The 65603-nt window shown below is 36.9% G+C and overlaps 5 protein-coding genes across 8 annotated transcripts in view; 3 read left to right on the top strand and 2 right to left on the bottom strand.

Annotated features, from left to right (window-relative positions):
- The first annotated feature begins 12016 nt into the window (after nucleotides 1–12016).
- On the top strand, nucleotides 12017–14652 carry LOC109109335 (B9 domain-containing protein 1). Its single transcript, XM_042721470.1, has 7 exons — nucleotides 12017–12235; nucleotides 12338–12406; nucleotides 12530–12638; nucleotides 13597–13693; nucleotides 13794–13856; nucleotides 14151–14218; nucleotides 14371–14652. The coding sequence occupies exons 1-7, from the start codon at nucleotides 12173–12175 to the stop codon at nucleotides 14505–14507; spliced, it is 606 nt and encodes a 201-aa protein (XP_042577404.1). The 5' UTR covers nucleotides 12017–12172; the 3' UTR covers nucleotides 14508–14652.
- Nucleotides 14653–15884: 1232 nt separating this feature from the next.
- Nucleotides 15885–41438, bottom strand: LOC109108720 (epsin-2-like). 2 transcript variants are annotated; one of them, XM_042721468.1, is made up of 9 exons: nucleotides 41066–41438; nucleotides 34782–35546; nucleotides 28000–28112; nucleotides 22903–23004; nucleotides 21349–21469; nucleotides 19513–19680; nucleotides 19299–19388; nucleotides 19010–19207; nucleotides 15885–18685 (listed from the first exon to the last, which is right to left on the bottom strand). In XM_042721468.1, exons 2-9 carry the CDS (start codon nucleotides 35368–35370, stop codon nucleotides 18333–18335), a joined length of 1734 nt encoding a protein of 577 aa, XP_042577402.1. In that variant the 5' UTR covers nucleotides 35371–35546; nucleotides 41066–41438; the 3' UTR covers nucleotides 15885–18332. The 2 variants fall into 2 exon arrangements, with proteins under 2 accessions (XP_042577402.1, XP_042577398.1); XM_042721464.1 differs by having other exon boundaries at nucleotides 21349–21478; nucleotides 41066–41437.
- A 3645-nt stretch (nucleotides 41439–45083) lies between these two features.
- Nucleotides 45084–54440, top strand: LOC109100321 (GRB2-related adapter protein-like). Its single transcript, XM_042721458.1, has 5 exons — nucleotides 45084–45366; nucleotides 45453–45550; nucleotides 46589–46708; nucleotides 53198–53366; nucleotides 53679–54440. Exons 1-5 carry the CDS (start codon nucleotides 45289–45291, stop codon nucleotides 53856–53858), a joined length of 645 nt encoding a protein of 214 aa, XP_042577392.1. The 5' UTR covers nucleotides 45084–45288; the 3' UTR covers nucleotides 53859–54440.
- Nucleotides 54441–55175: 735 nt separating this feature from the next.
- Nucleotides 55176–62917, top strand: LOC109109383. Its single transcript, XM_042721451.1, has 5 exons — nucleotides 55176–56086; nucleotides 56829–56996; nucleotides 57963–58087; nucleotides 58219–61009; nucleotides 61118–62917. Exons 1-5 carry the CDS (start codon nucleotides 55628–55630, stop codon nucleotides 61589–61591), a joined length of 4017 nt encoding a protein of 1338 aa, XP_042577385.1. The 5' UTR covers nucleotides 55176–55627; the 3' UTR covers nucleotides 61592–62917.
- A 1945-nt stretch (nucleotides 62918–64862) lies between these two features.
- LOC109109384 (phosphoribosyl pyrophosphate synthase-associated protein 2-like) overlaps nucleotides 64863–65603 on the bottom strand; it is a 6517-nt gene continuing 5776 nt past the window's right edge. For all 3 annotated transcript variants that reach the window (XM_042721441.1, XM_042721436.1, XM_042721447.1), the window contains one exon: nucleotides 64863–65603. This exon is cut by the window's right edge and continues 279 nt beyond it. The gene's annotated coding sequence lies outside the window, so the exon portion shown is untranslated.

Here is a 65603-nt window from a genome sequence, read left to right as displayed (position 1 = left end):
CAAAAGGTTCTTTGTGGTGAAATAAGGTTCTTCAGATTATTAAAAAGGTAAGAAAGAGATGGTTCTTTAAAGAACTTTTGACTGAATGGTTCTTTGTGGAACCAAAAATGGCTCTTCCATGGCATCGCTGTGAAGAACCTTTTGAAGCACCTTTAGGTTTACATAAACCATTTACCTTTTTTGGGACTAATATTTATGTATGTTTGTAATATACTATGTAATAAAACATACAGATTTAAATTATTTGCATTGCTTTAGATATAATTACAATACTACAGCAACAAGCAAGTTTTTTTTATTTGCACTACTAGCTGGTATCCTACTTGCCATTCCACCCTCACATTCAAAGATCTGTTTACGTGCACTAATTTTTCAAATTAATGCAATACAGTGTTAGATTCTGGAAGTTCTGTTCATTTTAAAATTTAATTTTGCAATTCAGCTCATAAATTCGATCACATGACATGCAATACATGTATTATGACCAAAGACATAAAACATATGCAAAGATAGGCATCATAGCATTTTTGAACCTGTTTGAGAAAATATTTGGATTCAAGTACTTACATGCTAAATCTTTCTGTTAATCTGATTATTTCATGTATACACCACACCTTCGAAATTTCAGTTTGATCCATTGAGGTGTTTACTTGAAGGCTTTTCAGTCAAATTGAGCCATCAATCCAATTGCTAACAGATTATTATTATTTATTTATTTATTTTTGGTTCATGTAAACATGCAGAGAAAACATGAATGATTTAGGCCTTATTTAATTGCAAATGTTGTTTTTGTAGATTCAGTTATTTTCTTATCCATATATTCTATTTCAAGAATGCACAACCAACTCCATGATTTGTGTACATGATGTGTATATACAGATGCTCATATACAGTTATATTGTATATTTTTCTTCTTCTAGCTCTCCTCTGTACATTTATGTATGTTTCTATGAATTCTATGAATCTATGAATTTACTGTCTGGGGGGAGCACAATGTGAGAACTGCACTGTACAGTGAACAAGTGACCCTGAAAAACGAAGAACTTGACTTGACAAATTATCCAGAGTTACAAGGACAGTCACCCTGGAGCAACCTGGGTGTCTTGCTCAATGGCACATGATGACAATATCAAGGATTGTCCCTTACAGGTTTTGAGCCCAGAGCTTTTAACCATTAAACTACACCATGCCCATGAAGTAATATGCAACTCTATGAATGCAATCCATCTAAACTACTCTTCGAAATTATATTTGGAGGTTAAAAGAAAGCTGTACACTGGATCACACTGCTGCATTTCACTTGGCAGAGATAAACTGTCCATATTTCCATCCCTGAACATGCTGGATTGAGTAACGAAACCGGTTTGCCAAAAGGAGGTGAATGTTACAAATGCCTCGGCTGATTTAAAACAGCAATTAGAGTGGTGCAGATTTGCAGTACACTACACAAACAAGAGGAGCGTAACCCCTGTAGACCTGAAGCTCAACGCAAACCATATTTACATACGATGTGCTGGTGTACTGCAGTTGCTTAGAAAATGAAGGTAGAGTGCAGAGGATATATTTCCAAATTAGGCCATGGAGGGGGAGGAAAGGAGTATGACAGCGCAGCACTGATTATCTGAACATGCAGAATTCATAGCGCTGATGTTCCACTGAGAATCTCAGCAAAGCAAAGTGAAAAAAATATATATATCTGGACCCTTTTCTATATTAGTTTAGCTTTGGGTCACAGTAAAAAGAGAAGTATTGTTTCTTATCAGCTGCAATAAAATTTTAATTTGAAATGGATGATGTCCTTTTTTTCTGCGCTCTCTGTCTTTCCATTGCCATCCTTCTATACTGCAGAGGCAGTCTGTGCAGACACTTATAGGCATTTCTTGTGGAATGCTTTGAAGTGGGCTCTGATGGATTCAGTGGGGAAAAAGCCATTGCCGAATTGAACCAACAATTTTTTAATTCCTGCTGAAATTTGTGTAGCAAATGCCATTCAGTTCTTCTCTTTAAAGAAAAGCTCTTGGTAAAGATTTTTTTTCCAGGTTGTAGTTGAACAAGCATGGGAGAGGGAGGTTGGGGGTAGTCTTATAAGTTAGTTGCTATGCAACAAGAAGGTTCAGTATGAAAGCATTAACATCCTCTCTGCAATGGAACTGGGTTCTATGAAAACACTGGTGCTCTAGATCAGCGGTCACAAAGGCGTTTTGAATCTCTTTACTCTTAAGATTAGCGATTATTTATTTGTATCTTGAACAGATCCAAATAAAGAGCGAATACTGGAAGCATTGCCTAAATCCCACCTGAAATACGCATCAGAGAAAGTGTCGAAGATGGCAGGCAAGTATGGTTTGTCACAGTTATTCACTCTTCCCGCGAGAGGACCTTATGAACTAACAAAGACATCCACATCAGACATGTTTCTCTTCTCACAGTCTCCCAAACCACAACACAGATGTGAATCAATGGTTTGGGTGAACTTTTCCTTCGCTCACTATTATGATGCAAAAAGACAAGAAAAAGCCTTAAGGGGAAATTCACTGAACTGTTGGGAAAAGTAGAAAATATCTAAAAGGTGGCGTTATAAACTTTATCAGCTTAGCTCATGCATATTAATTGGGTAGTTAGGTAATGAATATTAATTATGTTTCTTCACTGAACAAAAATCTGGTGACAAAGGTTTCTACGTGGTAATAAATTCATAATTTTACAGAGTCAGCTAAAATGTTTTCTTTGCACTTTGACAAAATGACACTGTCAAATATATAAAATGTCCCATATTGTCCCAAAAAGTGTTGGAGGGGAATTCAGAAATGTCTCAAAGTGGAGTAATGGTTAGGCACCTTATTCATTAACCACCACCCACAATTCAGTTCAACCCAGTGCTAATGTATTGAAATAGTGCTGCTCCATCAATATTTAAATTAAGTCACTGTCTTTCTTTACAGCACGAATACGCCTCCTTTATATGGAAATGTGGCTCATTACAGATTTGCAACATCACGCTCAGAACCAACCCACAAGGTCAGAAATTGCACCATGAAAATTGCAATAAGCCAAGTTTTTGGGAAAGCATTTCTGTCTTCACCTGATGCAATAATAATAATAATAATAATAATAATAATAATAATAATAATAATAATAATAATAATTTACTGACCCATAACATTCTTGTTCATCTTGTTCACAAAGGAATATATTTTTAATGAAACCTGACATATTTCTGTCCCTTCATTAAAAGTACACAGAAAGGTTAAGTGTACTTCGAATACCTGGATGATGTACTTATTCAATGGGAAAAAACAAATATGTGTCAAAACACAACAATATTCACCACAAAATAGCCACAAAACACAACAACAATACCTTCAAAAAAAAAAAAATAAATAAATAAATAAATCAAAAAAATTAAATATAATCACAGTTCAAAAATGTTATGGCAATTTGTAATGTTTTGGAAAATTGGTGACTTATTTGTGTGATTAGTACATCTCATTAATGTGTTTTTGTACAAACTGATTATGCCCCACTGAAAGCTGTTTAGGGGACCACAATACTTTTTCTCTAAAAATTCACATCGCACAAATTCATACAATATTGCCACCTTGTAAACTAGTAATGGTTTTCTGTGAGATAGGGTTGGAGAATCAGTGGTGTCCTAATCACTGGATCCTAGTACTGACTTTCATTGTACGTGCAAAAAAAAACAACAACAACAAAAAAAATCATATACAAAGGGTAGATATCTTCAAAATATATTCAAGTTAAACAGAAAAAAAAGTCATATATGTTTGGAACAACAGGATTGTGAGTAAATGATGACAGACTTTTCATTTTTGGTGTACTTTCCCTTTAAGACATTACCAAGGTCACCAAGTTCTACTGGAACAGCTGAAGAAAAAAAAAACAGCATTTCATTTCAAGTGAGTATTAAGACTACAAGGGACAGCGATTGATTTCCTTTGTCAACTGCAATACCTTTTCACATAGCCCAGACACTGCAGCTTGGCAGCCTCCAACTCTCTTCATCACACGTCACGAATATACAACCGTGAATGAAATCTTTGAAATAACAGTCACATGGGTCACACGGCAGACTTCAATCACAACTCTCTGGCATCAAAACTCCCAGCCCTTCCTCAAGACTCACCTGCCTCCATGTTCTTTTCTGTAACGATCTGGACGTGTCAAAGCACTGACCCTGTTACCGGCTGTCTGAAATGGACCTGTTATATAACCATTCCACTGCAAGTTCAGGTTTTCAAATGGATTTCAATTGCTTTCATTTAAAGACCAATAAGATTGTCCCCTCAGAAGCGATTGTTGTATTTTGAACTGCATGTGACTTTAGACTGTGTTCTGTAAAACTGAGATGTGATACAGCCTCGTTCCTTTGAAAACAATTATTGGGTTTTCATAGAAATATTTACTATTCCAGTAAAAGCCCCACACACACCCCCCGTTGTTCACTTTTCATCTTTATTCAATGCAGTTTTTCATGCTGCTTCTATTACGATTATAGCAACACACCCTTTTTCATGGATCTTCAATAGAACTGTTTAACTGTAGTGAGAGTGCTTCAACAATAAAAGAAAAACACATTAAAGACACTGTTGTAAACCTCACCACAAAATGAATAAACCGCAGCTGAGTCCAGGTACTACGGATGAGATAGACACTGAGTGAGAGATGGATTTGCTTGCAGTGGCTTTTCAGTAACAGCGTGAGGTGTGGAAAAGAGGAGAGGGGTAGATGCTGACAGGGTTTGTTTTCACAAGGGACCATGCTGAAAGCATTATTGCTGTGAGAGCACACAAACATATACACTCATGCACAAAAACAATGCACGCTGCCACTATACTACAGCAAATGATCCGTTTCTTTACAAAACCAGCTCTTGCAATTCAGATTAAGGTTGCTGTGATTCATTTTTCTCTTTCAGATACTCTTCATAGGTCTTATCTAACAAAGGCAAAATGCTGCAGGACAGAGGGGTCTGTTTGGAGTCTAACAAACTGTTTAAAGCCAGCACTTCACTGTAGAATACTTAATAGCGGCTAGCACAGTGTACACAGTGTTCAAAAGTGGGGGGAAAAAGCTGAGACCTGTCTGAGAGCAGAGAAAAATCTAGCAAAAACAACTGCAACCTCAAAACAGACTTTCCTTCTGAGTCCAGGCTTCAAAGTAGACTGGCCATGTTCGGTGTAGGCTCTGCATTTCCTGAAATATAGATTTTAACGCCTATGGGATTCTGCCTACCATTTCTTATATTATACACTTCTTAAAAAGGTGCCATGGTTGTTTTAGCAAATTTAGGGCTAAATATCTGCTGCAGTAATGTTTATTTGTAACCAATTTTTCAATATTAACAAATGCTTATTGGAACACTTACACAACAGCGTTTTATCAATTTAAATATATAAAATAACTTTATATAACTAAAATATAAACACACATAAATGTATATGTATATATACAGTGCCCTCCATAAGTACTGGAACAGTAAAGACAAAATTGCTTTCTCTGCTGTGGAAATATGATTAAAAGCTGAATATGCGACAAAACTACATAATGTCACATTTTATTATTAGGTCTTTCGACACATACATGTTTTACCAATTAAAAATGACAGCACTTTTAGAGTTCATCCCACTATTTGATGTGAGCATAAGTATTGGAACAGTTGAATTTAAGGCAGATGTAAAAGATTAAAAGCTAATATTTAGTTGCAGATCCCTTGCATGCAATCAGAGCAGTGAGTCTGCAACCCATAGACATCACAAGACTCTTGGTCTTATGCTTTGAAACGCTTTTCTCCAGCCTTTAATGCAGCCAATACCAACTGTTGCTTGTTTTGGGGAGTTTCTGTCTATTGTATCCTCTTCAGCTGGTGAAATTAATGTTCAATCGGATTTAAATCTGGAGATTGATCTGGGCAATCTAAGACTTTACATTGCTTTGCCCTGATAAAGTCCTTGACTGAACTGGCAGGGTGTTTTGGGTCATTGTCCTGATCAGATGTGAAGTGCTTTCTAATGAGTTTGGTGGTATTTTCTTGAATATTGGTAGCTAAGATGATTTTGTACCCTTCCAAATTCATTCTGCTACTGCCATTATACATTAAGTCATCATTAAAATCAAGAGGTGCTGTTCTAGAGACAGCCATGCATGCCCACGCCATGACACCACCTCCACCAAGCTTTACAGGTGAGGTTGTATGCTTAGGATAATTTGCAGTTCCCTTTTTTCTCCACACTTTTGCTTTCCAATCACTTAGATAAAGGTTAATCTTTGTCTCATCAGTCCATCAACTAGGTTCCAAAACTATACTGGCTCACATTTGTGAAGAATCTTGCCTTTCTATTTTTTGGTGCTGATCAGAGGTTTGCATCTTGCTGTGTAGCTTCTGTAATTCTGTGTCAAATTCTCCTTCGGACTGTAGATTGTCAGAGCATCACCACAGCTTTATGGAGGTTGCTGGTGATTTTACAGACATGTATTTTAGGGTTCATTTTCACAGATTTCATGATTTGCCTGTCATCAACTACTGTTGTTTCTCTCAGCCAATCAGGTCGTCGTTGGTTGCTGATGTCGCCGGTAGTTTCCAAACTCTTGATTTCTCCATGCCCTTTGTTTTTCCTTTAGTTCTAACTGACTTCCTCTTTTCTTTTAGCATCCAAATTGCTTGCTTTTCTTTCAGAGTCGGCTTCCTCGTCTTCATCCTGTTTTGTGTGTATCATCATCGAATGCAAGACTTAGAATGCAGAAGCAATGGATATAACTGATAAGACACATTCCCTGCTTTTATTATCTGAAGAATTAATGCAACAGGACACAGCTGAACACTTAGAAAGACCTGTGAAGCAACTGTTCCAATACTTCTGCTCACATCAGATAGGGAGATGAAACTCTAAAAGTGCTGATCTTCTTAGCTGGTAAAACATCTTTGTGTTGAATCACCCAATAAGTTCTGTCTGTAGTTTTGTCTCATATTCATCTTTTAATCATATTTACAGATTTCTTGACTCCACAGCAAACAGAACAATTTTGTCTTTACTGTTCCAATACTTATGGAGGGCACTGTGTGTGTGTGTGTGTGTGTGTGTATATATATATATATATATATATATTTATACATGCATACACACACACACACACACACACACACACACACACACACACACACACACACACACACACACACACACACACACACACATTAAAGTTATTAATATTAATAATACTTTGTTTTTTATATCTATAATGCATAATATAGTTATGTTTGTAATGATAATATATACAAATATACTGTATACATAAATATATTGTGCAAAAGATAAATAATAAATTCTATATTATGCATAATAATGTAATTTTTCAACATATTTTTTATGAAAGCTTTAAAAAATTAAGAAAAAATAAGAAAATTAAGATTAATTTAGTGTGATAAACATTAGTATAATAGTCACACATTAGTGCAAAGCTCCCCGACTATGATGCCATTAACATCTGAGGTTAATCTCAGGTCACTGATCACTAATCATTACTGACTGGCCACAAATTATTCACGTAATCTGAGGTCACCTGTGCTCCTGGGCAGCGGTGCAGTGTAGGCTGAACATAAATGTCATCAGGAACAAAATCAGTAAATTTACAGATCAGGCTTTAATTTAAATGGACAAAAGATTAATGAGGTCGTGACCCGCTAGACAGGAATGTGCCGTTAAATTTGATCTGCAGAGTCAGAGGCCTCTTCCTCAGCATTTGAACTTCCTTCACATTTAAATCACTCAACATCTTTCTTCATTTTATTAAATGGCAGACAGGTTATTTTCATAGTCACTCCACATTTCACATTGCAGGCGGTTTCGACAAAGCAAACAAAATTTATCTGCATCTCTTGCAATAATTGGAAATGTCATTTTTAATGACACAAAATTGTGTCTGAGAGTCTGCTGTCTTGGATCTTCTCCTGTATGGGTGAGAGTTAGAAGTCTGAGAGCGTGTAAATTAAACCAAATTGTACAAATCAAGTAATACTAGGCATCATATGTCCATAAACTGTCTGATTAAATAATTCAGTCCAAGTCAGTCCAACTGTGGTCCACAAAAAATTCTAAATGGTTTGTAAATCGATTGGTTCATTTAAACAAAATGGATCAAAATTGTGATTGTGATTAATTTGTGATAATTTATTTGTTGTCCCATGTAAATACTATAACTGACAGCATATACAAGTGTTTAGTCAAATGTGGCAATTTTTTATTGTTCAAGTGGTCCCAACTTGAAAAAAAAGTTTCTAAACCACTGACTGAAGAAAACATACAGTCTCTAATGCTCACCAGGGCTACATTTATTTGCTGAAAAATACAGTAAAAATTAAAATCACTGTTTTAAAATGTAATTTATCACAGCGATTATTTCATTACTCCAGTCTCCAGTGTCACATGATCCTTCAGAAATCATTCTAATATGCTGCTTTGCTGCTCAAGAAACTTTATTATTATTATTAATGCTAAAAACAGCTTAATATTTTTGAACAGTTAATATTTTATGGAAACCATTGTACTTTTTTTCAAGATTCTTAGATTAATTGAAGGAAAGAATAGCATTTATTTTTAAGTTTTGTAATATTACAAATGTCTTTACTGTCACTTTTGATCAATTTAATGCATCCAATATTGATCTATTAAGCGTTAGTGTAAGTTCACACCCCTCCTATGCTATTATTTCCTGACTAACATCAGATCAATCCGGGAAAATCAGTAAACATCAGTTACGGTAATGCCAGAGAAAAAAACATTTATGTGCTCCCAAATGAAAATTCACTCTTTTATTATTTATCAAATGGAAATATCCTAAAAGCATGGGTGGGAAAGATTTATCTGTCATGCAAAATTAGGGAGTGGTCAGAATGTAAAGGCTTTGATCCCTGCCACAAGAGTGGGCTGCTGTAATCTGACACGTGCAGATCCACGGTGGCCCTCTCATCTGTCTGACACAGACCATTATGCTGTCACAGAGCTGCACTCCAGCTAATAGAGGGGCAATATTAATGATTAGGCCTCATAATAAATGGCACTCTGCTTTTGACCATGATTGGAGTTTGGAGGGAAGGACATAAATCAATACAAATTTTTACATGACGTATATTCAGGTTGTGTCTCAGCTCAGCTTTCCAAAGACAGTCGGAGAAACAGACTGAAATGACCTGGGATTTTCAGATGCAGGTCAGGGACTGACTATTATACAGGTTGGCAACATCAGTATATATAAAAATCTAAAAGTCATTCTATTAAACAATATTATATATTTATGAGCTTTTAAGCCGTTATACGCAGAGTCGTAATGGAACTAAGTGGATGTATCTTCCACTCCATTATGGTCATAACCTCATGTCTTCTCTTTACATACTGAGTGAATAAACATGAACTTGAATAAAACAAAGTTTAAATCTACTCACAATCTAGTTTCAATCAGACTACATTGTAGACAAAACAGATTTGAGGGTCAACGATGTGCAGGCGTGTCTACAATAAAGAAAAGGATTGATTTAAAGAAAAAAAACAGTTTAAACTAAAAATTAACTAAAACTAAAACCATAAAAAGAAACATTCTAGTTAATTTATATAACATAAATGTTAACATTAAATAAAATATTTTATTTTTAAGCTAGTTGCCAAGTCAAAAATTTACATAGACATTAAAATTATAACTAATAAAATGTCAAAAATACAACAAAAATACTAACATTTAAATAAAGAAAAATTTTAACTAAAATTGAAATGAAAACAGAAAATATAAAAACAATCCAATATTAACAAACACTATAACAGTATCTCAATGATACTAAAACAACACTGCATGCATCCTATTTTCAAGAAAGTTTTACTCTTTATTTTTCAAGGTAAAAAGTTAAAAATGTTTTACCGATATAATTGATTATTTAAAAATATTATTACATTTCTGGGAGTCACACAACATAACATTAACACTTGTCGTTAAATTCACATTTTTAAATAGATTTATCAACATGAGGGTCTGCAGGGGTCCTTTCTATGTTATTATTGCATATCAAAGTAAATTTTTAATATAGATTTTTAAAACATGATCATTATGTAAGAGGTAAATTCAAGCAACTGTATGTGTGAACTGCATTTTTTAAATTTTTTTAACAGAATTTAAAAATGGCCCCGTCACTGACCCATAAACTGTGTCTGGATAAATCCACGCTATTATAAGCTCCTTATCATCTTCAAGACTAAACAATGAAGAACACTTGTCTTTAAAAAAACACAAGATCATCTTTCAGACCACCAACCAGACCCTCCAAACTACAGCCCAGGGCACATGACCTTTCCATGACATTTGCTATGGTGTGGACAGTTGCTGCATGATTTGGTGACACAAGCAAATGTCAACCAAACAAAAAATGTCAATTAAGATGGACACAGCTATTCACATACTGTTGAGATCTAAAGTACAGAAATAGATTAAATGGATTTCACATCTAAGCATTTATGCTATGCAATTAATGGAGGACAAGAACAATATGCTCAACCTACCCACATATGTCGGGTATGAAGACAAAAAAAAAAAAAAAAACATGCCCCACGGAAATAACTGTCTTTATTTCAGGCCTATAAAGGGAGACACAGGTCCCATAGAGGACTTGTAAGTAGTACAGACGTCTATTGCTATAAATAGTGGCTGTAAGTCAAAGACCTGGTCTCAGAGAGGGAAAATTGGCAACAGATGAGGACAGCTCAAACTGGGACATCGCTGGGCCAAAAAGTGACAGGCAGGTCTTCATCTAGGTTTAAAAAGCTTGAATAAGACTTTACTGAAGTGTAAGACTAAAACCATGGATGATCCCTGAAACCAATTCATGGATTTATATATTGATTGCCTGTGTACCATGTCGGCTCTGTTTTATAGATATTTCACACTTATGTATTTTTCTTCTTTCGGTTTCAAGGTCTTGGTTTCTGTGTTGAGGGCTCAGCCTCTGTCAAGCTGAGAAAAAAATGCACAAGAAAAAAAGTATCCAGAACAAAATAAGCACAGAGTGAATTTTCAGTTAACAGAGTGAATAAGAGAGCTATTTAGTACAGAGTGGTTAAGTGCTTGAGATGGCTGTCCACAGGTGAAACAACAGTGATTTGCCATCATAGGATGGTTAGTTTGTTGTTATTTTAGCTGCTGTTGGAATTTATGCTGACACCTATATATTGTTGTGGATTTGAATTCTGTTTGTTTATTAAATGCAGCTTCTTCAAACACAAAGATGTATCTCAATGCTGCTTCGTCACACCATTTATCTAAAACAATAGTTTCACTATTCTCATTCATATATATATATATATATATATATATATATATATATATATATATGTGTGTGACCAATAATGTGTATTTTAAATTTATTAAAAACAGGTTACTACTTCAAAACATTTCAAAGCAGGTTTCTTTTTTTAAATATATATATATATATTTTTTTTTTTTTTTTTTTTAATTGTACCCTGAAAACACAGATGAACAACATAATATTTCTAAAGAGAGAGAGAGAAAACCGCAGATAAGCAGACACAGGCAGATCTGGTAACCAAAAGTAGATGAAGGCTACATACATGGAAATATGTAGGCTACTTACAGAAAGGCTATTTAAATTACTTAACATTTCTGTCTTTATATGCCTATGTATTATTCGTGTGGAAAATAATAATAAATATTGAGTCGTGTGCCCATAGTTTTGATTTGTATTGTATCTACGAATGTGCTTAATGTTTATTGATGTTCCAGGCAATATAAAGCCATTTTATTATGCAAATAAATGCCAGTGAAGCTTTTTGAATCCTGTGTCTTGAGAGAATGCGAAAACCAAAGACCCATGATTTCCACACAGGAAAGCCATAAGCCTTCATCGATAAATCCTGGAAACCAAAAAAGTTCCTATTTCATGTCCACGACAACCATCTAGTGGAGAAAGTTAGCATTTTAAAAACGCATTTTATTTCCGCAATTTTGAACCGTGTCGCCTGCCGTACTGAAAGCGTCCATAGCAGCCAGAGGATGTTGACAACGGGAATCCATTAATTCACATCTGAACTGCGATTTCAGAGCAGCGAGGGTGGTTTGGTGTGATTTAAATGTTTTCCAGGTTGTTAATGGCGTGGAAATGACCTCAAACAATCCAGCTGTTTTTCTTCTCATGGTTAATGGGCAAATCGAAGCAGCCGATGTAAGTTAACATTGATTTTTTAGAGGATGTGTTTGATGCAGTAAACTGTGTGCTATTAATATGTGTTAACTGGATTGATAAAATGTCGTATTTTATCTTAAGTTCCCAGAATATGATGATCTTTACTGCAAGTATTGCTTTGTTTATGGACACGACTGGGCGCCCACATCAGTGAGTCACAACCCGCTTTACACTGTAATGGAAATATTTACAGTATGGAAATCTGGACTACTTTATATATGTATTCTCATATGTTCCAGTAATAAGTTTGTGTCTTTTTCCCACAATCTGAAGGGCTTGGAAGAGGGAATTTCTCAAATAACATCAAAAGGTAGAGGATCTCAGAGTCTGGTGTGGAATTTCCCATTGGACATCACATTCAAAAGCACGAACCCATTTGGCTGTAAGTGACCCAGGTTTGGTTGAGTCAGAATCAATTGTATGGAGCAGGGTTTCTGTGGCTCTTAAAGGTAATAAACTTAAACTTAAAGGTCTTAATTCACCCTTCCACAAATTAAGGCCTTTAAAGGGACTTAAATCAGAGCAGAAAATCTTCAGTTCATGAAGTTAAGGAATTAAATAATGCCATAACTGCAATATATATATTTATTTTTCCTCAGTATTTTTGTCTTGTTTTCCAATATTAATATCTAAACGTTCTTATATCAACATTTAGTTGAGATGCAAAATGAAGATATGAAGTCTTATTTTGTGAGAAACTGAACAAAATGAAGTGTGTTTATGATTTAATAAGAATAAATATCAGTCAGTGGAACATGAAATCTTGTTCTCCCTTTTAAGTTGTTTCTGAGTCCACTGGCCAATAATTGTTCTTGTTTTAAATATTGAACTCACTTCACTTTGATCAGCTTCACAGAAAACAAGACTTATTATTTTATGACATTTTGATTTAATCTTTAGACACTGTGGCTATGCACTGGAAAATGAGACAAAAATACTTAAGGAATAACATCAAAAACATTTTTGCAGTGTGATCAATAGGTTCAGTTATTTCCGTATTCTAGTGGTTAAGCGCAGAGCTATTCAAGCCCTTTTTGTCAAATGAATTAAAAAGTAATGAAGATCTGCTGGAAGTTGTAATGCAACTTATTGTGTGCTTCCTAAACATTTACATTTAGAGAACATACTGTTGTATTGTGTTCCCTTCAGTTTATTCCTTTAATTTATTTAGTTTGTCTTAAAAAAGTTAGTTAAAAAAGGTCTTAAATTTATGATGAAGGAATATTGTTCTGAAGATCTGCATGAAATCTGCCATGTCATATATTGTAATGCAGCTTAATAATTGTGACCACAATTTATATTTTTAAGTATCCATCCATTTCTATTGATTTTTTCTTCAGGGCCCCAGATTGTGGTTAGTGTGTATGGCCCCGACACTTTTGGAAATGATGTTGTGAGAGGTTATGGAGCCGTACACATCCCGTTTACACCTGGAAAGTGAGTCGCTTTAAGGTTGTTGTCATTACGTGACGGAAGCAGCCAGCATGCTCAAAATCTGTCTGAAATGCACAATTACATATGAATGCTCTCTGTCCAGACACACCAAGACCATTCCCATGTTTGTTCCCGAGTCTACGTCAAGACTTCAGAAGTTCACAAGGTTATATCTGATTTCTCCCAAATATTCCACATTTACCTCGGCTGGTGTTTTCATTCAAATTTGCATGTAGACATAAGAATTTTGAATTATCCAATTAATTATGCAGTAGCTTAGGGTTGTAATCTGAATTTAATTTTGCTGCTGCCGTTCCTTTTTGCCCTCAAGACTTAACTTGAACTAAGTTTTAGGTAATGTGCAACTTCTATGAACATTTCAAATGTGAAGGTACGTTGTTACTTGAAAACATTTGTTTTCATTTGACTCTGTATCTAACATGTTATATCTTGTACGCAGCTGGCTGATGGGAAGGCGTCCTGAGTTCACAGATCCCAAGGTTGTTGCCCAAGGAGAGGGAAGAGAAGGTAAGCTTTTATTTAACCCTTGCCTCCAAATGAAATATGATATTTCAGTGGATGTTTTCCATCTCAAGCCAAGGTGCGGGTCCACAGAAACTGTTCTACTGCAATAAAGTGTATTTACAAGCCATAACTGATGCAATTTTGTCTGTTTGCAGTTACGAGGGTGCGCTCGCAAGGTTTTGTTACACTACAGTTCAACATTGTGACTAAAGACATGAAGAAACTGGGTTATGAAACTACATCAGAGCATTCAGCTGCTACAGGACTCACAAGAACATCACAGCAGCTTTAATAACCACTTTCAGGATATTTTTGTAATCTTAGTTTTCAAGTTGCTTTATTCAGTTTCATAGTTGCTTTATAACTTTACATGTGGTCTTGCTTTATCAGCTTTGCATGTTTTTAAATAAATTGATCTTGTGCATGTTAGATGTCAACCATTTCTGACCGAAATAATTTGGCTCGTATTTGATTTGCATAATCTAAAATCCAATTTTAATCAGCAGATTCCATTTTTGGATTTTTTTAATCCTAAATACCAAATATGATTAACCTTTGACCAGGGTTATTACAGTTAACTAAAACTACAAAAAACACTGTCAGTTGAAATATACATAACTGAAGTGAAATATAACAGTAAGCATATTTTATTTCAGCCAATTGCTAAAGCAACATTTCTCACTTTAATGTGATATACTAAAATAAAACTAGATAAAAATGTTTGTCAAGACAAACTTTAGGTTGGCTTGAGAAAGCCTAGCCTGAAATTTTAAAGCAGCTGAAAAAGCCTGAAGTCTGAACATTTAGATAGATTAGATATAGGTTTATAACATGTTTCTAGCATGTTTCTAACAGATGTCACTCGAATAGTTTTGAATGGGGAAAAATGCAACGCTCAATATGGCCGCTCAATCGCAGGAAGCCCCGCCTTCTGAATGGAGTAGTCAATTGCTAATCAGTCAACGCGTCACTGCACCTGCCATTAGAAGCGTCCCACAGACACAGATTTCTTTGGTGATTTCAAATATGAAATTTAATCGCAAGTCTAGTGAACAGTTTTGTAGAATTTGATGTTTCCTCATTCAAAGAGACAGGAGTTGCACTTGGATGACCAAAAGACGTTTCAAAGATGGCCGCCGAGTGACATGACATCTTAAAGGGACTTTGATAGAACGCAGCAGCAGCTTTCTGTCGGACATTTGTCGTGTCGAGCTGCATCCAGTGTAGACAGCATCTCTGATTATAATGAGATCTATAGTGTTTTATCTCACCGCAAGGTGCAAGTCAGATCAGTCTGAAAAGATTAAGCACACCAAGTCAGATGGGCTGAGTTTGGTGGATTTAGCTTGAAAGCTCTAGGAGGAGCAGCATTCAGAAATTTTAGTCTCATAAGAATAATAAAAAGAAACTTAAATAGCAGATCAGTAGGCTGGCTTTCTCTAGCTAACCTAATTAAAAACTTTACTAAATATAACTAATGAAAATCATAAAACCACAACAAAATTACTGACATTTTACAAATAAAACAAAAATGGGAAAAAATAAATAAATCAAAATATTAATAAAAACTATAATAGAATCTCAAAAATGCTAAAATAACACTGGCTGTGGTGCCACAATAAGATGTGATGTCTGTGGTTCCTGACAGCACGAACAGACAGATCCGAAGTCATTGATACAATTTATTTGTTTTACCACTGCAGCTACAGGTCCTTTATCACTTGCTGCGGTTTAGATAGCAATAAAACATCTCACTCCTCCTGTGACTTTCCTACAAAACCATTACACCGAAATAAGGTACACAACAATGTTACAATAGAACAGATGATAAATTATATTATACAGTTATAATGCCAACAAGTTGAGCACATATCCATAAAAGCAGCCTGCTCCCAGTAATATGAGACAGATAAGTAAATACACAGACACAATAACATGGAAAAATAAAATGTTATGCATGTTCACAAGGTTAGTCCTCCACAATAAATGCATAATGAGTACATAAAAGAAAAACGGGTGATACACGGTAACAGCAAAATAAGATGACCGAGACGAAATGAGCTAGATATCGTATGGATTCAAAAGTAAAACTAGTCTGCGTAATCGAGTACTGTACAGTGATGTTCACTAGCAGGGAGTCTTGTTTATTAGGATCAGTGCCAGCTTCAACCATCACGGCCATCAAAAGCGCATAACATACATCTTAAAGCTGTCTTTATAGCCACCCCCAATATGCCTGAGTATGCCTGCAGATTATTGACCTCAACACACCCAGGCTCTGCTACAAGACTGCACGTGGGCAGTACTACAATATTTCCAGCAGAGGTCACTAGATCACAAATGAGAGAAATTGTAGAGTCAAAACTCTAGCCATAAATCAACAAAAAAAGCATGATTAATGATGATGATAATACTAATAATAGCTGGGGAAGAACTGAAGAGAGATAGATGTGTAGTCAGTTAGAAAATAACTAGCTCTGCATTTAAAAAGGACAAGCAATGTCACTTTGGTAACTACTATTGGTGGCAGATGTTGCCATCTTGTGCTTAACTGGTTGAATTAAAAGTGTAGACACAGCAAGCCACACGAAACACTAAGGCGTTCTCGCTTTAAATGGACATAGTCTAGTTTAAGTCTCATTTAATGATACAACTGTGGCCAAAATAAAATTGAATACAGAACAATGCAAATCAACCACAGGTTTCTAACTGTAGAAAGATGCATATGAACCCTAACATACACTTATACCACAAATTCAACAAAAAAAAAAATATCAATCATACAATCTATTACAGGACCTCTCCCACATTATAACCTGTCTTAGCATGTCCACTCGTTCTTGTAACACTATAAGCAAGTTAGCTTTGAATACAGAACTGAGGATTTTCTTAACAGCAAGCTCTGATATACGCTTGGCTTTTCTCCCCGATGTATTTGAACAGATTGCATTAGGAAGCAGTGATTAGTGATATAGCTGTCAGTTATAACAGTAAGATGCATTAGGACCTGATGAAGATATACGAACACAAATTTCCTCCCGTTTCCCTTTGCTCCTTCCATACGCGCACACACATAAATTAAAAATAAAAGCGTTACTGAAATGATCACATTTCAGACTGTTGGATACTCACAGAGAAGCTAAGCGGATGAATTAGTATGGATTAGCTGTTGATTATGGAGCTGTGCTGTTCAAACAGTGAGCCGTACTGAATTGAAAGAACCCATTTACCCAATAAACAACATCTCGGGATTGTAAAGCAGTAAAAAAAAAACAAAAAAAAACAGGCTTCAGTATAAAAAAGTTGAGCTGTATTATGATATGCAAACCAACTACCCGTCATGCATTAAAAAAGAAACGGAAGAACTAGTCTTCACTTCAGTATGAAGTTCATCTTTCAATGCATCAGGTTTAAAACCATTCACACATGCAGGTCACAGACTCCCTCCTTGTCCTCGGCTTTGCTCGTATCTTAGTGAACGGTTTCCCATCGCTTCTCGCACTAAGGACTAACGGTGGGTCAACAGTCAAAAGAAGATATATCAGAGCATGTGCAAAATCCCTGCTTAGAACATCAAAATCATTTCCATGTAAACTGATAGAGTCCCCTCTAAACCGTCTACTCAAGCGTACTGTAAATACACATGGTGTATATGCACTGTGTAGATCTTACAGGCTGCTTCGATTAAAAGGGTTAGCTTTATCTAGCACACGGCTTTCAAAGACTAGAAATTAGAAAAATTAAGACAAACCAGTACTCCTAGTTTCAAGCCTCTGATAAGAAAAGCAAGCCATCGAAAAAAGAAGTTAAAAACAGGACCCCTTGAAACGAGAGGTTGCTCCCGGGAAGAAAAAAATCCTAGATGCTGTATCGTTGATGTTTTTTTTTTTCAGAGAAAATTTAGAAAAGAATACCAAATCGTTGTATGGTACCAATCTCTGACAGGAGAGGAAGGGAAACGCCTGCCAGTGTAAAACCTGTAAACACCACTGCTACTCCCAAAAGTCTTAAAATAGCACACAGGTTTGAGGGAACACAACAGACAACGTTGTCTATGGCATAGGAAAGGGGATGGGAGAGAGATGTGTGTGGGTTTCGGGGAGGCAAACGTTGTTCCTCACAATAAGAAGGGGTTGGTTGTGCCGCCAGCTTGCGTCGCTGCGCCTGTGGGCGGTAGCCCCCCGCTCATGAGCGGCTGGGGCATGGACATGGTGCCTGGGATTCCCATGCTTGGCATCTGGCCCACGGGCCCAAGAGGAGCCATGCCGGCTATGGGTACCATGGAGATGGGGCCAGCTGGGGGCATTGAGGACAGAGGCAAGGGCTCGTTGCTTCTCTGGGCCACGCTGAAGCCCTGTCCGCTCAGGCCCATCATGGGACTGACTCTCATCTGGTTGAGGGTGGGTGGCTGTGGCTGGTTCACCTGGAAGGGGTTAACCTGAGCTGCAGGAGCTGAAGCTGCTCCAGAGACTGAAATGAGACCAATGGGAGGTACAGGTGAGCGCATTGCTTAATGAGAAAAATCTGGGCATCTACAAGGTTTTTAAAATCAAATTTAAGGCTTTTTACATGTTTTGACTTTGAAATGTGCTGCGCTCACATTTAATTAAATCATAACTTTAAGTTTAATAATTACATTAGACCGTTTTGAGATAACTGCTTTCTGTCCCCAAATGTAAGACTTTTTAAAATGATAATTAAGACTTTCTGACCTTGAATTTTATAAAACTGAATTTAAAGACCCCTGTAAATGTGCAAGAGATCTCCTAGACGTATGTAATTGGTGAGGAGTACCTCCAGCTAGGAAAGGGTTGGAGACTGGAGCCTGCTGGGGAAGCTTGCCGACCAGAGAGTCTAGGTTGACAAGAGCGGCGTTGGGACCCAGGAAAGACTCTGGAGTTTTTCTGGTTGGGCCGCTCGGTATGTCAAACAGATCAGAGCCTACAGACAAGCTGGTCTGCGATGGCAAGGCAGAGCTTCCTCTACCATCACCTGGTAAAAACATCACATCCTCATGTCATTCCCAACAACAGACGACACTTCTTTTAACTAGTAAACTGTTGTGATAGCAGCCAGCATTTACCTGTCAGTGCTGAGGAGCGAAGACTGTCAAACTCAGAGAGGTCCTCCCTGGAAGTACCATTTGGGGTGGAGAAAAGATCAAAGCTGCCGACTGAGGGAAATAAGACAGACAGTTGGGAATACAAATGAAGCTTTTCATTTTTAATATACAAGAATGCAAAATAGAGATGTCTTATTTCTCAATGTAACGTGAAACACATTTTTAACATGCTCACCTGTGGCAGGGGCTTTGGGGCGGGTGGCAGGCACTGAGCTCCAGGGATCAGCAGCTGCAGGAGCCGGGGGAGACCCCCAGGGGTCACTGCTTTTCAGAGGAGCAACTGAGGAAGAGGCACTGGGAAGACCCCAGGGATCCACAGGAGCAGTTGGCTTAGGGGCTGCACCTGGAAGATACACACAGATGTGTTAAGTAACACCGTAAGTAGCACTACAAAGAAAAACCACTGCCACTCCCTTACTCTGACTCTTGTTTATCAATAACTGAAGAAAGGCCTTTTTCCAGAGCTAATGTTTTTAAAATAAAATCAAACCCTAATGAGTTGCAATATAACAGAAGTAGCAGTGGATCTTTTCTTCCATATTGTGATATGCGAGTGAAATGGATTTAAAAAAAAAAAGAAAAAAAAAAGAAGAACTAATGCCGGAACTTGGTTCTATCCATTAGTTGTTGATTGAATGGAGGAAGATCTAAATGAATGCCTGCAGGTGATAAGAAATAGCCAGGATTTCTGCGGCCTACATGACTGGAGAAGTCCAGTATGTTTCACCAGTAAGAAGTTTGCCATTTCACCAGAAGATTATGACATTTTGAATAAAAATGGAGAAAAAAAAATAGCACAGATGAATCATTCACAAGATGCATTTACGAAGTTAGTTGCACATGTAAGCACAATACAATAATGATCATATTGATATAAATGAGAAGACCACAGAATTACCACTGCATGTCAAAAAATATTTTGCATTTTGCATAACTTTCTTTGAACAGGAACTTGTTGGATTAAACCTGAACAAACTAAAATATGACAGGAGATAAGGCACCAATTCCAAATTTAAGATTAATCACATATACTTCAAAAAGATGACATTAATTCATTATTTTAAATCTAATGGCTATACTAAAATTATATTAAAAACAGCAGGAACAACAAAAGAAATTCTGTTTTACAAATGAGTGTGACAGGCAATGCAAGTAAAATGGGAGTAGAGGTTATGGAATAAAGAGTGAAAATTGATGGTTTTTAGCGGTGTTTCCACTTTAAGAGGACATGCACACTTGCCTCAGTGCTTCTCACCATGCGCTTCATGACTTTAGTCTGGCTTAAACTTAAAAGAACTACGCTGCTGGAAGAGGAACCCTTTACAGGCTCAGCGCTCTCTCAACCAGTGCAGATCTGAATACTGAGTCTCTTTGTTTTGTTCACACTGGAATGCACTACTACCAGCCTAGCTACATTACTGAGCTGCCACGAAGAGCTACAGGCCCAAACTACATTAAGAAATAGAGTCTGAGGGGGGGGCCTTTTGGTAAACAGGTGGTCCTCACATTCTGACCACTAACATTTCTTTTCTTTTTTTGGTAAAATTAGATTCAAGTATGCCTTAAATTCCTACAAAAAGCTAGTATCTATTATGCAAATGGTTGTGGTGGGATAAGTGCACTTTTGTTAGTATAAAGCCTAATGTGATCAGCCTAGCAGGAAGCTGATTCAAACTGCTGTCAATGTGCTATTATTAACTAGTCAAATGTGATCGTGTGTGAAGGGTGTTTACTAGTTTTTGAGCATGCATGCCTTTAAGATAATAAAACTAAAAATAGTGTCTGTTTTTAGATACATTTTCCTCATCCATTTGACAATTTATTATATCACACAATATTTATGCATTTTCTCCAAAATGGTTTAAAAATGTAAAGATTTAAATGGTCACAAGACCAGGAAGGATAGTCAAACAAGTCTATTGACACACTCTTTAGGAAACTTTATAATCATCATGATATTTACAATCTAATTTATATTGTCCAGCACTAGTTTGTGAGTCTTTGTGTTTACCGTAGGGCTGCCAGGGGTCTGAGGCAGGGCCTGCTGCTGCTGCAGCTCCTGCTCCCCAAGGGTCCGATGCTTGATCGGCAGGGCCCTTGGGAACCGCGTCCATCAGATCCATCAGAGATGACTGTGGAGGCTGCACACACAACATATGAGATTAGTGCCCACAGACAGATTTCACTATCCAAAGCAATCACATCTGCTTTAGTGAATAAGAACTCGGCAGCTGATCTGAACATAAATACTCACATTATGAGGAAACAGGTCCGCAAGCAAAGAAACGGAAAAAAGAAGTTCATTGAAGAGATTAATGAAATTGTTTTCTGGTGACATTATTTAGCTTATAGTCGTATTAACACAAAAGTCTGGCATTATAGTTTAGTTTTACACAGTAATCAGTATTTAGGTAACTGAACATTTTCAGGTAATATACATTGAGGTTGACATCTTGTGGAATTGCCAATTCTTTGATAATTATTATGCAGCAGATTTTATGAGCTCATTAATTGAGAGACATTAAATATTTGAAACACAACCATTTAAAAAGAACTAATGAAGGCAAAAAAGCTGACAATATCACAGCTCCTAAATATATATTACAGTTTAAAAAATATGGGGTCAGTAATACTCTTTTTAAAGAAATCAATACTTTTATTCAACAAAGAAACACTGAATTTATCAAATGTGAAAGTGAAGACACTGATAATGTTACGAAAGATTTTTAATTCAAATAAATGCCGTTTGAAACTTCATATTCAAGTGTATCACAGTTGCCACAAAAACATTAAGCAGCACAACTGTTTTCAACATTGATATTAATAATAAAGAATATCTTAAGCATCAAATCATATAAGAATGATTTTTGAAGGATCATGTGACACTGAAGACTGGAGCAATGGGTGCTGAAAATGCATTGCAGGAATAAATTACACTTTACAATATATTTAAATGAAAACTTTATAAATTGTAATATTTCACAATATTATTGTTCTTACTGTATTATTGATCAAATAAATGCTGAGCAAGAGAGATAAAAATCTTACTGACCCCAAACGTTTGAGCAGGTGTGCATTCATATATTTTAACCTAAAATAAAGCCAAACTTTTGACTGTGTTAAAAAAAATAAATCTGCTCAACTTTTCCAAAAAAAAAAAAAAAAAGAAGAATTCTGCTCTACTCTTATGTTAGCTAGCATCATCAAATGAGCCACTTGGCTTTCAAAGACTTTGAATATGATGCATAAGTACAGTTTTTATACAGTACTTTAATGAGGTTTTAAAACTTGACATCCCCTGATCAATATATGCTTTTGTATTTGGAGTAGAACAGAATGAACATTCAAGTAAAATGTCTTTGTTCTACAGAAGAAAGAATGTCATACATGTTTGGAACGACAAGGTTGAGCAATTGATGAAAATTTTAATTTCCGGGTGAACTGTCCCTTTAATAAATAACAATGCAGGAGGTCAGGGATGTGTAAACCTTCTGCAGAGTTTTGTGTGACTACAGATTCAGTTCAGGCCTATTGATGAGCTGAAGCGATCAGAGGCTTCACCTACCTCTTTCTTCTTCTTGGCCACTTTCCCTGTGTTGGAGTCTTTGCGGCTTTCTTCCAGAGCCATCTGGAGCCGCAGGTCATCCCCACGACGCATCCTCTCCTCCTGAACAACCACACAGAGACACACAAAAGAATTCATGTCATATCACACACACATTATGGAGTGCATGCCATCTGTTGAATCACAGTGTGAACCTGCCACCCTGTGTCCTATGATGATAAAGCCCTATTGTTGTGATTCAAGATGATTCAGCATCAAAATTCAGTTACTGAGGCATGCAAAATCGGCAGATTACACATTGAAGCCAAGACTCAGAATTGTGTTAGCATTACTTAGCAAACCAAAAGACACACCCAACACTTTGTTTCCTCAACAGGTCAGTTTCAAAGGGCAGAGGAGACAGGAAGGAAACATGTAAAAGGAATGTAGCAAGGAATGTAAAACATGTCAGTGGGAAGCAACCGAGAATAGGCTGTAATCTGTCCCTATGTTAATTTTGTGGCAGTATATAACCTTGTATTTGGTGAGCCATATTCATGACAATTAAAGCTTCAAAGCTGAAGGGTAGTGAGAACAGATCTTCTGTAGGGTTTGACCTACAGTACAAATCAACACATTTGAACAATTATTTCAATAAAATATTTCAATAACACTCCAAGTGAAAATCTGGAAAGTGGAAAATATCAGCAATCAAACATGGTTAAATGAGGCTGTAGTGCAAGCAAAGCTCCTTTAAAGAAAAACATTTCACATAGCCAAAAAAGATTTCTAACGTTTCTGCATACAGGACATTTTAGTGCAAAGCTTAAACATGAATGATTTATGCAGGAGGAAAAGAGAAAAGAGAAAGGACATCGTTTACCAAGCAGAAAAAGCCAAGATGAGTGATGCTTTTTAACCCACAAAACATAAACCAAAACACCTAAACCTAACACACCAAACCTTCTAAAACAAACATTCCCATACAATTAAATCAACCCTATTTTAAATCAACACCAGTTAAAATCAAGAAACCTCACAGAATGAATCACTTTCTCCATTATTGACACATGACAGCGATACACTGAGAGGCAGGTTTAAGATGGCCAATAGTGTCACACAGAAATGTAAGAAGTACTGTACCTCTCTTTCAGACAAGCCCCTCTTTTAAAGCACGATCATGCCTGATTTTTTCATTTATAAATTCATCCCAGATGTCCAAGAGCACACACAATTCCTTCCCATTGTTCTCTGAGCAACGAGACCCCAAGCATAATCAAAGCCTTCAGGAACATTATACTTCCTACTGTATCAGCTGCCCCACTTCATCACTTTTATAAGATGTGTAAGATGTGGTTTTAAATCCCAGCGAGACAGTTGTGTGGTTGTATGGCTTCCACACTCATTTGTAAGCTTCCTAAACAATATCCTCTTGCTGGTCTGGCTCCACTTTGCAAGAAAAGGACAACTAGGTATATTAAACTGCATTTCATTAGCTCTGTACTTGTACTCTGCCTAATGACAATAAAGTTGAATCTAATCTAATTTGTGTAACCTGTAATTGGGAAGAAAATGAGCCAGCATAAGGTCATACTTTAATTTCTTGATGCTGTGTCAATTTGAAATATAAGTATAGTAAAAGTGGCTTTCATTTCATTTGCAATTAGAAATTAAACATTTTCCCAGAAATAGAGTAATTGTATCACTATCATCTATGAGTGTGCGATATCAAGATTTTTGATCATGGATGACTAAAATGTCCCCACGATCTGTTTTTGAAGAAATATCGTAGCATCGTGCTACAGTGCACATTCTATTAGTTGCAGTTCTAGCGCTTCCATCTCAAGAGTCAATATAATGTACGACGCCACATACATTCACATCAAATGTTAACTCAGCGGTAGAGTTACACTCATGGGACCCTGCACTTCACAATCACAAAAGTACATTATTTACATATGCTTCAAAGCCTTGCCAGTTAAACATTTCATTCAAACATTTTGTTCTGACATTTGCTTTTTCTGAGCTCGTACATCTGAAGTGCGCACAAAACTCAGTCAAACAGCACCCGTTTACTGGACTGAGTTATTTCATGTCTGATTGTGCTAACACTGTCAAAAACACACAAGGTTTACATATAAACAGAGTTGGTTATGCCCAGAGTGAAAGCAAACAGCTCTTAAAGCAACAGTACTAAACATGATACCGCTTGTCATTAAAGGGATAGTTCATAGTTTATTCACTTGGCCCAAACCTGTATTAATTTCTTTCTTCTGCTCAACACAAAAGATGATATTTTGAAGAATGTGGGTAACCAAACAGTTGCTGGTCCCCGACTTTTATAGTAGGGGGGAAAAAAAAATACCATTGAAGTCCCTGGGGACTAGAAACCTGTTTGGTTCAAAATAAATTTTATGTTAAAAGAAGGAATAAATTAGAATCAGGTTTAAAACATCTTGAGAGTGGGTAAATGATCATTTTCATTTTTGGGAGAACTATCCCTTTAATGTTAATAAACATGGATGCACATGTGCAGGGTGTGCATGTGCCACCAAAATAAAAAATGTGCAGACTAAACAGGTTCAGTTTTTAATGCACAATCACCATTTTAGACCGTTTTAATCTGGATTTTCCGTCAAAAAAATTGTCATATTTTTTGCCATATCACCCACCCCTTCCATTACCTAATTATACACCCCTTCCATTACCTAATTATATATAGAGGCAATACAGTTAGGTAAAACTGTATCTGATAAGACTATATACAAATGTGTTCATTCCTGAATCAGCTCTTCAAAGCTGTAACTTTAAATAAACCAACAAACACTAACTAATTTTATTTCAATTTAAATTTCCACTTCTGTGTCAAATATTTTTCCACATTCGATGCAGTAAATGACTATTTGAGTATTCACATTGGCTAGATATTTACTAATGGGGAACCATTAGAGCTAGACATTCTCTGAAATTGCTTGCTGAATGTCTGGGTGGTGGACCAATATGGTTTTAACTATGGAGTGATGTTCATGCATATTAGGGCAAATTAAAAACAACGAGAGAAAATAATTGAAATAAGTCCACAGTCAATCTGACACAGCAAGTGGGACCGTATGGCTGTAATTTGGCTAATATAATATCACAAGCCCAGTTTTTCCAACAAAGTGCAGAGAAGTTTTATTTTAAAGTCTTCTCCAAATATTAAGACTCACACCATGTTCATAGGCCAAAATCTGGAAACGGATTACATCACCCAAAAGTCAATGGGTTACTTGAATTGGTTTTTGGTTAAATGCCTGAAATAACTTCTGTGGTTAACACAAGCTCTAGATATTTTCATGTTTTATTTTACATATATTATTTTATATACGCAAGTACTACCTCTTGTGATTCTTTTAAATCTTTCATATGTCTTGAAAAAGGCTGTTGCAAACTAGTGTCTAAATAGGACTACATTGTCAGGGACATTAAACATCATTAGGCCGGTCACGATAACAAATTTTGCTGGACGATAAATTGTCCAAGAAATTATTGTGATAAACAATAATATAGTCGTTCTAAGACCAGTTTCAACTAATATAATGATAATGGCAAAATAATGCAGGTACACCTTTTCAAAGATCAATAAACTTTTATTTCTAAAGAATATTTAACACTGAAAACGGAAAACATTTTCAATATCCACAATTAATGAACAAAACAACCAAAAAACAATAAAAGCAATGGACTGTCAGTCTCTGTTAAAAAAAAAATGCACTTGATAAGCTTTGTTCAAATAAAGCAAAACTGAATTGCCGTCTATGTCCACCAAGGACGAGAGAGAGAGAGAGATTTTATGGCAGATTCCGAGCAAGAAATACCAACATGTTGACTTTGTGTGGCTTAAAAATTAATTAATTTTGTATGTTTGTATGTTATGTGTATATGCCAGTTATGGATGCTCATATTGACCGTTTAACCATTAATCGAAAGTAAACATTTTGACCAATTAAGGGGCCGTTCACATATCGTGTCTTTTGGGCGCTCAAGTTTGTTATTTCAAATGTACTGTAGACGCGCTGTATGCGCGCTCATAATGGAAGCGACGCACTTCGTTTTTCCCATTGCTGAAATTTCCTTGTTTTAACGGAGATCGCAGCTGATGGATGCTTAGCAACGACAGACGCCTCAGGAGCGCAATTGCCCGAGTGCTTTGGAAAGGAGGAGAAAGCGACGCGCCTAGCGTTTTCCACGCGTTTTTAGGTGCGACATGTGAACGGCCCCTAATCCTATCAGTTAAACTGTTTTTTTATTTATTTTTTATTTTTTTTGCTGCATGGTAATAATATATATGTTAACTCACTGGGCACGTTGACGCGCAACCACACGCATACAGACATATTTAGCTGAGCAAGCCAAATGAAGCAAGCGAAAAGTAGGCTACTATGTGGGACCATTTCGACAGAAAGGGCAACGAAGTTACTTGCAAAATATGTTACGCAGTATTAAAATAAAGCAGCTGTGCAAGTTCAATGCAATATCATTTGCGACGCAAACATCCACAAGCAAATGAAAGTCACTTCCCAAAGCTGGCAACTCTAACGAGACGTTATCTCTTTATTCCCGGGACATCTGTGCCATCGGAGAGGGTGTTTTCTGCCGCAGGCTGTACACAGGCTGCGCTCCAGACTAACCCACCATCATGACATGTTACATTTATTAAATAAAAATGGAAAAAAAAAAGAAATGATCGCGGCCGGAAAAATTATCGAGCTCATTTTTTTTATCGTGCGATTAATTGATTTATCGACTATCGCAACAGGCCTAAACATCATGTCATCAAACAGGTAAACTAGTCTGCTTTTACAGCCTCATTGTGTTTAAAATCATGCTCTTGCAAAATACACTAGCTGAAACCTTCAGGAAAAAGTGTTTTTTTTTTTAAATAAAGCCTGAAATAGCACTATAAAAAGCTCTCTTTAATGTACATCTGTGCTTCTAGGAAGCCCCGCCCATCATGAAAACCCACTGATGCAAAATCCTTCTCATAACTGTACATTAAGCATCACCAATCGTATAATTAGCTGTAGATGTGTCACATCAGGCAGCAGTTTTAGGGTGGTACTGAGTGGCATGACGTACCTGCTCAGCAGCCTCTCGGCTCATGGCAAGAGCCAGCTGCAACTGTAGCTCCTCTTCTCCACTCGTCTGAGGTCTGGCTTGCTCCAACTCTGAAGATGCATTGGGAGATGTGGCTAAAACCAAACAAAACACACATACAATGACATTAATATTCAAGCACTGCACTGCTACCACACCCAGCTGGGTTATCTTAAAGTGCCCCTATTATGCCATTTTTACGGTTCCTAATATTGTTTTGGGAGTCTCCTACAATAGGATTACATGCATGCAAGGTCAAAAAACACTTTAGTTTCTCAAAATATGCATTTAATATAACCTCATTTTCCAGTGATTCTTAAATGATTCGTTCGAAGCCATTCAAAGAATCAGTCTCCCTAAACCCCTCCTTTCCGTGAGCCTGCTCTGCTCTGATTGGTCAGATGGCCTAGTCTGTTGTGATTGGTCTACGTCGTACATTGGTGTCGGAAACGATATGCCTATTTCAATAGTTCTGTATTTTGAACGCTCTATAGAAAATATAAAAATCTATTATTATCTATTATCATACTTAAAGGTTGTCATTCAGAGGAGAAGCTGGTCCAAATAAATAGGATACTGATCCAGCTTTCAACAGCAAGCGTTTTGTGAATACCGCGTTGAACTCCCCAAGATTAGAGCACGTCATTCGTCAGTTGAATGACGTGTTTGTGGGCGAGGTCAAGTTGTTCACGGCCGACCAACATAGAACATAGGCACGCATTATGCAAATGTGGGATTCGTATTACTAACAACTCATTTCAGCTGTTCAGAATCGGTTCTTTATTTTGGGAGACAATAACTTTATTTATCATGCACTTCCAGCTTTACAACTTTGCAGATTGTTTACATTCTATGATGGGGTCACTTTAAGGCAGGGCTTGGGTGAGCCAACAAGCACACATTACAATTAGTGTTGAGCGGGTTTTATCAGTTACTCATATGCTACAACACAAGAACAACTTAAAATGTTCTCGCTGATTTTATGTTTGTCACTCAATGAATAAGAGGTTATTTAAAGAGGCAATGGTGAATATCAAATAAACATAAATGAGTGTTGCACATGCCAGGCAATAATGAAGAAGCCAAGCTGGGTAAACCTCAACAGCCTACTGATTATAAGCTTGTTGCTAAACCAGTGAACAAAAGTACTTTCGATACTGACTGGATTTGGAAAACACAAGTATCTCTAGCCATTTCAGAGTACATGGATCAGTCGCAGGCCAATGTGAGCCAAACACCTAACAAAGCACAGGTCACAAGGCCAGAATTAACACTACGCTCAAAGCAACCACAACTGCTCAAACTATATGCAAATGACACGTCTGACAAAAAGAGCTGCACGTTTGTGTTAAGGCTCTGATGTTTTAAGTTGCTGTTGCTGTTTGTAAGCAGCAACAATCAATAGTCTGCTTGTCTGTTATCCATGAGATCTCTGACAGCCATTAGGCTTAGTCTTGATGTATCGCTTCAGTAACGGTCAGAAACAATGGGCCTGGAGAATCTCAGTGCCTTTGAAACACAAGCTTCCCGGTTTCTACACCCCAAGGGACTAGAAATTACAACCAAGGGGCTTGAGTCTGTGGGAAAAGCAGTAGGCGAACAGGGGAAATGAGGTAGTGTGGGCGTGGAGCTTTGGTGAGATCACAGATGACATCACAAGTGCTTCCAATCCACACCACTCTTACTGGGCTAAAATGGAAATATGACTCATATGCCAACTGCATGCTTCAAAGTCAATTTCTCAGAATCATAGTTTAAATAGCAAGGTTGATTTTTTTCCATTCATAGACTTATTGAGAAATGCATTTTTAAGCTTATTTTGGCCAATAACCACATATAAAGACAGTTATCTGGCTGACATGTTAACCGGCTTAAATGTAAAGCAACCAATCTGATTAGAGCCAGCCAGACCAAAAAGTGCCTTCCATATTTGTACGCAACCAGACAATCAGGACTGTCTCAGTAAATAGCCTCAGCCAGCACAACCAATGGACTACTTGTCCTTCAGTGTGGGGCTGGGACAAAGACTATTTCTTTGATAAATCTGGTTCTCTTCATCAGATATGCTGACATTGTGTCTACGCACAAGCAAACTGCATCCATTTTTTTTTATTGCCACAGAAGCATCTATGACTATTTTTGTTATTGGTTGAAACAAAGCTGGTCATTTAACTAATAGTTGAGTGTTTAACTACATAGTCCAACAGTTATATTCTGAAATATGTTTCAAAATGTGGCCAAAATTCTGTTCAAAGAAAATAACTGGTGTTACATTGTTTGTCAAAGTCTTTTGAAAAATTTGAATGATGTTTAAGCAAAAAAAAAAAAGCACCTGTGTTTTTGGAGTTTGGAGGCATGAGCAAAGTTTGGCTGCATTATGTTGGCTGGTGTAAAGGCATCCAGAATCTATTTTAAACAAGGTCAAGATTTTCCTTGGCTATTGGTTTAATTTGCTGTGTCCTTTAGCCAAGAGGGTATCATTCACTGCTCCAAGCAAAACTTAGTCTTTAAGAAAAATAGTAGGCAGCTTGACATTTCACTGTTACACAGCTTTAAATACTTTCTCTTGGTTATGTGCACCTATGTGATGTCTTACACACAGTTCACCAACACCACAATGAGCTTTTATGTGCATGAAACTGATAGTGAGGGTCTTTTCAGCGTAAGCAAAAGCTATAAAACATGTCCCGGACACCTAAAATGACATAATTCCGATCAATAACAAAAACAATACAGAAGGGGAAAAAATGCTTGTTTTGACATCTGATAATGACTTAACGAAGAGGTTTCTAAAATAGAAACTAAAAAGGTTTTCCATCAGCTGTTTCATAAGCAGTACAGTCACATTTCAATTCACTTGACTAGAAGAGGAATACACTTGTTGACAGCATGTGAGTTATTACTAAATTAAATGGACACTGACTTTTTCAACATCAAGTTTTTAGACTAAATTTAAATTAAAAACTAAATTACATAAATTTAAAAAATAAATTAAAGTGATCTCTTGATTAATGTGAATCATGAACACCACATCAAAAGAAAAATGTTTTACATGGAGTTTTGCATTTAGTGGGGAACAAATAAAAGTGAATAAGTGTAGGGCTAAATCTGTTAAATGTTAAACATTGCTCTTTGTATTGTAAAATACATTCTTGAAAAACAAGTTATATATTTATATATTAATATACTATAAAATTACATAAATTCATTTCAAATAAAAAACACATTAATTACGCAAAAACATAATAAAAATAAAACAAAAAAAAAGGATATTAACAAAGCAAAATTACTAAAAAATATTATAACATGAAAGGCTCCTATACGGAGCGGCACAAAGTGCTTATGCGCATCTTGTGCGTAGATTGATGCTCTTGAAGCCACACGGAGTCACAGCGTTCCGCACAGAAAAGTTTAAAACGCAAAGGGAAGAGGATTTTGATGCGTATTGTATATTTGTGTGATAGTTTATTTTCTTTTAACGGTTTTAAATTTCAGTTACTGTGCGCATTAGGGCTGTGGATCCCCAGCAAAGTCACAATGTGATACGTATCACGAGACAGAGGCCACGATACGATACTGCACTGAATTTCACCTCAGAAGAATTTAGTAAAACAGCTGTTGCTAACAACTGGAAGAACAGGCAGTTGACCTCTGCATTATGAAGGGCATTATATAGGTAATGGCATACGTTTCATGTTTACATTGTACACTCCCCTCCAGGTACAATATTCTGACTGTTTGCATCTTGTTTTTAAGCCCATAAATATTAAAGTACTCATTCTAATACATTTTAATTGTAATGTACTCTTTCTAATATATTACAATAATTTTAACATTGCTGGTAGGGTATCATTGCACAAATCAACACACTCTGTGTTTAAAAAAATAAAAGAGTTCTAAACTAATCTTTACTGTAGGCTACCTCACGCACACGTTTAGTCACTAGTTCACGCTGCGTGCGCACATATTCTTTTTAGCACTCAGACAAACTTTTTTGCGCTGCCCCACAATTTTATCAATAAAATAGCTTAATCACTCAAGAGTTACATAATGTTTTTCAACAAGGAGCTGGTAACATCATCATTTCTAAAGCAATTCAATCCACAGCTTGACTGTTAATAGAAAAACATGGCAAAGCAGTGGTATTTCATACATACACAGCTAACCTCCCCTTTCATAAATGAACACTTGATAAATTACAGTTGAGTATCGGATCGGCACACCCCTTGTAAGTGCCAATTCATTTTAGCATGTGTTTTTATAATTTGGCTGTACAACAACAACATATGAGCTAATGTTTACCATATTTGATGAGACGGTGTATGTGCGTTGATGTTTATATATAAATAAAAGCGCACATGAAATCAACTCATATAAAGCGACAGTGTCTCTTCATTGCACTAAGCAGTATTTGAAAAAATGCTTCTGTCCATAGTGTCGGACTGAGACCCAAAACACACTCACTGCCAATCAGCTGTAAGGGGCAGGTGTAGTTATGATAGGGAGAAGAGAGCGCTTCATGAGAGAGCACAGGACGGATATTAGCGAGACGAGGGCGAGGTCCTGTTGGTGTATGGGCGTTTTTTTTTTTTTTTTTTATTTCAAATATCAACATTGTTTGGCAAAATTCGCTTAGTGCACCTTTAAGACTTCAAAATAGTGATTAATAGACTTTCAAATGGATGAAAGAAAATGAGAGGTAATATCACAAATATCAATCTATATAACTATTCCTTTAGCACGATCAGTGAATACCAAACCACAGGTTTGTAGATCAGGAAAGCTAAATGCCAGAAAATCATTATAATCAAAAGCTTTTGTCATACAACACTAAATGAATTTCACAAACCAACAAAACCACATCTTAATGTTTAGAACCCATATCCTAATTTTCTTCTGTCTGATGAAGTGTGAATTATATCATGTGACTGAGAGCCCATTTACACTTCCTGGAGAAACCAGGAAACTAGCAGAGGAATGCAAAACACTCCTGCTAACAATACAGCTTTTCTTCTAACTTTTTCCTTTTTGTTAATGACTGTTTACACCGTTTTTCATGCTATGAAACTCCCCATATACTTTTCATCTTTTATATCTTTTCCTCAATCCAATATGTTGATGACAAAGGACACTAGTAGGTGGTCACAAAAAAAATTTACTCCAATGGTTAGATTTTGAATTGTGTTAAAATGAAACTGGCTGACTTGCTCCGAGCAGATTATCAAATTCTTTTTTTGTACTGTATAAAAAAAGGCAGGATGTAGTAGGAAAAAGAAAATGGAGAGAGACATATGCAGCTTCCTCCGTGAAGCACAGGGCAGAGCAAAAGACCTCTGGGATTTCAGGAATTCTGTCTTCCTGTAAAGAGCTGAGGGAAAGAGGTGGGGCGTGAACAGCACGCAGCTGTCCGGGGCAGACGCACAGCCACTGAGTGCTGCAGGGAGGCACAACGGAGGATGTGTCTCCTGCAGGGTAACAGCAGACAAGCAGTTTCCTGGTCTGCAGTGTAAAGAATTTGCACCATGCAGTTTGAGCTCCAGGTGTGCAGAGATTCTTAAAATGAACTCAACAAAGTTAATTCTTTTACATCCGAACCTGCCCAGATTAAGTTGTTGCCATTAGCAGCAACATTTCAGACATAAAGGGGAAAGATCTGCAGGCTACCAACCTTTAATTGTTGGTAAAGGGCTTAATAGGGTGAGTGACTTGGTGAGTGAATTCGCCTCTGGCTTTGAAAAAAATGTTTACTATTGTCATTTTGCATTATTGACACTATTTTCCTATTTAATACTGTAAAGTGCTTTGACACAATCTGTATTGTTAAAAGCACTATATAAAACAAGGTGACTTGACAAACACTGAAAAACAGTCATATATTATATGGTGCATATATTTAGCAAAATGCTCCTCTCTACAGATTCTTTTTCTAGCCGACTAATAAGATTATGGTGATCGAATGTTACGTGACATTGTTTACAAGCCGTTATATTGACGTCTTTGCGCAGCTGAAACACTGATTGAGCGATAACATGAGACAGGATATGGATTGTAAAGTTGTACTCCTTTTAACTTACCTTCGGATGTTTAGTCATGTTTATTTTGTGCTGAAACTGGTATTAATGTGGAGGAGATGATCAGTTCACGTGCGCCTCTTCGCTGACGCTACAGCGATCACTCCACATTAAACAGCGCCAAAATGGCATTTATTGTTTGAATACTACAATACAACGGAAAGAATTTGAAATCTGAGACTTTGTTTCATATTAAATGTACCAAAGCACACTGCTTATTGCGATACATTGAATGGGCGATGCCCTTCAATGTTCCATCCATTAACTGAGAACAGGCTAGACCAGTGCTTCCAAACCTGTCCTGGAGGACCCCCTGCCGTGCACATTTTGTATGTCTCCTTAATCAGACACACCCAATTTAGTTCTTGCAGTCTCTACTAATGAGCTGATGAGTGGAATCAGGTGTGCTAGATAAGGGAGACATACAAAAAGTGCAGGACGGGGGGCCTCCAGGACAGATTTGGGAAGCACTGGGCTAGACTAATCGATTCTAGGGATTTAAGAATTGATATTGTTTTTCATAAAAATGAGAATCAATATTTTTTACCCAGCCCTAATGGTCCATATATAATTTATTTTGAGCTGAAAATGTTTACAGCAGTTTTCCATATTTAATACCATTTTATCCCACAGTCCCACCAAAAATGTGTATAGAATTCATGCCTGGCAAGTTAACAAGCTAAAGAAACTTACATCCATGATATGATGCAGGCGATCCCTCAGACTTGCCATACTCCTCTGAGTAGCTAGTGGAGAGGTTGGGCTGGCTGGAGCCACGGCCGAAGCTGATCTGATTGTTGCTGCCCACACTGGTGGCCACCTGTGCCATGCGCTCCTTAGTCTTCAGGGCCTGAGAGCGTTCACCCTTCAGACGGTCATCATCCTTCAGTAGCACGACCAGCTGCTTAGACTTCTCTCTGACGTTGATGCCCTGGTCTTTGCCGTCCCGATCGATATATTGGAAATCTTTAAGTGTCTGTATGGCAAAGATGTTCTCTTTGCACTGCAGGGCCACTCGCTCAGAACCCGTTTTGATCAGGTAGTCCAGCAGCGTCAGGGCCTTGTACACATGCCGCCAGTTCTTTCCATGGTCGTTCAGCCTCTTCCAAATCATGCTCATTATCTCCGAAAAGGCCACCACATTGTAAGTGAGGTCAGCGATCTCTGACATCAGAGAACTGGAGGGGCCCCACGGGTCATTGGAAGTCGCTTCCCTGACCTTCTTCTCCGGCTCTGAATAGTTATTTACCACATTTTTCATTTGTCTCCGAATAGTTGGCATGGTGGCGTGTAGTGTTAAAATCCTTGAGAATTGAAAGTAGAAAACTCAGTTTTGCTTAAAAACTAAAAAAGGAGTCTGTTGTGCAATAGTTCAAACACGTTCTCTGTGTTACTCTGCACCTGCTAAAACCATTTCCACAGAGTGAAGGAAGCCAGCACGATGAATTCCTCCATTACCTGAAACACAAAACCAAACTGTCAGACAGAAACGGAAAAGCACAATTCGACATGTAATCTAGTGCACATAAAAAGCATTTATTATAATAATTTTTCTTTCCAAAAAAATTAAGTAAAAAGAAAGTGATTATGTTGATAAACCTGGTGAATTGCACAATGTACATACAGAATTTTAATGGTCCATTAACAAACTGCACTCACAGCTCAGATAGTTCAGATAAAGAGACATGGATCACAGCTGTTCACTTTTCAAAGCATTATACCACCCAGGTACGTGAAGTAAAACATAACCGTGTACACACAGAAGGGCGGCTTAGTGACTGAAGTACTTCCTATTACTCATCTTTTACAGTAACATAACAATCATGTGGGAAGACATCTTATTTCCCAAAAGTAATTGCACCATACTGTGCTCTCCATTATAGTACGGCATGTAAAATCAGTCTATGCTTGAACACAAACACATTCATCGTGTCTGCTAGCACAAATGAAGAATCAAAGTCATACTAAATATAAGCTTCCTGTCCTGAGCACACTGTGATGCTTCAATTGCCAAGAAAACATCTCAACCCATCCTATAAATTCATTAAAAGCTACTGAAATCGGACTCCTGCTCTCCAGCAGAGGAGCCAATAGAGCGCTGCCTTACGAGCAACCCCCACTGCCGCTCCCCCAAGCCCGCATACACATGAATACAGCCATGGCCTAATGAAACATCTGCTGCTTTAATGACCAGTTCAGGCCCAGCACATCAGAGGAAGAGAAGGGCAACTGTATCACTACCGGAACAAAGCTCCAGTGGCTCTCACTGTGACGGGGGCCCAGGAAGCCAGCACACAGGCCCTGGTCTGTGTAAGGATGGCCTCCTTCATACTAAAAGAACAGGTCTGGCAATGTCCTGCCAATATCAAGGAGTCTCAGTGATCGGTCTTGAAGCAGCGCCAGAGAACGGGCATAGCAAGTCCTGTGAGCAGCACTGGATCTCTCTTTTCTACTTCAAGAAGACATGAAACCTGTCCAGGAAGTTGGCTGAAGTAACACTACGATACTTTAAAAGATGTAAATGCTTCAACAAAGAAGCACTACATGGAAATGCTGTTATAAACATATTTTGGGGAATCAGCAGTTTTATCAACACCAGATAGCTACAGAACTTATTCTGAGAACTGCTGAATACCTCCTTGAAATCACCTTCAATATTTGGCAAACAATATTTTCCTCCCTAACAGCAGAGAGAATGGAGCAGTTTTATATGCCAGCTAATTTTACCTTTAAAACAAAGGTTAAAATTTTTTAATTTTAGTTAAGCACAATAAGAAACAATACACACAGAAAAACACAAAACGCAAATAGTGGAAAGGAAAAAAACGTCTTGCAACATGCTTTTAAAAACTAAACTTTTTGAACAGTTTCATGTGCAAGGTTTTGCATGTTTAACGTGTACATAGGAAAAAAATTAAAAACTTGTAGAAAGGTGTTCTATGTGAGTGGCCCTTTAGACTGCAGGAATTTAGTGCACTCAAAAATCTATTACTTATTCAGAGAACTGCTGAATATCACCAGCAAAGGGAATGCAAATTCTTTAATATAGTAAACATATTACCATATAAAAACCAAAGACCCCATTAAATGGCTTGAATGACAGTTTTCTTTCCTGTGTTGATGCCCGCAGCCATATCACCCTGTAGCTGGTGTGTTGCGAGCGCACTGGCACCGCTGTACTGTGGTTGCCGTCGCATCATCCAGGTGGATGCTGCACACTGGTGGTGGTTGAGGACAGACCCCCTCACATGATTGTAAAGCGCTTTGAGTGTACAGCAATTAGAGCTGTCACAATTATGAAATTTGGCTGACGATTAATTGTCTAAAAATAGTCACGTTATTGCAATTAATTGTGTTTTATGCCTTCGCCGATTATGGCAATTATCATGATTAATTGTCTTTTTTATGGCTTTCATTATATAATTGTGATTAATTTAAGGGTTCTGTAAATAATTATGATTTTATCTTTTAATCTTTTTAGTTATTTTGTAGTGTAAGATTACACAGAGCATTCCAAATTCTAAGAATCGGCCAATACTGATCCGTCACCAGAGCTATTTCTTTTTCTACACCACTACAGAATATCAATACTGTGTTTGTGGAACTAATGGTCACTCTTTTTTAAACCCTTTGTTAAACATAATTCACTTTATACTCATTTCCTCATTACAGAGAAAACTACATTTGAATAAAAATACATAAGCTATGAAATTAAACTAGCTGACTATAATTTAGCAACAAAAACAATATCTTGAAAAAAATTATTTGGTGCACATTATACAATTTAAATATGTTTATTCCGTTAAATATTTGTTTTCTTACAAAATACATTCATGAAAATAAGATAGAAATCATGAGCTTCTAATAATCTTTCTGTGTGCAAAACTTTGATAATGTGAACGCTTCAAACAGAGCGGCACAAAGCTCTTATGCACATCCAGAGTGCAGAATGATATGCTTGAAGCAACATAAGTCACAGCGCGCTGCACTCCTCACGGTACAATCAAAGAGAAGAGAAATGAGAGCAATGAACTCCAGCAAGATGTCATTTATTCAAAAACACCCAGACCTTAATCTACACATCAAGTCTTATAATGGGAATATATCATCTTGGAGAGAGAGTTTTACCGTGCTAACTGTCATAACTGAACGTGACGTGCTGTTTAAATGCAGAGCGGAGAATAACTGAAACAACCGCGGTTAGATCAAATAATCGCGATTAGATGGTCATTTAATTGTCGCAACAGGCCTAACAGCAATACACAATAAAGCACTATATAAATGCCTCATTCATTCATTTCCTATTGAAACAGGTGCTTTGGGCACAACATTATTTTTAATTATATCATCGGTTACGACAGTCAAGACAATGAAAATCTATCCGAGATGATTCACTGTTCCTATTATTATACTTGATCTGTAGATAATGATCATTGGTTTTACATAAAAGGACTTTATCTTGCTGGATTTTAGTGCTGTTTCTAAAGCATGTTACTTTCTACTGGGTGTCAAGAGTGATCTTGGAGTAGAGAGCACTATGAATTGTTCTTCATGCTCACAGTAACTGAAACTTAAAACTGTTAAAAGAAAAGGCTCCAACTATCGCACAGATATAATACACCACACATCAAAATCCTCTTCCCTTTGTGCTTTGAACTTCTCTATGCGGAGCGCTGCATGCTGTGACTTGCTGTATTATCCACTAACCGAGTTTATAATAGTATTTTTGTCATATACATTTAATCATTTGTTGTTTTTCTTTACAATGAAGTTGTCTATATGTGGTAGATTGTGTTTAACACACAAAAGAGTGATGATCAGGACAACACATTGAGGTATAGTAATTCTACACTGATTAAAAAAAAATAAAACTTCGCTGGTATCAGATCGGTATCGGCCAATACTCAAAATTTCTGGTATCGGATCGTTTCTAAAAAGTGGTATCAAGCCAGCCTTCCTAGAGAGCATCTGATTGGACAACAATCTGTGTGGCGCACAATTCTTCAATATTTTAGGTCCATTTTCCCAGAAGAGAAAGACAACGTTAAGAACAAAAAATAACCCTAACGCAAATTACATACAGACACCAAAATGAAAGGCAGCACACACTACATTGGCCATACAGTTCTAGCAGTGAAAAGCCAAAAATCACGGTGACCTTGCTGCACACAGGAACTGCTGTGACCTATTCCTCCAACATTTGACATGCGCAAGCCATGACGATCCATGACCGGCCGCATGATGCCCTTGCAATGAATACTAATCCTGCATAAGAAACACCAAGAGCAAGTTCTGCACAGCTGTGAAGGACAGGTTACCCTGATATGACTCAATCCCAACAAAAGATAGCGAGCATGGCAAGTGCCAGCATGCCTCACGTCTTTTAGGATCCATTGTTGAAGCGCTAAGGAAGGGTGTGTGGTGGCAGAGCGAATCCAGCAGCGAAAAAAAACAGGTGATAAGACTTTGCATGCTCAAACGCTACAAGAATTCGAAGGGAAAATTGGGGGGAAATGCACCCATATCTTGAATTTCTCCATAGAATTCAGGCCTGTAGGGTGAACTGAAAAAGGTGGATGTTATATAAGCCAGCACTTGTGAGAACTGCATTCTGCTCACAGGTGAACCAACCGGTTCTGCCGCTTCAAGTCAACTGCTTCCTATACATAATGCTACAGAAATCACTCAACATGTAATTTTTTCAATACTATAGTCTGCTCAAGAACTAAATCAGTAAGAAAATACATGACCAATGGTAAACTCCACTTCAGTGGCTTAATAAAGGCAGATGATCAGCTCTCGCTGTGTTGTCCTTTAGAGACTCTGTCTAATTACAGGAAGCAAAACACTGAAAGATAAAGAGACATATGCTGCAGAAATTGATCACAGAAACAACAGACAAGGGTTTCCCTCAATCACGGGTGTGTCCAGCAAGAAATCAGAGGAGGAAGAGAGCGAAAATCTCCATGTTATTATGAGGATAAAACGATTCTGTCTGGTCACACTGTCCACAATCTTTTGTAGTGTCCACAAAACAAACTGGTCAAACCACAAATCCGTCTTTACCAAAACTAAAGAAAAGGATTTGTGACTACACAGTAATCTCGCAGACAAACTAATCTAGCAATACCATAATGTAAACGGAGCAGAAAGTGTTTGGTGAATTAAGAAAGGAATGACTAAACCACAGTTAAATCGTGTAAAAATATTTAGATAAGATACTATAGCTAGACGAAATACACTTACAGCTTATATACTACATAGACCAAGATTACAGAGATGAATAGGAAATCTGAGTTTGCAACTCAATTTAAATAACGTTAGATCTCCGTTTTACACAAACAAAAATAATCCCAACGAGGATCATTAACAACAGTTTAACCAAACAAGGCCGGTTACAAATGTATTAAAGTATCGAGCTAACTTCAGCACAACCAACCTAATAAAATGTACCATTAGAGACCAAAATGAAAAATGTATAAAGCGACATTAACGACTTTAGACCGTTTCCACCTGAGGTTTAATTGCTAACGTTAACTAGCAAGCTACAGAAACCACGACGAAAGTTTTCGTTAATTATGAGAACTTTTTAAAAACTCAACTATTTTATTTTACTAATATAACGTTGTTAAAAATGTTGTAAGACTCACCGCATCCGAACTGTGGTGATTTGGTGTTTTATTTTTTAGGGACACCGACTCTTTAAATGCTATAAAGTGAGTTTAAGTATTAGCCGTTTAGGCTAGCTAACCGTGGCTATGCTCCGACTAACTTGCAAGTTTAATCAAATATCGCTCCAATTCCTCTCCGACCGCAAAGTCAATCGAGCTATATCATAGTCCTTCACTTTAATTCAAGTGTTTATGTAAAAACAACCTGAATTAGTGAAACCTCCAACCGAAATGTGTCTGGAGCTCGGTGGAGATATCGCCACACTGAGAGAAGCGGCTAGAAACAAAACAAAAACAGTAACTTACCAAGCCTCCTGTGCCGATGATGACCGGGGGTAACACCCGGCATACGTACACACTACTCGTACGAGAGATATAGAAACTTTATTTTCTAAGACACGGTCGCGATTGATGTGTTGTTAGTGTGCTGGGCTTGTGTGTGTGACACCCACAGCGTTCAACATGGCGCTCTGACTGCACATTCATCCTCCTCCGAGGGGCGAGACAAGACAAAGGGTGTGACCAAACTCACTGGGCTTCATTCTTAAAACTCTTTATTTCCCGAATATCACCGTTGCGAGCCTGTTTACGGCTATGAAAGTCAACCAAGACACGCAATAAGAACTACTCTACGTAAATAAGAGCACATTTTCCGTCATCGTGAGATTAGTGTTCTCTTGAATTACCCAAAACCGATCAAATTGGCGGAATGTGGCCCCCAAGTGGGTTTATATTAGACACAGCTGACTGTGGACAAGAGGTGGAATGTGTCTAGGTCTAGGAAATAAACTTCATGTTCTCATCATGTTTAAAATATATCTGTTTAAGAAGAAGATGTCCAGATTGAACGATTGCAATAACAGTAGAATATTATACAATAACATTCCCCTTTGTTGTAAAAAAATGCTAAATAAGTTCCACCAAAACACCACGGTTACGGTAAATAATTTAAAGCGATTAAAACTAAATAAATAAATAAATAAATAAAGACAAAACCAGGATACCATAATTTTTGTTTCGTTTTATTTTATTACTTAGGCCTACGTTAATGAATACTACCAAAGTTATCACTTAACACTGTAGTAAACTGTACTAACTGGTATTTAGCTATGGAAAAAAATAGAGTTAAGCTACTTTATGCATAGGTAATATATTTGAAACTGTTCTTTTGGTGAAAGAAATAACAGTAAGTAAGTATATACATAAATAAATAAATAGCTGTTGTTGTTAAAACATAAGGGATATCAAATATTATGTTTAAATTATTACAGTTTTTAGGTGGTTCTGCTTTGAGCAGACAGATTTATACACATAGACTTTGATTTCCCTGTCAAACCAGAGGATTACTAAATACAGACAAAAAACAACTGAGGTTTATGAACTTACTTGGACCAGGATGTAACAGTAAAAACACTAGAATTAACATAATAATAACATATGTGTATAGTTTATAAACATAACATGTGTTACGATATGAATCTTCTATCTGATTGTTGGAAATAAAACTCTTGGACACAGTTCAATGCATAAAAGGTGATCTTTTTAGTGAAATGTCACGCATACACTTCCGGTCAGGTCGGCTACAATTAGACTACAGATTTAATAGTATTGACATGAGTTGACCAGTAAGGGGCAGCATGGTAACGATTTTCTCTCTCATAGTACTGAAATAGAGGTGTGTAATGATAAACTCTCTTTGGGGAAAGTTAAATGAAACAAGTTTTAAAACGGTGTATAATCATTCTCAGTTTTAACCCCAAATATTGCATCTCAGCATTGTCATTTCATTAATTATAATATGTGGTAAACAATAATGTCGTTGCCCTCTAAAAGCGATCAAACCCTGTCTTCAGTTTCACCTTGAAAGAGGAGTGTGGTTAAGCTTTGTGGTCCCTTTCATGATGCTTGCAATTATTTCTGCATACAAACTGCATGTGACATCACACACAGTGAAACAAAACAGTAGTTTCCATTTAGCAAAATGTCTCCCAGTCTGCATAGTTTCCTTCACATGGCTTCTAGACATAAAATGGTGTTCGTCTAATTTTTTTTGTCAATCAACCCAGTGAGATTTTCATTATCTAATGGTACTATCCACAAAGAAATGTGCTCCATTAAGTAAGAAGGTTTGAGTAATAATGAGGTGCAATGAAACTCAGATTTACAGACCAACTAAGCCTTTAAATTGGGATCATTATAATGTTGTAGTGTTTAAATGTAAGACATAACTTATTCTGTAACAGATGCAATGATTACAAATTATTTAGTCATCCTTAAAGGATGGTTCACCCAAAAATAAAAATCCTGTCATCGTTTACTCCCCCTCATGTTGTTCCAAGCTTATATGACTATTGTGAGGAGAGCTGGTAACCAAACAGTCTTGGTTACCATTGACTACTACTGTATGGATACAAAACATAGAGACATCTCTCAAAATATCTAGTTTTATTTTTATTTTTTCACAGAAGAAAGCATGTCATACAGGTTTGAAACAACATGAGGCAGAGTGAATGATGGCAGAATTTTTGTGTTGGTTTATGCTTTTAAACTATTTGTTTAGAAACTTTCACTCGAGTCTTTTTTGACATAGAATAGCGTGCATGACTTCTTTTGAAATCAGAATGTAAATGTTGTGGGTATTAATCATAGGCCACTGAGTCAAGTTGGCAATCCTTCGAGTATAAAATGGTGGCAGTGCATCTATATCTTCCAAACTCCGTCACCCTCTGCTTGTGGTTTCCTTGTTTCATGCTCAGGAAGTCTTTTTTTTTTATCCCCCACATAATTGTTTATATTGCCGTGTGTGTTTTCCTAATATATATATATATATATAGAGAGAGAGAGAGAGATAAAAATGAATTACATGTAATTATATTAAATATGTTCCATAGAAACACACACACAAACAGTTTCCGGTAAAACAAAAAAAGTGAAAATAAGGGGTGAAATAAATGCTATAATGGATGAGATTAAATGTTTCTTTGTACATACGCATCTTAACTTTCTATCAACAGCATCACACCAACATCGGTTTTTCATATGCAATCTTATATCTGCGTGCAAGTGACATTCACAGATTATCTTTTGTGGTGCAAAATGTTTCCAAGTTGATGTAACTGTTTAAGTCACGGAAAATGTCGTGTCGAGTGCTTTTGACATCCTAACTAGAAGTTTATGTCTGTACACATACAGTGGGTTTATCACATTTAAGTGATCATTTATAAGGCAACTGTCTTTCTTTAAGGCTTAAGTTTAAATGTTCTGAAAGGGAATTTGTAAACAGCTCCTCACCACCCTGGAGAGTGTTCATAACATCAGTTCAAACAGCAATAATGACTGTTTGTGTGTTGAGTCCCATCACGGCCCTCTTGGATATAGCCAATGCCAAGACTCTTAGAATTGGATCATGATGTCTAGTTTGTGACATCTCACAGCAAAATTAAAGCTCTAAAATGAGAACAAGAAAGGATCGTTTGCTAATAAATTCCACATGGAACATATGAAATACAATCAGATGCATATATAAAATGTACTATTTAGTCAATGAAAATACATTTTAATGATAATTTGAGAGAGAATGTGTGTACATAACCTCAGGTTGCTAAACGATTAGGAAATCACTCTGCAAAAGCATCCGCTGAATGACAGCTTGCTATCTTCTGTCTTACCAAATATAAACATGATCATCTATACAATGGTGAAGTTACCTATATATAGCCTGGATGGAAACAGAACAAAAATGAAAAATATGGAAGCTAGAGGTATTGATGCAAACTATTTTACAATAATAAAAAAAGCAAATGTGCAAAAATAATTTATTTCATTAAGGAATATCGAAAGAAAAGACCAATTCATGTGAAAATCTAGCCAAAAATGGGACGTGTGCTAAACATGTGCTAAACAGCACCACCAATAGAGAAACAGTTGAGGATTTCAGTGAGTCATGGTGTTTGCTCATCTTGAAACACATATGCTCTTAGTTTAAATCATGAATTCTTTCAGATGAACTCCACAGCTGATTTAAATCACCTCCAGCTATTCTCAAACATAGAAGCGATATGAAAAGTCTAAACTAACACAAAATTACCAGATAAACTCAATGACAGATCTGCTCATAAAACAGCAATCAGGCAAACACATGTGTGTTATTCTTCACTTGTAATACGCAGGTCCGGCTCTCTGATAATGGGAAGTTTTCAAGAGGCCATTCTTTTTGCCTTCCTCCCATCATTTTTTCAACTTTCCTGTTTCTCACATAGCTGTATTTCCTTCTATTAGAGCACTCTGAGACAGGAACTGCCACCCCTGCCTCCCTCCCACATGCTTTTTCTGTCTCACTCTCTCTTTTAGACCCACACACATTCTCATTTATCACGAAGCGGTGTTTGACAGTGAGCCTGTCTCTGGACGATCTGTTTCAGTGTGGATGCTCTCTGGTCTCATCGTTTCCTCTCTTCAGTTTTCTGTTGCTGTGGTGGGACGTCTAGCCACATTGATCTTCTGGGGTCAGGCTGCACCTCCAGTTTAGGATGGAAGCAGAAGCTCTTTACAACTTTTTTGCCACGGAAAGTGACGAGCTAAGCTTTCAAAAGGGAGACATACTCAAGGTAAGAGCAGTTTTGTGTTGGTTTATGGATACAGAGCGATTGTTTACCGAATGATAGAATTTGTTTATTGGTTTTTCTTCCACTAGATCACTAATATGGAAGATGATCCTAACTGGTACACCGCAGAGTTGGTGAACAGGAAGGGCTATGTACCTAAAAACTATATCAGCTTAAAGCCACACAAGTAAGTACAATGTCTGTAACCCTTGAAATGTATTTATTTGACATGTATTGGTATTGACTTTGGTGGATATAGTCTTGGTTCACGCTGGATCAGAATAGTCCTGGGAACAAACAGCACATGTGAGTTGATTTTAATCTCAATGGTCTCCTGCTTCTCTGATGGTTTTCTGAGAAAAAGACCACGTAAATCTCAAATTTGTCTCACGCCGTTATACCAAAGTGTATTATCATATTCATTCTTCCAGGACCAAATAATTTGAGCTGTTGTATTTTTTTTTCTCTTTACATTATTTTATAGCTCTACGATGTCAGCATATGCCATATACACAGTAAACATACACACAGTATTAAAAAAATCCTATTTTTATTGATGTTGAAAACAGTTTTGCTCATTTATATTTTGTGGAAACCCTGATACACAACCATTCAAAACTTTGGAGTAATATTATTTATTTAGTTATTGATTTATTTAGATTTTAATAATTTTATTCGGCAAGGAAGCAATCAGTTTATCAAAAGTGACATTAATGTTTATAATGTCACAAAAGATTTAGATTTCAAATACGAGCTGTTCTCTTTCTGTGAACTTTCTATCCTTTAGTGAGTCCGAATTCCACAAAAATACTAAGCAGCCAAAACTTGTTTCAAGAATAACTGAACATCAGGAATAATTTATAACAGCAGAACATTAAATCAGTATATTAGAATGATTTCTGAAGGATCATGTGACACTGAAGATTGGAGTAATGGCTGCTGAAAATTCAGTTTTAACATTACAGGAATATTTACCATTTCAAATATTCAAATAGAACAGTTGTTTTAAATTGTCATAATATTTCAGAATATTACATTATTTGCTTATAAAGAATTTCAGCAGAAACAGCTACGGAAGAGCAACGTTTGTTAAACACAAATTTCCTCTAGTTTGCCACATACTAATAAAGTGTATAAACACACACACAATGCTATTAAAGTTAACCTTTCTAGCTGTTTATTTCATGTCTAATAGTGCTGCTGTGCCCCTCTATCTCGCCCACAGATGGTTTGTGGGCCGCATCTCCAGACATGTGGCCGAGAATCGACTGCACCAGCAGATCTGTGGAAGCTTCTTAGTAAGAGAAAGTGAGAGTGCACCTGGAGAATTCTCCATGTCGGTCAGGTAAGACACATCCAGCCTTCCTAGCCTAGTCTGCTCACTGCACTGTTGTTGGGGTCACTGTAATTTGTTGTTTGCTGCATTGCCTCATAAAAGCATAACTAGAAATTTAATAACGAGGGAAAAAAAAGTATAGGGTCCATCAAAACACATCTGACCTATTTTGCAAGGATGCCAATATCCCCTGCTGCTTAAGAAAATGTAAGTACAATGAAGTATTATGTCGGAGCAGAGATTTCATTTCAAATTCATCAAGTGCGCTGGTGCTGGAATCACATTATTATTCTGTCCGGCTCATTATAACACATACTTCTTGTTTGGATGGCAGAGTGCAAGCCTGTCTGGGATAATCAGCACTGCGGTCTTGAGCGAGTACGGGCCTCAGGTGTAAGGGAATAGGCTTGGGATATTGTGAGATTGGTGTGCAGGTCCAGGGCTAATGTGTGACGCAGCTCTGCATGCATTGCTCGAGAGAGTGCTGTCTGTGGATACAGATTACTGATAAGACTGACACAGGTGTGATCTCCATGTGATCGATGAAATCTAACGCTGGCATTTTAGTTAAATGTCCATAAAAAATGTTAAGTGACAAATCAAGGTCATATTGCAAAATGAGCAATGTGAATGCCTGGAAATCTTTGATGAGTTTGGGCATTAATGTCCAATGCCATCAAGGTTTGAACTGGGTTAATGGGAAGAGACCATAAGAAGTGCTCTGATTATTCCATTTTACACAGTACTCATGTTCCTTTTTTTCTCTGAGAAAATATATGCCACCATTTTAAGAAGATATTCTGAGCTTTTCAGATATGACAAATGTCTGGCCATGTCGGCTTCCTCTTTTTGGGTTTCAACATATTCATTAATTAAATTCCCCGTGTAAGTGTTTTTCTTGTGCAAGACATCCTTAAGAGACAATAAGATATAAAAAAAGATGTTTTTTTGAGTATTTTATGCTGAGTGTTGATATCTATGTCTGGTCGCCAACTCAAGCTTGGAGCCTGCATTGATTTTAATATAAATTCAGAAAGCAGTATTTTATACATTTTTTTTTTACTTTTTGTAAATCTCAAAAATACTGGCACAGATGTACAATAAAAATAATAATAATGAAAAAAAAAAGATATAAACAAATCATTCTGTAATATCTTTCATGACATAATTGAGAAACTATACACAAAGTCTGGGTGATGTACACCTCGGTCAATAGTTTTTTTATTTTTTAAAGAAATTACTTATATTCTGTAAGGATGCATAAAATTGCTCTAAAGTGACAGATAATACACATATAATGCTACAAAATGCATATTCAAATAATTTCTGAAGTATAATGTGACACTGATGACTGGAGTAATAGATACTAAAAAAAAATCATTGCAATAACATTAAAAAATAACACATCAAAAAATATAAAAATAAAAAAATAAATAAAATGTAATAATATTTCACAATATTACAGCTTTAACTGTATTTTTTAACAAATAAATGTAACATTGGTGAGCATAAGAGACTTTTTTTAAAAACACTAAATGTTACAGACTTCATATATTTGAATGGTGTATTTTTAGTGGAAGTTTATTGTGCAGAAAAGTACTAATTTTCATTAAAAGTTTTCAATGTTTGTATGATATCAGTTTTACAGTTTGTCACTGGGGCAGTACTCTTTCAAAAGGTACTAATATGCATTTTTAAAGTACTAATAATGTGTACCAATTAGGGACAAATAAAGTACAAACATGTACCTTTTAGCTTTTGCACCTCAGCACCGGTGCTATCTTATACGCTACTCCACCGCCAGTCAAGCCAGGCAGAAGCAACAAAATACTAGCCTCATTGTTAATTGGATATAGTTGAATTGTCACTCATCTTTTATCAAACCAATTAATGTTGCCCTTTCAAAGTGGGTCCCAACTTCTGAATGTTTGCCGTAGCAAATACGTTCTTCAGGTGCTGCAAAAACAAAAGGCTAATAGCTCCTAATGCAGGTGTGTGAGTTTTCATCATCTATTTTGGAGTGATTGCAATGTATTCTAAAAATAAACCTGTTCTGTCGATCAGAGTAATTCCTGGATGCTTTATTATGAGATTAAAAGAGTGCCCAGACGTAAAAAAAAAATGTTTTTTTTTAATGTTTCAAAAAAGTACCTCAGATTCTGCTGATGATCACATTACTGTTCTAACTTAACACTTAATTTCAGTTTCGCCTGAGTAGAAATTAACTTCTTTTCTGCTTAGTGATCGTCTTTACTTTAGATAAAGATTACCTTAGATAAAGTTTGATTAAAATGCAGCCTACATACAGTACCGGTCAAAAGTTTGGATACATTACTATTTTTAAATCCTTAAAAAAGTATCACAGGTTATACAATAAATATTAAGCAGCACATATGTTTCTAACATTAATAATAAACCAGCATATTACAATGATTTCTGAGGGATCATCATGTGAGTGGAGTGATGGCTGATGAAAATTCAGCTTCACATCACAGAAATAGATTATATTTTAAAGTAGGCTATAGTAAAATAGAAAACCATTATTTTAAATTGTAATAATATTTCACAATATTTTCTGTATTTTTGATCAAATAAATCCAGGCTTGATGAGCATAAGAGACTTTCAAAAATATTAAAAATAGTAATGTGTCCAAACTTTTGACCGATACTGTAAAAGTAAAAATATACAAAAAATAAAATGAAATGTTGTATAAATAAAAAGGTTAGGAATCATATTTCTTTCAAGTGCTTTTTTGGGGGGTGGGGGGCCTTCAACATGAATTTTGCCTCCAAACATCTAGAACAGGTCCTGACCTCAGGGTCCTGACCTCAGGGCCCGCCCCAGTGACATCGTTGTACCTTTTTTTTTTCTGAGTGTGTACAAAGGCCCTGTGCCACAGGTTTTGTCACTCCACTTGGCCGAATGAAGATTGGTGAAGGTAACTCAGCTGTGAAATGTCTATTGAACCATGTACTCCGTCTTAAAGTGGGGCACTGACTGACTTATCCACGAAACAAGTTTAGATGGTTTAAATGACCATTGCAATGACATCCTTCTATGCATATAATAAAGTATACTATATACATTTATTTGCAATTGCTAAAGCAAACATATTACTACTGAAAGTCCAAACTCCTAATCCTAAGTATTAAAGTCTTCAAGTGTAACTTGTCTTTCACATTTTTTAATACATACGTACATACATAATACCTTAAAAGTAGGTCTTGTTGAAAAAAGAAGTGCTAGTTTATTTCTAAGTGATTGGACTTTTTTTGTCTGGCCAACAATAAAAATCTAGCAATGCCCTAGAAAGTACCCAGAGCAATCTATCAACACCTAGACTCCCAGGTATTAGCAACCACCCATAACACCTTAGCAACCACCTAGCAACACATTAGTAACCATCCAGAACAACCTCGTTTTTTTTTTACTATGTTGCTAATGATTACAAAGCAGAATATTTTGGCCTGCCATTCATCTTCAATGAAAGGAGAGAATGCCAGCAAGCAGGTAATCCTGCATTGGAGAGCTAAAGATTCCCCTGGGCTGTTCACTAAATAAAATGATTAAACTATCATTCACGGTGATTCAAAAGAAACAGCTTTGTTACAGCAGTAATGCAACGTTCCACAGCCATTTGCTGTTTTTTCAACACATGCAAGATGTACCTGCCTTGCTACAAACCACAAAAGTTTTGAAGGTCTATAAGCACTGAATGTAGGTCATTGTCAATGACACTGACGGCTGAGAGAAATGACAGGTTTTGCTGACGAACCACCAAATCATGCACATCTACAGTATATTTAATTACAGCTTCTGTTCTCACCCATCCCCTAAACCCCCATCACCAGCATATAATGCACTGAAACCATCAAACCATCAAAGTGGATTAACTTTGCTAGAATTTATTTCTGTTACAACAACCATATTCGTGACTCAATTCAAGACTTGTGCTTGTGACTAGTTTAATCAGCTTATAAATAGCACTGCATTATGAAGCATCTACCATCTAACTTTGAAGAATCTTTTGAGGAAGTACAGTATTTCACATTGACAGTCACAAGCTTTTAGGTTTATTTAAATGCAAGCTCTAGGGTTTTCACTTTCTAAAAATGAGCAAGTCTTGGCACTTGGTTGTCAGGTAAACTGAGTGACAAATAGATTTTTATTATTTAATATTCATAAAGCGCAATTCATCTTTAGACAGGTGGTCAAAAGAAAGTTGAAAGAAATTCTGCTGTTTCAAACACTGAATTATTTAAATGTTATCAGCACTTTGAAAAGAATATTTGCAGAGCCTCTACCCTAATGCAACTAAAGAAACATTTATTTGGAAGACATGCTGACTAACTGTTGTGAAATGTTTGGCCTGCATTAAGTAAAGCTGTTTACAGATCTTAAAATGTAAAAAGAGGATTTTTTTTCATGATTGTTCAAAAACCAGCAAATTCTTTCTGTGAAATGTTTTAGTTAAAAAGTGTGTGTGCCTTTTTTTAAGAATTGCCAATCTGTTTGATATTTCAATTACAATGAATTGTATACATTTTTAAATTAATTTTGTTTTGTAGCACAATGGAACTGCAATTAATAAACGGAATGTTGCAGAACCTTTGTTCTGACAGATAGTTTCCATTTACAGATCATTACTGAAATAACACTGAAATAAAATAAAATACTAAAAATTTGATTTAATAAATGTTGCATTGCCAACTAACTGAAAAGAATGAAAAGACTGAAAAAAATATATATATACACACACAAACCCAATTCCAAAAAAGTTGGGACACTGTACAAATTGTGAATAAAAACAGAATGCAATGTGGAAGTTTCAAATTTCAATATTTTATTCAGAATACAACATAGATGACATATCAAATGTTTAAACTGAGAAAATGTATCATTTTAAGGGGAAAATTTGATTTTAAAGTTCATGGCATCAACACATCTCAAAATAGTTGGGACAAGGCCATGTTTACCACTGTGTGGCATTCCCTCTTCTTTTTATAACAGTCTGCAAACATCTGGGGACTGAGGAGACAAGTTGCTCAAGTTTAGGAATAGGAATGTTGTCCCATTCTTGTCTAATACAGGCTTCTAGTTGCTCAACTGTCTTAGGTCTTCTTTGTCGCATCTTTCTCTTTATGATGCGCTGAATGTTTTCTATGGGTAAAAGATCTGGACTGCAGGCTGGCCATTTCAGTGCCCGGATCCTTCTTCTACGCAGCCATGATGTTGTAATTGCAGTATGTTGTCTGGCATTGTCATGTTGGAAAATGCAAGGTCTTCCCTGAAAGAGACGACGTCTGGATGGGAGCATTTGTTGTTCTAGAACTTGGATATACCTTTCAGCATTGATGGTGCCTTTCCAGATGTGTAAGCTGCCCATGCCACACACACTCATGCAACCCCATACCATCAGAGATGCAGGCTTCTGAACTGAGCGCTGATAACAACTTGGGTTGTTCTTGTCCTCTTTAGTCCAGATGACATGGCGTCCCAGTTTTCCAAAAAGAACTTCAAATTTTGATTCGTCTGACCACAGAACAGTTTTCCACTTTGCCGCAGTCCATTTTAAATTAACCTTGGCCCAGAGAAAATGCCTGCGCTTCTGGATCATGTTTAGATATGGCTTCTTTTTGATCTATAGAGTTTTAGCCGGCAACAGCGAATAGCACGGTGGATTGTGTTCACCGACAATGTTTTCTGGAAGTATTCCTGAGCCCATGTTGTGATTTCCATTACAGTAGCATTCCTGTATGTGATGCAGTGCCGTCTAAGGGCCCGAAGATCACGGGCATCCAGTATGGTTTTTCGGCCTTGATCCTTACACACAGAGATTGTTCCAGATTCTCTGAATCTTTGGATGATATTATGCACTGTAGATGATGATAACTTCAAACTCTTTGCAATATTTCTCTGAGAAGGTCCTTTCTGATATTGCTCCACTATTTTTCGCCGCAGTATTGGGGGAATTGGTGATCTTCTGCCCATCTTGACTTCTGAGAGATACTCCCACTCTGAGAGGCTCTTTTTATACCCAATCATGTTGCCAATTGACCTAATAAGTTGCAAATTGGTCCTCCAGCTGTTCCTTATATGTACATTTAACTTTTCCGGCCTCTTATTGCTACCTTTCCCAACTTTTTTGGAATGTGTAGCTCTCATGAAATCCAAAATGAGCCAATATTTTGCATGACATTTCAAAATGTCTCACTTTCAACATTTGATATGTTATCTATATTCTATTGTGAATAAAATATAGGTTTATGAGATTTGTACAGTTTCCCAACTTTTTTGGAATTGGGGTTGTACACACACACACACACACACACACACACACACACAAAAATTTTTTTATCAAAGTGTGTGTGTGTGTGTGTGTGTGTGTGTGTGTGTGTGTGTGTGTGTGTGTGAAATCCTAGAGGGCTTATTTTATAAGTTCTCTGATATTCTGTAGTGCTGTGTGCTTATTCTGAATTTCTGTCTACTCTGTCCAGCTATGGGGATCATGTACAGCATTTCAAGGTGTTAAAGGACAGAGACGGCTATTACTTCGTTTGGGAGGAGATCTTTCCTTCCTTAAACCAGCTGGTGGACTTCTACAAGACCCACAGCATAGCAAAGGAAAGGACTGTTTATCTGAAGGACACAGAACATACATTAAAGGTAAGACAACACATACAAATACGGCTGTACTTTTTGACAGCAACAAAAAATAAACATGTTCAGAAACCTTGTCAGGCTTTTCAAGCATACTTTCCATGTAAATTAAACAATTACTTGATTGGCATTTATCCAAATGACATGTAATTCACATCAGGAAAAACAAACTTAACAGTTATGAAACTACAAAAAATATCTTAGGTGTAATCGTAATGGAGAGGCCCATAATGTATGAAATCAAAATGGACATAAATGTAGAAAATGTAAAGGCAGGCACAACAATAATGACCTTTGTCTGTTATTGTTTCCCATCAGAGGCCCCATGAAGCACAAGCCCTGTTTGACTACAATCCAGAGCACAACTCCCAGCTGCACTTCCTGCGGGGTGATGTCATAGAACTGCTGGACTGCTCAGATTCTCAGCGCTGGAAAGGTTGTTGTCGCGGCCGTGTGGGATTTTTCCCACCTGAGTACGTCAAGCCCACCTATCACTGACTCTGAAGGACAATAACAACACTGTTTGTAAATATCAGTAGTCGATTGTTAGCATCATTTATTGGTTTAATACGATATGAAGGATCAAGCTAAGTTTGAAAATGATTTTGAAACAAGTAATCAGGCAGAAATTAACTTATCTAGCCACAGTTACTAAAACATAATCATGCCGTTGACACTAAGATGACACCTGTCAGCTTTTTAAGCCAAACGCCCTAAACTATCAAGCACCATTATACAAAAAAAAAACAAACAAAAAAACAACAACTCCAAGCATACTTTTGTCCATTAAAATGCAAAAGGAGATTTTGAATTGTATTAATACAATCTCTTCACTGCACTTTGCTTATGAATTTAGATCCTTTTTTTTTTAAACCAATTGCTATATTTATTACACTTTTGTTCTGTGTATATGTTGTTAATAACTGTTGTTGTCTTATTTTCTTTTGATTATGTAAATGTTACCATTATGATGACGGAAAATAGATGAATGTACATGTCAATAATCATCAGTTAGAGCATAATATGGCTATTGGGTTAAGCCAGGATATTAATAAACTTGACATGAAATTATAAAGCTCATTCCGGAATATTTCATCTTCCATTATTTGACATTCTGATGTGCTGCAGTGCAAAGTACAACTGAATCCAAAAACTCTAAAAGGAATTCTTTTTTTTTTTTTTTTTTTTTCAGCCATGGATTCTCTCTGGAATTTAAAATTAGATTTTAGAATATTGCTTTAAAGGAGTAGTTCACTTCAGGAATAAACATTTCCTCCAAGCTGCATTGAAACTGTAATTTGGACCTTCAAACCGTTGGTCACCATTGAAATCCTGGAAGGTTTTCCTCAAAAACCTTCATTTCTTTTCAACTGAAGACAGAAAGATATGAACATGTTGGATGACATGAGTCAATTATAAAGATTTTTTTTTTTTTTTATCCTGGAAGTGAACTACTGCTTTATGGTTTATTAGTAAATATGTGGTTACTTAATATTAATATTAATATTTTACAGCATAAATTACACAGAGTCTCCTCAATAGTGAAGACTATTTTTGTGGTTGGTTCTTTAAAAAAAAAAAGTCAAATTCAAAAGACTTCATGTGGCTGTGGGACAATTTTATGAACTTTTAAGAAAAAAAATACACATCACATCACAATTAATACATATTAGAGTCCAAATACTAATTACTTTCTTGACAAGTATGCATTGATAGCGGTTTTATATCTCGGCTACTTCTTCTTTGTTTTCAAAACCACAGGTTTTGGAGCAGTGAGCGCTGAAATGCTCAAACACCGCCTTTCTGGGTCATTTTTCACCATTACAAAAATAAACAATTCTAAAATGAAGTATTTTGCATTAACGTAGCCTATACATAATTTAAACTTCTTGGTCTAGCACGACATTCCTGCTCATTTTACCTTCAAACTGCCTCTCAAACTGTCCCCACTAAACGGCGATTAGTAAACACTCAGAATAACACCATAAAGTTTGCTGGGTTTCTCTTACCATTGGGTGGAGTCACACGTGGTTGAGGTGTGCATGTTTACCTGCTCTTGCATCTGTGCGTGACCACACACACTAGTAGGCTATTCTTGACAATATGAACTGATGAGCAGAAGCGAGACAACCGGATCTTACACTGTAGGCTATGTGGCTTTTGTGTAGCCTATAATATATCTTGTCGGTTAAAATAGTTGAACTAAACTAGTCAATTATGCGCAAATCCATTTTGAATGCTGTTAAAAATACCGCTGAGCTCAGGTAATGGCACTGTCACAGGTTCAGTGCCTTGATGACAATCACATCCACTTGCGCACCAACGAGTCCAAGCCGGAGTTCTTCTACAGCGAGCAGCAGAGACTCGCGCTGGAAACACTCATACATGACGGACAGGACGCCTATGAGGACTACATCCAAACAAACAACATCCGCTGCTTTCTATCAGACCTGGAACTTGAGAGCATTCTCAACACTCTGGAGGTGTATTGCCCGGGTTCCCCTGATTTTGACGCTGAACTGCTCGGCGACAGTGATGGGGAAGATGTTTCCCTTCAGTACTGGCCTGACCGCTCGGACCTCTCGATCCCTCTGCTGGACATCGGGTGGCCGGACCGGGCGTCCTACCGCGGAATAACTCGTGTTCAAGTGTACACTCAGCCTCCTTATGAGGGTCAGTCACATATTAAAGAGGTCGTTAGAAAAATGATCTCCCAAGCACAAAAGGTAGGGGATGAATGTTATATATTATTATGATTTTGTGATTTTTGTTGTGACTCACCTCTGGTGAATAAAGACAAAGTCCTGCGTAGCTCCATGTGTTCTCAAGCTCATAAAACAGTCTTCACACTATAAGAAAAAAAGTACAAAAGTTTTCACTGGGGCAGTACCCTTTTAAAAGGTACATGTTTGTACCTCATTTATGCCTAAAGGTCACATATTGGTACCTTAAAGGTACATATTAGTAATTTTTGAAAAGATACTACCACCCCAGTGACAGCTTTTGTACCTTTTTTTCTGAGAGTGTAGGGCTGGGCACTGCTGAAACTTTGGACTTCTAGAATTAGTAAAATTGTAAAACATCATATAGGCTTTATATATATATATATATATATATATATATATATATATGTATATGTGTGTGTGTGTGTGTGTGTGTGTGTGTGTGTGTGTGTGTGTACATTATTTTTCAGATCTTGAAAAATGTACATTAAATGCCATGGACTTTACAAATGATCAGATATTCCGTCCATTGAAGCTCAAAATCCTCTTTTGAAAATGTTTTAATCATGCTGGAGGAAATGATCATCAGGTTTTACACAAAGCTCATACAGCTTGAATAATTTTGACCCGTTTTTTCATCTGTGTGCACAGTGCATTATCATTATCAGTCTGTTTTTGACAGATATCACACGGTTTTGTTTGCCACCTAGTTCTTGTTTTTTCAATAATACCTCCCCCTTTGCAGGTTATTGCAATTGTCATGGACTTGTTCACGGATATTGACATTTTCAAAGATCTCCTGGATGCAAGCTACAAGCGGAAGGTTTCTGTGTACATTATGTTGGAGACCACCGGAGTGAAGCACTTCCTGAGAATGTGTGAGAAAGCAGGCATGCACACCGGACACCTAAAGGCATGTCACAGTTAAGAGTTGCAATTTAAGATGATTTATTAATGATTTATTAGCAGAAAATAAACATCAGATTATTAAAAGCCTGCAGTTTAATGAGCAGAAGCAAGTAACTGAGAGATAACTTTTGGAACATGCAAATCAGAAAGTCTAATTTTCCAAACAGCCTGGAGCAACTGTGAGCACTTATGACTCTTTGTCACTTTTGTTTAGAAACAGAAACAGATTTCTGCTGATGATAGGTATATTTGCAGCACATTTTTGAAATGACATAGACTCTTAAACTCTATCAGTGATGGCAAGGAATTTGTTAGAAATTAAATGTATGTAGTATTTATACACAATAAAATACTATTTTTATTTTACAAATCTATAAAACATTAGAAGTGTATTTACTACAATAAATTTAGATATTCTGTTATATACATTTTCTATCACTTGACTTGAATAGAGATATTAGCTTCTGTATGTGTATCACCTAAAGGCACCACAGAAAATTGGTGGATAGTAAACAGCTCTTGTTCCCCACAAAAAGAAAATCTAAATACTGACTATGAATAGTGATTAAGACTGGATGACCACAACAGGCTCAGTGCAGTAGTCTCAGATTACCATCAATGCACAAATGCGTGAATACATTACATATGTGACATATGATGTGGTTACTTTCTAATGTGATCATATACTAATAAACTTTTATTGATGAACTCAAGTCACCCACTTTGCTTGGCCAGGCTCACTGACATAAACAAAGTGTGTCAGAATCGATGTCTTAAAAATAAAAGGCATTTGCAGACTCTTAATAGGTCATCTTTGGTTATTAATCCTGTCGATTAACTCTCTTGGTACACATAAAACCCTGTTGATAGATTAATTTCATTGGTTTCTCATTCCTCCAGGCAGGAAAGTATCATCTCTTTTTTTCATCCACACATTAGTTAAACATACTAAACTTTGCTTTTCCATCAGAACATGAGAGTGCGCAGCATCAGAGGGGCAGAATTTTTCAGTCGATCCTCAAAGAGAGTGTGTGGAAGCCAAAGCCAGAAGTTCATGTTTATTGACGGATACAAAGCAGTCTCAGGGTCATATAGGTTAGTCTGGTCAACCCAGTTTAACAAGATTAGACCTAACCTAATTAATGATTCTAGTACATTCTAAATGCATCCATAAATACGTTAATTTACATAATTATTACAATTAAAAATGTGTTCTTTACTGTCAGTTTCACGTGGTCTGCCTCAAGACTGGACAGAAATCTCATTACGGTTCTCACTGGCCAAGCAGTCGACACATTTGACTCATTGTTTCAGGACATGTATGTGATGTCTAATGGAGTGTGCCTGAGCAAGATTAATCTAAGCAGTGAGCCTGAACCTGATTTCCTCCCTCAAGCAGTACCCACTTTACTTCCCTCAGCCACCACAGCACTCAAGCTTATTAACCCAAAATACACTCTTGTCTCCAACTGCGCTTTCACTACCAACGGACCTGTATCTGACCAGACAGGTGCAAAGAACAACACTTCCATGAATCAGACAGAAGTCATCAAACAAATTAAAGACACACCAGTGGTGCCACCGGTTCACCCGGGATTGCTCAACTTGGAAAAGGCAAACATGATCAATTATCTGCCAACCTGGCCCAATCCCGACCCGCCGAGTGATGTCATTGGTTTTATAAACATAAGAGACTCCAGCAAGCCACTGCAAGCTCACCTAATGCGTTCAGAACTCTTTGAAGTATCTCAAGCCATTCGATTCAAGGATCCTCTTCATGAGCCAAAGGAGTCTTTACCTCTGAGGGATTGTCCTGGACCCATATCCCAAACTCCATCTGATCCTGAAGCTCCAGCTCAGAAGCAAACATCAGGTGAAGCGCAGAAGTATTTTGATCAAAATCAACATCAAAGAAGCAGCCAGAGTGAGAATCTTATCTCACCTTTGGAGAAGCCAGAAACAGTGCATGTGCTTGCCTGTAATAAAATAAATAAAGAGGAACTATGTGTAATGGAAAAAGAGCTGGACTCTATAACTTTGCAGAGAAAAAACATAAATATGGAAAAAGACTTTCTCAATACAATTTTATCTTTCTCTCAAGATGATACAGATACAAAGCAAGCTCTGGATACTCTAGAACCTCTAAAATATCCTGCCCAAACATCAGAGGATCTTGAATTGAAATCATCATCAGCGTTGTCCAACAAAAATCATCATGAATCATTTGCAATCTCAGAAACTCCTTCTGTTAAGCAAAGCCAAGATGACCAAGTCATAAATGATGTTGCCACCCATGACAATAGAGATACAAAACCAGACACAAACCAAAATGGCTGGAATGGTACACAGGCGTCTAACTGTGACTCCAGCATCTCTTCATTGTCTGATGAATTCTATGAGTGTTTTAGCCCTGTGGCTGACTTTAGGTCTGTAGGAGATGTCTTTGTGCCTGAAAATACACCAGAATCTTTGCATAATTCAATCAAAAACAGTCCACAAGAGCAGGAAGTTCCTTGTTCAAATTCATCCCCAGCTCAAGAGAGTACAGATTTGGATAATAAACAGACCTTGTTTATTCCAAAACTTTTAAAAACATCTTGCAGTATTGTTTTCAATTTCTTATTTGCAGACTTCAAAACAACAGCTGCAACTTCGAAAACCACCTTTGCTCAAAAAAGAGACAAAGGTACCAAAATAAATGATAGTAAACCACCAGTCAAAGACAGTGAACCCTGCTATTTCTCACAGACTCCTAATGGTTGCTTCAACTTCTCTTTAACTCCAGAGGAATACTTTGAGTGCAGTGATACAGTGGGTTTGACGTCAGAAATTGATGGTATAGATCATGAAGTGAAACCAAGATCAGTGGAGACATTAAGCCTGAATGAACGACTACAAGTACTGAAGCCTGTCCTGGAAAATGAGAAAATATCTGAGCTAAACGGTCAGAACACAAAAGAAAACGATAACCCTAAAATGCATTTTGGACAGGAGCAGCTCAAATTTCAACACATGCTAGAGATGACAGCTGACAGTCACCAGGCAGTTTTAAAATCTGAAGAGCATGAGATAAGTGCATCTCTGAAGGTTTTAAAGATACAGTCCAAGGAAGATTCTGTAGAATTAGCTGAGAAAGTTGAAAAAGCACCAATGCAAGACTTACAACTTAAGGTAGAGTCTCAAATAAGTCAAGATGTAAAGTTTGAGGGACAATTTGTAAAGTTAGCTGAGAAACCTGCCAAACCACCACTGCAGGACTTACAGCCTGAGGCAAGTCTAGATTCAATATGTAAGGGACAATCTATCCAGTTAGCTGAGACTACTACAAAGAGACTTCGACTGTCACTACAGGACTCACAGTCTGGGGAAAGTCCAGATCTAACGGTCAGAGCTTCAGAAGTAAATGCTATCCCACAGTCGGCAACAGACAGTGAATTTAGGAGCTCAGTACTGCAAGATAAAACTGATGTAATTCCAGAGAAGACCAAGGTAACAAAGTCCATAGAGTTGCCTAAGAGTGAGGAACTGCAAAACCCATTGACTGAATTAGATTCTGGATCAGATCATCCACTCAGCCTGAAATCTGAAGAGCATGTGAATGAGCATTTAAAACTGCAGAGCGATGAGGTCAGTCCAGCAGTGCTAAAGAGAAAATCTGTGACGCACAATCCTCAAGAGAAACTGCCTGAACAGTTTGAAACCATTGAGCTGCTGATATTAGAGGATTCTGACTTCCAAGAGACAGAGTTGAACAATTCTGATCCCGTAAGACCAAGAGCTGCACTGAGCAAAGAAACAAAGATGAGCAAAACTAAGCCTATAGAACTAAAGACTATAAATGATAGAAAATCTAAAGCGAATAAGCTGGGTCATGATGTTTGCAGTAGGCATAGAAAGGCAACATGTCACGTGACAGCTCTGACTGATGAGAAACAAGAAGAGGAACATATTTGTACAAATCAGATAAACAAGAACCCACCAGAGGCAAAACCTAAGCTCGAGCGTCTGGTTAGGAAGGTAAGTATTTCTTAATGTATTACCAAGTACACAAAACTAGTTTGAAAATAGTTTGAAGAACTGGATTAAGAAAAATATCATTAATTAATGTTCTGTTTTTCATCCTAGCAACCACATCAAGCATCATCAAGAATTCCTATTCAAGCTAGAGGACGGCTCACTAAGTTACCCATAAGCAAAGCAGACACTAGCAATCGCTCACTTGGGCTTCGAGCTCCTAAAGCTGGAATGCATAGACACCCACTTGGAAAACCACTGGGGCAGAATAAGCCAAGCATTACATCACCTCCATTTCCTGCAAAATTTTCCCCAGGAAAAGTTGCTCCAGTTAGGTCAACACAAATTCTCCAGAAACCCCCTTGCACAGTGCCTGCACCAAATGGTCCCACCTTTCCCTTAAAACTGCCACAGGTCCAGCTGACTGCACCTAAGATCAGGCAGTCAGACCAGCCAAAATTTTCCAGGAAACCTTCTGCGTCCCTAACAAAGTATAGTTGCTCTTCTTCTGGGATTTCCTGTCTGGCACAAGTAAAGAAGCAGGCGATTAAAGGGTCTCCACCAAACAAATTGAACGAGGCATGAATGTGATGAAGTACAAACAAATACAAAAAGCCACTGTGTTATTTTAGTGTTTAATATTTTTATTGGACTCTTATTGAACTATGTGAGTCGATCTCACATAAAACTATGCTTTATTTAATCCAGTTAGCCAGCAGAAAGTTAACATAGGATTCCCAATACAAAGAGGTTTTCCTAAACTTAATGTTTTATGTAAATTACAGGCACAGTCTTTTCAATAAAGCTTTATGACTGTCCTTAAAGCTATTAATATGTAAATAATTTATTTTTCCATTTAGCTTGATGTAAATGATCAGTTATAAGTCTCATCACAGTTCACCATTTGCATAACACATTATTTCCTGATTCTTTTATGGGTTGACTTATAGGCTAAACGAAATACTAAAGAAAACACTGGACATGGGTGCTGTCCACTCGTTTAGATGAAGGTCTCAAAGACTCAAAGACTTTTTTTAGTTGAAGACTAGACTGTGTGCTTGTAAAATTACATTAACTGAATTATTAAAATAGACCTTCCAGGACATAGTTCACTTGATTACAGCTGGAATTTATTCTCCTTTTTTATTATATAAAGATGTTTTACCATTGTTGCTACTTATCGGAACAACTTCAAACAGAATTTAACCTAATCACATACCAAACCCTCACTCATTCTGGCTACTTTTCAAGTGGCTTGGGACTGTGAGTGATCTTGTGGTGTCTTCAGCTCATCGTCTTTGTCAGGATGTGATTCCAGAAGTGAAAGACAGTTGTGTCCAGTACTGATTGATGGTTTGTAAAGATGTCAGAATTCCAGTCACATACCTGTTTCTGGTGGTGTTCTGGGGCCAGCTGCATAAACTTAGTCTCTGTGTTAAGAACTAGTGTGACTAGTGTGGGGTAATGAGTTTTATTTTTCAGGTTCATATTAGGACAATTTAAGTTTTATGCAACCAACTTGAATGACCAGTCTTAAAGAAAAACAATTCAATGACAAACTTGTAAGACTAGTTGAATTTCAGTCTTAAACTTATTTTCTCACTAATTTGCTTCTATTGACAGCTCGTCTCTCTTTAGGCAGACTATAGTGTTGCAGACTATAGGCCACGATGGACTTGTAACCCGATGGTTGCGGGTTCGAGTCTCAGGTCCGGTAGGAATTGTCGGTGGGGGGAGTGAATAATCAGCGCTCTCGTCCACCCTCAATACCACGACTTGATGAGTTGAAAACCCTTCAGCAAGGCACCGAACCCCCAACTGCTCCCCGGGAGCCACAGCAATATGGCTTCCCACTCCTCCGGGTGTGTGTTCACGGTGTGTGTTCACTACTGTGTGTGTGCACTTGGATGGGTTAAAATAAGATAAAAAAATCCAAAATAATCAAGGACTCCATTCACCCCAGTAACCATCGTATAAGTCCCCATTAAAATAATCAAGGTCATTCACCCCAGTAACCATCTTTTCACTTTGCTGCTCTGGTAAGCGTTTCCGTAGCCTGATGTCAAAAACTGAGAGACTTAGGAGGAGTTTCTTCCCCCAGGCCATCAGGCTCCTAACCTCAAAAGAACCTCTTAACATGCTGTGTGTCTCCACTTAATATTCACTTTATCAGTAAGACATTCATCATTCACTACCTCACATTGACATACTGTAAGTGTAACCTGTTTGCACATCATTCCTGTGTATCTTATTATTTTTTATTTCTTGCACATTAGCCACTATATATTTAATTCTACAAGTATACATCTCTTATATATTTTTATATTTTATTCTTAATTTTTATTGTTTACTTTTATAGCTATATTTATGTATATTTTCATCTGTGTTGTATTCTTAATATAATTGGTCATGGAGCGGACCTGACTCACATTTCACTGCTGGTTATATATGCTCTATATAATTGTGTATGTGACAAATAAAAATCTTGAATAAAAAAAATCTTGAATCCATAATTGGTCACACGTCACTTCACTCTCTCATAAAGGCCATAAACCAAAAATCTTTCCGGGTGACTCACATGGAAATTATAATACTTACATAAATGTCTTTCCAGTAATGTCTGTGTAAGTTTTATGCTTACAGAGCAGGCAAAAAAAAGACAAACAACAAACAAGCAAAAACACATATATAAAATGTCAATAGGCCCAATAAAAACATTTAAAAATACAAGATCAACAAAAAAGAGCATCACCATACCTCGCACCCAAAATAAGAACACTTATAATTGTTTATGATCATAATGTGTTCCAGCCACTTTAATGTGTGCTTCACTATGCACAGTGACATGCAGTTACATTTTGTTTTCCTAACTATACTGTTTCAATTCCCTTAAAGTGATAATTCACCCTCAGCTATTTTTCAATATTTAATCTTTTATGTTCCACAGAATGTATAAAGTCATACAGGTTTGTAATAACAAGAGGGTGAGTAAATAATAGCAGAATTTTCATTTTTGGATGAACTATCCCTTTAAAGTTAGGTCTAAGCAAGCATTTGTGGGCAACAACACAAGACTGGCCATGTACTAAATACAGACAGAGAGAACAATCGTTTGCTGCCCCGCTTTAGTTAAAAATATCTTTATTAGAAGTATTTGGGGGAAAAGAAGAAGTAGTTGAGGATTTTTACTACCTTGTGAAACTAGCAGCAAGTTTACGTAGGTCATACATCTTAAGCTTTGTAGAGTGGTACTTTCCACCACAGAACCTTTTGCTGAAGCAGAGTCTTTGCTATATCCGTGTCAGAAGTCTCTTCTGCCCTCTATGTGCCCTAATGTTCTAGAATCATTGTGCAAACCGAAACACTGTTGATCTTCAAACTCACTGCAGCTTATCTGTGCCATTAAATGAAATGAATAGAACTATAGGGAATATCTTTTAATAAACTTTAAAAATCTCACTCTTCTGTTTTCCTTTACTCTGACGTTTGAGAACAGTATGTAAATCTAAGTTAATACTAGGTAAGGAAACTTGCCAATAAAATTCACCAGCATAATTTATGCATTTGGGAGAGGATTTTCTCTAAGGCTAATACAGTTTGTGTTGCCAGCATACTGCAGAGGTGTTGACTGCCCTCTGTTGGCTAATTATTTTGGTGAACTTTGAAGTAAACTTCGCTCAACCAACTTTACGAAGATCTCAAATCCAGTAACCATCATGTGCTTGAAGTCTAAAATGGCATGGCTAGCATGGTACAACTGGAAAATCTAGTTCTGACAACCTGGTTGTCAATCTAATCTTAGCCGGTCCAAGACAAGGGTGGGTCATTAATTAAACAACACACACATGACCTCAGATAGTCTTTAAGATGTTTATTCATTATCATCAAGTGCTGTTAATAAATACAAAAGCCTGAAAATATTAGTTACATAACAAAAACCCTGCATTTCATTTGGTAATTGACAAGTCAAGATATTTAGAAACTCTGGCCACTATGACCACATTCAAGAGGCAAATATACTTCCATAGTCCTGCTATTGGCAAAAACAAATATAAAATCTCATGTTGAAGTGTTAGTAGAAGAATCTAGCAGGAAAAAACATTCAATCAAGTACATTAAGCTTTATAGATTTTAAGTGCTATACTTAGATTTTTAAGTCTAAAAATGTACCTTTCATCTAATTTGCTTAGAACAAAATATTTCTTGATTTTAACATCAGTACTATGCAGTATTTCTACACAAATACACAGAAACAACTAGTGGCACAATAATTACACAAAGTCATGAGGCACTGACACTGATATGTCACAGCATAGATTTCATTTATGGTAACATTTTGTCATTGTTGGCCACACAGTGGAGTTTTTCATTCTTTAATTATTATTATATTTTTTTAAATAGAACTGAAGACATAATTTTAACATCCAGTGGTCCTTCTATTCTTTTTAATCTGGTACTTCAAATCTTAAATAAAAGTGCCAATATTTCTGATCAAGAGGTGGAGTATCCCTGCACTTCAATCCTCTGAATGTTTTCACATCAGCATTTCAGGGCACTAAACTCACATAGCATTACAGAACATCCTGGTTCTTTGAGC

Source organism: Cyprinus carpio, chromosome A3 (genome assembly GCF_018340385.1).
Source record: "Cyprinus carpio isolate SPL01 chromosome A3, ASM1834038v1, whole genome shotgun sequence".
NCBI lineage: Eukaryota > Metazoa > Chordata > Actinopteri > Cypriniformes > Cyprinidae > Cyprinus > Cyprinus carpio.
This window is presented reverse-complemented; position numbering and strand designations above follow the sequence as displayed.

Bases quoted from the DNA above. Each gene is read 5' to 3' on its own strand.
- LOC109109335 (XM_042721470.1), top strand. From the start codon at position 12,173: ATGACCTCAAACAATCCAGCTGTTTTTCTTCTCATGGTTAATGGGCAA. The intron at 12,236-12,337 runs GTAAGTTAACAT...TTTTATCTTAAG, and splicing joins GGCAAATCGAAGCAGCCGAT to TTCCCAGAATATGATGATCT. The intron at 13,694-13,793 runs GTGAGTCGCTTT...CTCTCTGTCCAG, and splicing joins ATCCCGTTTACACCTGGAAA to ACACACCAAGACCATTCCCA.
- LOC109108720 (XM_042721464.1), bottom strand. From the start codon at position 35,370: ATGCCAACTATTCGGAGACAAATGAAAAATGTGGTAAATAACTATTCA. The intron at 28,113-34,781 runs GTAAGTTTCTTT...GTTTGGTTTTAG, and splicing joins GCCTGCATCATATCATGGAT to CCACATCTCCCAATGCATCT. The intron at 19,389-19,512 runs GTGAGCATGTTA...TATTTCCCTCAG, and splicing joins CCCCAAAGCCCCTGCCACAG to TCGGCAGCTTTGATCTTTTC.
- LOC109100321 (XM_042721458.1), top strand. From the start codon at position 45,289: ATGGAAGCAGAAGCTCTTTACAACTTTTTTGCCACGGAAAGTGACGAG. The intron at 45,551-46,588 runs GTAAGTACAATG...TCTCGCCCACAG, and splicing joins ATCAGCTTAAAGCCACACAA to ATGGTTTGTGGGCCGCATCT. The intron at 53,367-53,678 runs GTAAGACAACAC...GTTTCCCATCAG, and splicing joins ACACAGAACATACATTAAAG to AGGCCCCATGAAGCACAAGC.
- LOC109109383 (XM_042721451.1), top strand. From the start codon at position 55,628: ATGGCACTGTCACAGGTTCAGTGCCTTGATGACAATCACATCCACTTG. The intron at 56,087-56,828 runs GTAGGGGATGAA...CCCCCTTTGCAG, and splicing joins TGATCTCCCAAGCACAAAAG to GTTATTGCAATTGTCATGGA. The intron at 58,088-58,218 runs GTTAGTCTGGTC...CTTTACTGTCAG, and splicing joins GCAGTCTCAGGGTCATATAG to TTTCACGTGGTCTGCCTCAA.